This window comes from Pteropus medius, unplaced genomic scaffold (genome assembly GCF_902729225.1).
Source record: "Pteropus medius unplaced genomic scaffold, Ma_sr-lr_union100, whole genome shotgun sequence".
Classification (NCBI taxonomy): Eukaryota; Metazoa; Chordata; class Mammalia; order Chiroptera; family Pteropodidae; genus Pteropus; species Pteropus medius.
Window position 1 is genome coordinate 10,853,335 of NW_024342467.1, and position 72,089 is coordinate 10,925,423.

At 39.9% G+C, this 72,089-nt stretch overlaps 1 protein-coding gene across 2 annotated transcripts; it reads left to right on the forward strand.

The window, feature by feature from the left end:
- The first annotated feature begins 35,500 nt into the window (after positions 1-35,500).
- Positions 35,501-40,753, forward strand: IL6 (interleukin 6). 2 transcript variants are annotated; one of them, XM_039862524.1, is made up of 5 exons: positions 35,501-35,651; positions 36,810-37,000; positions 38,109-38,222; positions 38,852-38,989; positions 40,284-40,753. In XM_039862524.1, exons 1-5 carry the CDS (start codon positions 35,534-35,536, stop codon positions 40,449-40,451), a joined length of 729 nt encoding a protein of 242 aa, XP_039718458.1. In that variant the 5' UTR covers positions 35,501-35,533; the 3' UTR covers positions 40,452-40,753. The 2 variants fall into 2 exon arrangements, with proteins under 2 accessions (XP_039718458.1, XP_039718459.1); XM_039862525.1 differs by lacking the exon at positions 35,501-35,651 and adding an exon at positions 36,494-36,649.
- The last annotated feature ends 31,336 nt before the right edge of the window (positions 40,754-72,089 follow it).

Consider the following 72,089-nt stretch of genomic DNA (forward strand, 5'->3'; position numbering starts at 1 on the left):
ATGTTGTCCAGGAAAGAAATGAAATCAAAAGAGGACTAATCCACTTGAAGTGGAAGGAACCGATGGAGCCGGTGATATCCAAAAGCTGATGTCATGAAAAAGAGAGAGACAGGGCAGGAAGATCAGTAGCTATGATCTGGGTAGGCAGTTGGCCTTTAAGACCTCAGGGGTGAAGTGGCCGTGCTGGGGGGCAAATCCATGGTGGCGTGGAAAGCTGAAATGGAAAAGTAGTGAAGACTGTCGGAACGGAGGATGTCTCCAAGAGAAAGAACATTAGAAAGATCAGCCATGTGGTCACTAATGCCCCCCTCCAAAAAAAGATGGCAGAGGTTGGAAATCCAGGTGTCAAAGGCCTCAAAGTATTTGAGGAAGTGGCCAAAGAGATGAAGAGATGACAGCTGGAGATGAGATGACAGTAAACCATTCAAGTGATTCACGAATGTCTTTTGATTACAATAGTAAAGGGGAAAAAAGTAAGTAACCAGTTTAGGGTAAGGTGCTCTTTGAGAAATGGGGTTTTTAAGTGAAAATGAACAGTTAAGGGTATGTGCTATACTCCCTGGAGGGAAGGAAGAATCGTTGGTGCCAGGGCTTCAACAGCCCTCTGTGCTGTGCAACCCTAAAAAAAGAGCTCTGACTCTCCATCAAATCCCCACTCCACCTAGGAGTTCCTTAAGGACAGCCTGTCACAATGCCTGGGGAGCACCGAATGTTTCGCGAGAAGAAAGGAAAAGAAGAAAGGAAACAAAGGAAGGAGGAAAAGAAGATAGCAAGGAAGAATCTAAATTCTAAAGAAAACTTCGGGTTACAATTTTTTAAAGTGCAATAAACTATGCCATAGTGGAATGATCGGGGTTCGAAAATTGTAGTGCTGTAAATCGCAGTTACGATACTGAAAGGTAATTGGAAAATAATATTTTAAGATTTAAAAATATTTGTATTCATTTGATGTGTAGGCAACTGACTAATGAAGCGACCAAGTGTCAAATGATCAGGAGGAGGTCACTTCCTGTCCCCTCCCCCAAAAGATACATACTATAATGAGCCCATCCCCTCCAAAAGCAAGGTCGAAAGGAGGATGGGGGCCAAGTGACAATTGAATTATATTCGGTGCCATGTCACTGTGTGCGGAGCGTCCTCGAGTTTTACTCTATCAGAGTGGGATCCAAACAGCAGCAACAGCAGCAGCATTAAATTTTCCAGGTGAGCCACGTGGGAATTGGAATCTGCAAGTGCCCAAAAAAGAAGCAAGTGCTTAACCAATCTGTAAGGATTTCTTCTAAGACTTCAGGTAATCTCTCAAAAATGACCCTCTGGTTCGGAGGCAAGCGAAGCAAGCAGAGGAGACAGCAGCAATCCTCAACGGCTGGCTGGCAACACTGCCAGACACCAGCATGGTCTTCTCGCACTTTTCCCGGGCTCTTTCTCTTCAGCTTTTCATCTTTCCCTGCCTTTCTCCCTAATGGTCTTATCAAGGCAGAAAGCCATTCTGATAAGTCAAGGAATTAGAGATTAATTGAACCACCTCCCTAGGGAATTGTAAACTATCTAATGAGGAAAAGTCACCCCTAATGGTGAACTATAGGCTCCTAGGCACCCAGACCCCAGCGTTATTTGGGATCCTGGAATCACACCAGCTAGGCACCTACCTGTTAGAGAATCAGGATCAACTCATCAGTTTCCAAGGGTCTTTTGAGGAACTCAGGCACTGTTGTTGCAGCTTCTTGACAGTCGGGAATTATGCAAAGGTTGATTCCACAGCCTCCTTTTCTACCAGGTACATCCTGTTTTCCAACTCCAGTGAATCAAGATACATTGTGTTTGGAGATTTTTTTTTTTTTTTAAATAAGATGTCCTTTGAAGTAAATGCAAATATTCTTTCACGTAGCCCCTCCAGGGTGAAAAACTTTTGCCATCAGCATCTCCTTGGGGCTGCTTTCCTAAAACCATAATAAAATCAGTTCCTATTCATAATCTTAGAAAATGTAAGAGCATTTATTTAATGTTTGAAAATACAGGATATGTATGGGGAAGATAAACCTGACCTAACATGTATGTAAGATCTATTCTCTAATAGCAATTATAGTCCAAAATAGCACAGGTAAGATTAAGTGATTAAAATCAAGTGGTTAACCTAGATGCAAGTGTGAAGCTTTTCTTCCTGATTAAATTGAAGATGTAGTGGTAAATCTATATAATACAATCCAATAATGAAAATTACTTAATTTCTTTTAAAATCTCCCAAATGTGTGTAAAAGAGAGAATTCCAGAGAAGAACTTGGTCCAAGTGGCAACAGACAAAGATCAAACAAATTGGAGTAACCTCTGATTACTTTCGGGTAAAGTGACAGACCTAGTAAAAGATTTTTAAACATCATTCCTTCAGTGTGGGAGATGCTGCCAGCAAAATCTTATGCAATAAAATACTTACTTTCACACAACTCAGCCAGAACATTGGTTTCTTCTTTCTTGACTTAAACAAATTAAATAAGCTTGATGACCAATCTAGGAGAACTGTACTGTAGAAGAGCAGAGGCTTAAAAAAAATTTTAATTAATTAAAAAAAAAGAAAAAAAAAGAGCAGAGCCTTACTACAGCCAGCAGGGAGAGAGCCTTGTGATATTAGCTCTGAGCAGACTTTCTGTATTCTAAAGAGTCATGAAATACAGTTAAATGACATAATATCTCTAGTTATATGGTTAAAATGTTGTTTCTTAGAGGGGTATTTGTGGACCTTCCCTTCAAAACTATAGCCCCCTGTGCCCCATCCTAGCCTGGTCCTTAGGAACTGGAAATTCTGAAAGTAGGGCCCAAGAATCTGTACTTTTAATGGTACGCCAAGTGACTCTTATGAACATTAAAATTTGAGAGCCACTAAGACTACATGTATTTCTTTATATTCCTCTCGATGTCACAGAGTAATGGAATTTGTATATAACTCTTACTATTTCCATCACTTTGTAAAATGCTGGAAATAAAAATAAGTAGAATTAATTCAAATGTCATCGTTGTCATGTGGTAATATGGAATCAACCAACTTTTATATTCTTCTGAGCTTTGGCTTCTCATCTGACAAAAGGAAGAACAATATCTACTTCGTTGGGCTGCTAGGGGAGTTAAATCATATAACACATGCAGATTAAGTCATGTTGAACACAAAACGGTAAACAGTTCCACAACCACAAGGGATGTGGAATGATTTTAACACAGCTGTGACAAGCCTTCATGACTTTGCTCAGTGAAAAATCTGTTCTTAGTTATAACTCCAAACATGGCATCGTTACCACTAATCAACAGCCAAAATCATCAGTGAAAAGTGAGACAAGAACGCTCAGAATCGCTACAATCACTTCACATTCTAGAAGTTTGAGTAGTAATGAGACAAAATAAAAAATAAAAAACAAGTATATGTATCATAGAAGAAGCCACAAAGATATTATTTGAATGATATGATTACTAGTAAATATCATATCAAGTAACAACGTCTATTAGTATAAACAGGACAGTTTGGTAAAACAACCAATCAAAAGTATGCAAAAAGAGCTTCCTCCATATATGATGCAAATTTTAATAACAGCAAATTTTACTTATAAGGGAAAAATATTCTATTCCCAAAGCACAACAAAAATACAAAATACATAGGAATTAATGTAAAAGGAAAGATATAGGACCTGCATTTTAAAACATTTTTTTTTTGTTATGTGAAATGGAATAGAAAGTCTAGAAACTAACAAGTATACATAAGTGTCATCATATATGGTAATTCATCATAAAGGTGATGTTTCAGATAAATAGAAAGATTAGAGATTATTCAATAAATAGTATTGGGATTTTAAAAAGCAATAAAATTGGTACCTCACTTTATTTACTAAAACTAATTTCATATAGATTTATAATTAAAAATTTTTAAGTAAAACAAACAAATGAGAAAGAAAACAAAATCATAGATGAAAACATGGTGATATTTACATAATCCTGGAATAAGAAAAAACTTTATGTGCATTACACCATGGTAGAAGCTATAAAGAAAAAAACAAAGAAACAAATAAATTTGATTTAGAGAATTTTGTAGCTAAAAAGCCACACATAAAATTTTTAAAAATAGGAGAAAGTATTTGCAACATATATAATAAAGAGTCAATATCCTTACTATATAGAGAATACCTTAAGTATGTATAATAACTCACACTTATTTAGCAATTGGTACGTGCCAGATGGACCCAGGCAGTCTGACTCTAAGCTAATAACCACTCCACCATGTTGCCAGTGAGTTAGTGAAGTTTATGTATCCAACACGAAGAAATAAGAAAAATATGAATGTAACAAAGGACGAAAGACCTAAAGAAGCAAATCATAAAAAGAGTACATATATCTGACCATGAAACCCATATAAATATATTCAGATGCATAATCAAAGACATGCCATATTATTAAACACTGAGATGCCATTTTATACTTATCAAATTGAAAAAGGTTAAATAGGTAAGGGCCTGCTGTTGACCACAGACTTGAGAAATAGAGATTTCCATACACTGCTGGTAGGAGAACAAACTGGTACCAATTCTATGAAGGGCAACACAGCAGTGTTTATCAAAAGCCTTAAAATGTACATGCCCTTTGCCCCTACGACCTCACTTCTAGGATTTTATTGTAAAGAAAATGTAAAACAAATGCAAAGATGTCTGTGAAAATAATTCGACTATGTTTATATAAATGAACTAAAAAATCTAGTAATTAAAAATGTTGTAAAATATATTTTCACATGAATAATATGGGACGATGACTATATTGCCAAATTTAAAAATGTTATAACTCGGAAAGCACAGTATAATTGCTCTTTTGTAATATGAGTTAAAATGAAGATATACATGTGTATATATATATTCTAAAATATTAATAGTGTTGACTTCTGGGTAGTAGAATTATGAATAGTTTTTCCCTTGTGCTTTTGGGTGTTTTCCAAATTTTCTCTACTGTATATATTCTTACATAGGGAAGATGACACTCATTCTTAAGAAAAAGAGAAAATAAAGCAGGATATAACTTTTCTAGCCTAGGGAATGGACAAAACAGTGTGGGATCATCAGAGGAAAAGAGAACAGAGCAGAACATGGCTATATATTAAGACAAGAGAAGCTATTTCTTAGTAATAAGTAATAAGCTTACCACTTACCACTCACTCCTTTGATGGGAGGCTAGCCTCCTTAGCCATGTGGTTGGTGAAAACTCTACAAAGAACTCTGACAGAGTACAAAAACAGAGGATGAGAATAAGGTTCTTTATTCAAGAACTTGGCCGCTGCCATCCTGACTAGCATTGCACAAGAACGTAGATAAGAGATCTAAACCAGAATGGGAAGAAGGCAATTCTCACCACCGTCTTTGGATGAAAATTTGATTCACCAATTCCTCAGGCAGAAGGATCAGAAAGTTGGTATCAGTACCCTACTGCAAGTCATTGATAGTGTGTTGTACAGATATGGAGTTACCCTCACAGTCAACGATATCAAGCTCTAATTCCATGGAATATGCTCTATCAATCTCAAGTGACCTTTTGTTTATCTTCAGAAGTTAGAGATAGAGGTTCCTTCATGTGTCTGGATGAGCCCTGCCAGACTTCACACCCAAATTCTTGTGCATGGATTGGCAAACCTTCACAGAAAGCTCTTGTAACAATGGATTATCCTATTTCTCTAGAGTTTCACAAGAAAAGGCTTCTGGCACAATGCCGGCACTCGTAAATTTTGTTGTATTTATATCATAGGCACTGGAAACAGGTTGTTACTGGTGGCTGAGCCGGAGGCTGGAGGTTGGAAGCAGGAAAGAAAAATGTAGTCTTTCAGCAATGACAAAACAACACCTTCACTTTCTATTTCTACAACCAGCTACATTAAAACAAACGCTCAGTTGCAAATTTCAACACCAAAGAATAATTTTAGTGTCATATGGAGAGATAAATCAGAAAGGGGCTTTGAAATCCTTCAAGGATGTAAAGGGGGAAAAAAAATGTATTACAGAGGAGGATATTTGGAGGAAGAAGCCAGGATAGAAGTGATACAAGAAGCCTGTGCAAGATTATTAGGTTACGACTAGTGGTCTGGTCTCTTCCCATATCCATAAAAAGGTTAGAAGAGGAAACGACCTTAATTAAGTAAAGCAGAGCCTTCTGCCTCACAGGAGGGTTTGACACTTGCATGCTTTTCTGAGGGTGCTCATGGAGCCCTGCCTCCTGCAGAGAGGTTTAAGAACAAGGGGATGCAAACCTGAGTCTGCAGTGGCTGAGGAGAAACTGCTCTGGTGATGACGATATGTTATACAGGGCCTTTTAGTCCTGTGTTTCTATAAACAGTGGAGAGATACTTATTTTTATGTCCTAAGCTGTTACTTCTCTGTGTTGACTTGCACCCTCACTCACCTCTCCACACTCTCATGACACATTTTTCTTCATTTTACTATTAAAGTGGGGGAAAGAGAAGTTATTTGGGTAAGTTATCCCTAGCTGCTGCTAGGTAGAAAGCCACTCTTTCCCCTGGCAGAAGGATGACTGTTTTAATACCTATGAGCATTCTTCTGCTTTAACTCAACAGACCTTCAAGTGTGCAAATGCTGTGTCCACCGCAGCGGCTGCCCTTGAAGGCTGTCTGCTGGGGAGGGAAGGGAGCGAATAATGTGGAGGGGGAGAAACAGTATAGTTTTTTAATAAAAGTGGGATGTGCGTGTGTAAATATTCAACCTGGATGACACAGTACTTTTATAAGGTTAGGGTTGAAGACAAATTATGGAGACTTAGAATGAAGTTAATTAGACCAAGAGGTCAGGAAAGAGGTAAAACAGGTCTAAAAACTAAAAATAATCTGGTTTTTTTTTTCAGGGAGGGGGGCACAAAATTACTTTCCTTCTCAAAACAATTTTTATTACTCGAAAAATTAGCCATGATTTTAGCAGGGGTGTTTGGCTGTTTTGTTCTTGGAATACATGTGGTTCTATTTATTTAAATGAATTTTTTGCCAAATAGGAATTGTTGCCAACATAAACATTCTCACCTGTTCCTTCACCAGACACTTCTTGATTGGTCTTCTTTTAGGAGGACAAAAATCTTTCCCATCTACAACAGCCCTCAGAATCCATCAAGTAAGTTTCTACCCACTCTTATAAATCACTTAGAAAAAGACAGCAATTCAAGACAAAAGTGAGCAAAGCATGTGAGCAGAGAAACAGTGGCCAATAAAACATACACATGATGTTCATCATCACAAATAATAACAAAAAAGTGATAGCTAAAATGTGATCATTACCATTTGGTCATGTGTGAAGGAGCTGGTACTGTTGGTGGGAGTGTAAACTAGTACGATTTCTCAGAAGAGAAATTTTGATAGGTCTATCAAAACTTTAAATGCACAGAAATTTTGATAGGTCTATCAAAACTTTAAATGCACCCTTTGTCCCAGAAGCTCACTTCTGGATACTTGTCTTGCGGATAAAATATGGCAAAGACCTACATTCAGAAATAGTCATTAAAGTGATATTTGATATAGCAAAAAAAAATGTTGGAAACAACTTAAATATCCATTTAAAAAGGGACTAATTATAGCAATTGTGGTAATTTCATATAGTAGAATATTTATTATGCAGTTCCTAACAGAACAGATAAATCTATATGGACTAACAGAGGAAATTTTATATGCATTTATTTTAAAAGTCAAATGATATAAAAAGACTTAGAACAAAATACAGTAATTCCCTGTTCCATCTCTCCTCAGTCCCCTATTCCCTCCCCAGAGACAACCACTTCTTACTATTGTAGCTGTTCCTTCTGTCATTTACATATCACCTTATTTCTAAACCAGTGCTGCCCAATAGACATAGAATGCAAACTGCATGTGTAATTTTAAGTTCTCTAGTAGCCACATTTAAAAAGGGTAAAAGAAACAAGTGAAATCAATTTTAACATCTTTCGTTGAACCCAACATATTCAAAATATTATCAGTGCAAAACATAATCAATTAAAACCAATTTAAAAATGGTAATGAGATTAGATTTTTAAATTTAAATTTCATAAAAAAAAAATTTAATAGTATACTAAGTCTTCAAAATTCAGTGTGTAGCTCACACCAACAGCACATCTCAATTTGGACCAGTCACATTTCCAGTGCTCTTAAGCCACATGGGGCTAGTGACTATCATACGGGATAGTACAGCTCTAAACAAAGAATACTGCTGTCTTTTGACTCATTGTTGACTTCTTATTATGGAAAAATGAAGGTCTAGCTCTCCTAACATTGTGCTTTCTCATTCACAACTTCATATACATTATACTTTTTGATTAAATATTCAATATTTATATCATATGCTCATGCAAATGTTAATCTCAGCCAAGCACTGTAGCATGCTGTGATAACGCTTCCCTTTTTGTTAATAATCATTTTTTATTAGCTTGAATATCTTTATAAATATTATACTAATTCTTCCACACTGTCCAATGGCTTTTTAGTACAGTGCACCAATGGTCACTCCCCCTCCCAGTGGTCTACCAACTTCCACATTCTTATTTTATACCCTCATTTTAGTCAAATTCATCTTCCAGTAGTTTTATACGGTTAAAAAGAAGGGTATAATTTTCAGACTATGCAAAGCAATCTATAGATTCAACGCAATCCCTATCAAATCTCAGCATTTTTGGCAGAAATAGAAAAATTCATCCTAAAATTCATATGAGATCTCAAGGAATCCTGAATAGCCAAAACAATTTTGAAAAAGAAAAACGAATTTGGAGAACTCATAGTTCCTGATTCAAATTTATATTATAAAGCTACAGTAATCAAAATAATATGGTGCTGGCATAAAGACAGACATATAGACCATTGGAATAAAATAGAGAATCCAGAAATGAACTCTTGTTATATGGTCAAATGATCTTTGCCAAGGGCACCAAGACTATTCAGTACGGAAAGGGCAATGTCTTCCATAAACAGTGTTAGGGAAACGATGTCCACATGCAAAAGAGTGAAGTTTGACCCTTATATACGTACCACATACACGGGAAAAGTACTGAACAGACATTTTCCAAAGACAGTTTACAGATGGCAAACAAGCACATGAAATGATGCTCAACATCACTAACCATCAGAGAAATGCAAATAAAAACCACAGTAAGATATCCCATTATGATGACGACTATCCAAATAATAATAATAATAATAACAACAACAACAACAACAACCCAGAATATAACAAATGTTAACAAGGATGTAGAGAAATTAGAACCCTTGTGCACTGTCGATGGGATTGTAAATGGTATGATTGTATGATAGTTCCCTAAAAAATTAAAATAGAACTACTAAATGATCTAGCAACCCCTGAATATTCTGAGAATATATACCCAAAAGAACTGAAAGCAGTATCTCAAAGAGATATTTGTACACCTGTATTTATAGCAGCACTAATCACAAAAGCCAAGATGTGGAAGCAACCCAAATGTCCATCAATGGATGAACAGATAATAAACAAATGTGGTATGTATATACAATGGTATATTATTCAGCCTTAAAAAGAAAGGAAATCCTGTCACATATTACAACATGGAAGAAACTTGAGGACATATTGTAAGAGACCTAGGCCAGCCACAAAAGGCAAAAACTGTATGATTCCACTTTTATGAAGTATCTAAAGTAGTCGAATTCATAGAAACATAAAGTAGAATAGTAAGATGAGAGAGAATGGGGAGTTGTTGTTTAATGGGTATAGACTTTCAGCTTTGCAAGATGAAAAAGTTCTGGAGATCTATTTCACAACGATGTGAAATACTTAACCGTACCGAACTGTATACTTAAAAATGGTTAAGATGGTAAAATTTTAGTGTTTTCACGTAATAATAATTAAAAAAGACCGGGTACAATGGCAGACAACTTGGTGATGACAGCTCTCAACCCACCTCCTGAGTCATGCTGTTCCAATCCCCACTGATGGCCCTCACCATCTGAAGCATGACCGTCACCGTGGGATCTCCCTTCACCACGCTCCAGGAGATTCCCTTCCCTTCTCTGAAGTAATGGATATTTTGTATTTGATGCCTTCCTCTTTCTTGGCTTATTCACTCCTTTCTAAAGAGTGTATCCTCCAGGAGCTTCCCGAGAAGAGGGACTTTTTGCAATTTTTTAAAGATTCGTTTATCTGATCGTATCTTTTTTTTTTCCACCTTCTCATTTGACTCATAGTTTGGCTTGCTATAGAAATCTAGGTTGGATGTAAGCGTGCTTCGAATGTTTGAAAGTATTGTGGCTTCAGGGGCTGCTGTTGCAAAGTTCAAAGCCCTTTTGATTGCTGGTCACTTGTATGTGACCTGTTTTTTCTCTCTGGGTGCTTGTAGAATCTTCCTTATTCTCAAGGTAATAAAATTTCACAGTTAGGCTGGAGGTATTTATTTCATTCATTGTGCTGGGCACTCATTGGGCCCCTTTAATCTCAAAATTCATGTCTTTCAGTTCTGAAAAATGTTCTAGCTTCCATAATTTCTCTTCTTTTGGTAACTTTATTGTTGTGTTGTTGGATGCCCTGGAGTCATCCTCTAATTTTCTTCTTTTTGTTTTCCTATTTTCAACTATTTCCTTTTTGCTCTACTTTCTGGGAATTCCCTCGACTTTTTATCCAGCCCTTCGTTTGAGTTTTTCACTTTTGATATGTTTCCAATACTCAAGGATTATTTTTGTTTCCAAACATTACTTTTTATAGCATCTTGTTCTTCTTTCATGGAAGAAATATTTTCCCTTAGGATATTAATGTCAAGTTTTCTTTTAACTGCACAATCTGTTTCTTCCAAGTTGCTTTTCTGTTTATTTTTGACTTTCTCATGTTAGATACTATCTCACATAGCTTTAAGCCTGAGGACAGGGTTTACTGACTTTGAGCTTCACCATAGAATTATTTGGACAATACGGTGTCCATGTCTTTGTGTTTTTCTTGCACAGGCCAGATTCCCCAGGGTATACTCTTCCAGTCCCTACTTGGAGAATAAAGACCTGACTGGTAAGCTCAGGGAACCAAGTGGGGAAAAAATCTTCAGTATGCATATGCATTGTTATGCACATAATCCTCCTTTTCATTACAGAATCTGTACCTTCACCTGTGCCTTAGATTGCCAGCCCAGACACCCTGATTGCAACACCCTTTAATCTCTCCTATACACAGTCCTAATACACATGGTTTCAGCTGTCAGCTGCTGAGCCTTCGAGCATCCTGAGTCAGGGCAGGTGGCTCTCAGCTTTCTCCTTGGCCAGTTCAGGGTTCAGCTTTCCTGGTCTACCATACAAGTTACCATCCTTCCACCTGCTTTTCTGCTTCCAAATGTTAAGAGCCTTTGATTCCTCTTCTATTTGCTCCCTATTTATAAATTTTTGTCTTCAAGGAAATCCCTTTCTGTAGTTTCAGTGGATGTTTGGAAGGCTGGAAGAAAATTGTTTAATCTACCACATTAACCTAGAAGTCTCCCAAATAAATCTATTGTTTAAAAAATTCAGAATACATAATATAGTATGTTCCCATGTATGTGGAGAAAAAAAGATGAAACTATCTCTAGGCTGAGAGATACATAAAAAAAACTTCCGGGTGAGGGTACTCTTACTCTTCACTTTGTGCCCTTCTATACTGGTTGTTTTTTTTTTTGTTTGTTTTCTATTTGTTTTGTTTTGTTTTAACCATAAGCACAAATGATTCCTAAAGAACTTGTCTAAAATTACATTTTAAAGACCTAGCTTTAAAAAACAAAGTCATCTTAAGAAAACGAGCATGTCACAGGCCAGCACGAATCTCCCTGAACCATTACTGCTCTCGCTTGTCAATGGTATCAGACAGGGTTACGACCAATTTTGTAACTAGAAAGCACACAAGCTCTAAGCTTTACATTAGGAATTTTGGAAAATATTCTCCCCACGTAGGCCATTCTGTTTCAAGTATAGAAACAACCTAGATCTTGACTTTCAATCCAGAAAAGGAGGAGCATTGTAAAACAGAACAGGCCAGGCCACCTTGTCTCCTGGAGTACTTCTGATCAGACTCGCCCACACCACTCGCCATGCCTTATCTGTCTCCCTTCCTCCACTTCTCCCCTAGCTTGGGGCACACTGTCATTAATCCTTCCCAGCTAACTGAAACCCTGAACATGTCTGTCTAAGTGATTCATATAGCACATAGCCAAAGCTGCTCCACATCTGCTCTTATGGAGGCTTCATCCTTTTACTAGGTATTTACATATGGCAGAAGATCATAATGATTAACCCATCCAGACTGACTTGATTTCATTACAGACTCTACTGCTGACTAGCAAATTGTTTAACCTCTCTGTGCCTCAGCTTCCTCATTTATAAAACAAGGATGATAATAACATCTGCCTTGTAGGCTCCTGGGAAGACTAAGTGAATTGATACTTGTAAATGGTTATTAATCACCTACCTTCTACCAGAGATGTTTCTGGGTCTTATGGATAGACAGAAGTCATCAAAACAGAGACACCTGACCTCATGGAGCTTATGACACAATTCTGTTTTTAAAAAACACATATACACACAAATAAGAAATAACAACACATTGTGACAAGATCCACAAAGGAAGAATAAAAGTGTGGTAAAGGTTACAATAGGCACCTGTTTCTCAACAAATTCTTATAGCTCAGGTAATAATTCAGTGGGTACACAACAAAAGTTACTCAGAAAAAGCTTCCTCTTTGCCAACACTTGAAGCACATTATAGATCCTTCTACTTAGAATTGCATTTTAAAAGGTCCTGTTTTATAAAAGTGTGAAAGACCACTAGAGTATCATAATTAAAAAAGAAAAAAAGTCAGCAGATTCCAATGTGCCTATGCCTTGGAGACAATGTGAGCTGTGCATGTTATTTCTTCCCCCAACAAAGCATAAATGTCTATTTGCTCTCCACAAGAGTAAAAGAATTGCTTACACTGACGAAGCACTAAATTCAAAGGTATTGCATGCCTTATCTCGGATAGCCCCTAGTTTCACAATGCCAACTTTCTGGTTGGTGGGGACACTCCCAGATGCCCCCAGGGAACATCTCAGAGCCTTCCCATCCCATCTCTGCCTCAGGCCAATAGTTTGTATGGCTTGTTGAACACAAACTTGGTGAGGCGCCCTACACCACAGAAACCAACCATCTATCAATCTTATATCCTATCTAGGTGTAGGTTATAGTTTAAAGCAATTTGCAATAATGATTTCGAATGGTATGACACCCCTGAGATGATCAACCGAAAGGTCTCAGAGAGTACCCTAATATGATAATTCCCATAGATAAAGGAATTCAATGGACTAGAATAGCTATGGATTTCTATCTTCCTTTCCTGAGTTATCCAGGGTTCAGGTCTTGATAGAAACCATGATAGTCCAGGGCCTTCAGCTTGACTCTGTCCCTGGCTTTCATGGTCAAAGGGGTTTCCCCACAGTTCAGTAAAAGAGAGAGAGGAAGGGTGATTTACTAAGTACTTCCCTTCCCTATAATCACGAGGCCCCTTCTATTTCCTATCTGTGACATTCAGATTAGAAAGTATCTTTGAAGACAGCCAAGATTGAATGTAGAACTTACCCTATGATAAAGAGGGCATAAAAGACACACATGTATATACATTTGCCCAACTATGTGTAAATATGTGAAAGATAGGCAGTCCTTGGGTGATTGGAACCAGATGAGATAAATGAAGGGGAGAGTTAAAGGAGGACTTGAACATAACCTTTATTTATTCATTAACTACATTTTTATTGAGGACCTACTATGTGCTAGATACTGGAGGAACAATAGTGAGCAAAATCAGCCATATTATTTGTTCTCATGGAACACACAACAGGGTGGGAAAGTCTGAAGTTAATCAAGTAGTTGTACAAAAGAGTGTATGAATTCAGACTGATATACATATGGTAGGAAATTGTCCTAGGAGTGCCTGTGACAGGAACTCGATAAAATGAAAGCAGTAGGAAAGGTTTTTGTAGGAGAGTAAGCCTTGAGCTAAGATCTGAAGGGTAACTAGGAGTTGACGGAGCAAAAGAAGAAGAGAGAAAAGAGTGTTCTAGGGAAAAGAGTCCTATGTACAAAGCCCCTGTAGCAGGGAGGAGCCGACATATCAGGGAACTTGAAGAGGGAGCACAGAGGAGGAAGGAATGGTATAAGACTGAAGAGCTAGACCTTGCAGGGTGCTCGAGGTCACATCATGTTGGACCTCCACCCTAACAGTCACACGGAGTCGCTGAAGGTTTTTAAACTGGGTGGTAGAGAGAAAATAGAATCGCATTGTGAAAAGCTCCATCTGAGACCAGATGGAAAGTGATGGTCCAGGTGAGAGAGGAAGGAAACTTGGACTAGGGTGGAAACAGACAGAAGTAAATAAATCTGAAACTTATTTACAACGGAAAATTGATAGAACTTCCTGAACACTACATATAGGTTTTTACTTGGAGCTTGAGGACAAAGGGAGCAGCAACATTAGGAAAAGCTCGGAGGAAGGAGAAGCAGGTGGGGTGGTATGCCTTGGAGCTGAATGGGTGGGTCTATCCAGGGTCTGTTTTTCTGAAGAGGAACATTTGAGCCGCTTTATGGTAGGAGACAGCATTAGAGATGCCTCTCCCACCCCCTCACTCCCAGTAGACCATTGTTTCTATGGGCAGGATGCTAAATGGACCAGGAGTCAGGAGACTCTGGATCAGTTTTGGACTTTGCCGCTGAGTAGCTGTAAGGCCTTAGGCAAGTCAATCCACCTCTCCAGATTTCAGTTCCCCTTCCTTCCATATCAGAAGCTCCTGAAGTGCTTATTGGAATACACATTTATGAACATTTGTCTCCATTGGATTATGACAAGGCATAGATTGAAAAGGTCATAATTGGTAATAAGAGACAGAAGAACAGAGGCTCAGATCCAGGTATGACTCATTCTAAAACTGTAAGAGATGAGTAATAGAGGAGAGAATGGAGAAGGTCCCAAACAGTGGTTCTACAGTATCACCAGTGATATGACATGATGTAATAGGGCCAGGTTTGGGGAAAAGCTGTAGCTGTCCCTCTGACTCCTGGTTGGACAGTGCTACAGTTAAGTTTCATTATTTCATCATTTCCTCTACTGATCCAGGGAAGGCACCACCGCACCCTCAATCAGAGACAAAGACAGAACTCTGACATTTCACAAAATAATCCTAAAAAAAGAAGCCTAAAATTTCCCCTTGAAACCCACTGCAAGAACCAAATCTACCCCAACTCTACCCTGAAGCTATTTCTCAAGCCAGATACCAATAAGATTTTTTAAAAGAATTTCAGGATGTTGACTCTATAGAAATCACGAAAACATGTAATTAAACTTTTGAGAAATGAGGTTGACATATAATTTATGAGGTGCTTTCAAGGAAGTCATGTGAAATTAAAGAGAACTCTTTAAAAGCATCAGAATTCCAAGAAAAAAATTATTTTGTTGGAACCGATTTTTAAAAAATTTTTCACGTAATTAAACTCCAAAGTAGGTCTGAGTTTCTAGAGCACTTAGGGCTTTTGAAGGTCTTCAATGTTTCCTGATGGTTTGCACTGGGCTTGTGTTTTTCCAGCTAGTCTGGAATAAAGTCTAGTGCTTCATTTTGCCTTCCTTTTAGATCTCATACATGTTAAGCCTCTAGCGCAGCACCAGGTACACAATGATCGTGCTGAAAGTAAGCATTTATTGCATAGTAAATACTTAACCCATATTATCTGATTTGATCTTCACAACAAATATGAATGGAGACGCTGAGGCCCACAGTAAATGGCAGAGCTGGAATTCTCATCCAGGTCTACATGGTTCCCAACACTCATGAACTGTCCCTCACATTGCACAGCTACTTACCAAATGACTCATCTCCTTCCGTCCTGATTTTTCCTCTTTCTTCCAAATGTGTTCTCGTGCTCTCTTAATCACTGGCATCATTATAAAGGCTGTTGGCTTTTTGTTTTTTTTTTTTTTTTTTTGTTTTGAGTCCACTTTTGGTAAATAATGACATTATAATAGTTTGTTTCAACTACTAAACCAGCACTTTTTTTTGAATGGTGGTGAAGCCTCATCTATTATTGTCATGCCAGAAAGTTTCCTTTAAAAAGCATTCCATGCCACCTTTATTCATACAAAAAACAGACTTAAGGAAGAAGTGAAAGCTCTGTAATTTTAGATGCTCAGTTCTTGGGAACTGAAAAAGCATTCAGCAACAAGAAAAAGGAAACAGGGAGCAAGTGGTAGTGTCTGACTGTATGATTTAAATATTAAAAGCTAGTGTGGTGAACCTAAAAACATTACCTATATTGTATCAGAACCTCTACGATAATATCAAAATACTAAACAAAAATGTTATATACTACTACTGAAATCATGCCAGGATTCTAAAATATTGGAGGAATTTAGCAAGAATGAAAACTATTATTATAAACATATACACAGTTTTTCCCAAAACCATTGCATATATAACACTGCTCCATAAATGAGACTTTTAGTATCTTAGTGATATGATTTCGTCTTTAAATATTTGTTAAAGCTTGATGCTATGATTTCGTCTTTAAATATTTGTTAAAGCTTGATGCTATACTTAGAATATATATTACATAACTCAAATGTCAAGTAGAAAGAGGGTATGCGACATGGTCCAAGCTTTATTTCAAACACTATTATTACCAATTAATCCTTCTATGTGTTATTTTTTAAATCATAGTTTCATCCATGGTGAAAAAGGTTTAGAAGGTTGCCTAAAATTTTCACATCTATGTATTTGAGCAAGTAATTAGATCATTTTGAAAGTTCCCAGGTCTGATAAATCAAGTTTAAAGTATTCCGGACTTGTAGAAATACCAGCTGAAAATAGTTGGCTGGAGTGTACTGCCTTCAAATATTTATCTCATAAATCTTGCCTTTTTCTTTTCTTGCAAAGTAAACACACATCCCCCCAATTAAATAAATTCAATTATATGGTTGGCATAATATCCAAATACATGGAATTTGCTAGTGATAATTCCCCATGGGTAGGAGGGGGGTGGATCTGCCCAATCTCAAAAAACTAGTGCTATTGGATGTTTTACTATGAGTTCTTTCAAGATAAAAATGAAAATCTCTTAATTATCCAAACAACTCCAGTTTCAGCTAATATTAAACTCATTCTAATCCGGTGATACCGAGAACAAATCCTCCACCCAGCTTTCTTATTTTGGGAATTTCTTAGCTGTTTTCACTGCCCGCTACAAAACCACCTCAAAAATGGTTTTGCCGTGTTGAATTGATTCCCACGATCTAACAAATTTTTTCTTTAAGAAACTCAAACAATCCAATTGTACGTGAATAAAATTATAGACCTGAATTAAGAAAAAAAAAATGTAATTATTTTCTAGTAAAAGTTTATAAAAGGGTACCAGATAAATTAATTTCGATCAGAAAACCGCCTCACAGATCTAAACTGAAAACAAAATCAAACACCATAATGTAATGTATTTAGGAAAATATAGGGAAGTCGGGAGAAAAGAACATGACATGAGAGAAAAGAGAGCACAGAAGTCAATGATCCTTATCTTTTTTTAAAATCAAGCTCCTTTTTAAGAATTACAAAAGAATACATGCTCATAAAACTAGTGAAAAAATACAAAAATATGTACAACTTTAATAAGATGTCCCTCGATTCTACCAATAATGGTCACATTCTTTCACATTGCAATGATCCTTATCTTTAAGAGGAATTATTTCACAATATTGACAGTAGTGGAAATTATTAAGAGTCCACTTCCATGTTAACTTCAAGTCGGCAATGATTCTGCCATTTCGATGTTGTTGATAAACATCATGTTGTTTATAAAAGCTGTTATCTCGAGAGGAAAGTGTGACTTTCATATAAGTGGATGAGACTGTAAAGTGCTAGAATATTTCCAAAAAAAATCTTAAATGCACATACGAGCTGCTAAAGCAGTTCCATTGCTAGAGATAGAGTCAAAAGATATACTCACACAAATATGCTAGAAAACTAAAACTAAATCATGGTTACTACAGCATTGGTTGCATAGAAAATGACTAAAAATAACCTAAATGTTCTTCAGTAGGAGATTAGCTAAATAGAGTAGATTACTTTTTATAGAATATTATGTAGCTCTTAAAAAAGAATAAGGTAAATATGTGTGTATGTGTAGAGATCTTCAAGAAATATTAAATTAAACAGAAGAAACAGAGCATTATACATAGTATGTCCTCACCTATGATTAGTTCAACTAAATGAAATATATACACCTGTAACAGGTGTCGGTTTTGAAGTACTTCCCAGTGTATGTCTGTTTCCTTATCAGCAAGCTTAGTTGTCTCCCTGAACTCTGTACTTACTGTTTAGACCAAGGTGTAGCACTGGAGATGGGATGGAGGAGTATATGCCACAGGAGAAGTCCCTAGCGAACAGGAAGGAGATAGATGTAAAGTAAAAGCCCAACGTCCAGGCTCAGTGGGCTGTGGGAAGAAGCGGGACAGAGAGGGAAGGCAGAGGGTCGGACATGTATATTACAAAAAAAAAAAAAAAAGTCCTGCCTCTTAAGCCAAAATCCCCGAGGGTGAGTGTTAAGTTGAGGAAAAACTCAAAAGCAGGGAGACTCTTTCCCCTTTTCCATTTGACAGGCTGGGAAGATGCTGCCTCGGATGGCTCCCTGCATGAGATGAGGCGGGAAAGAGCCCTGACTTCAGTGGCCCAGGCAGGGCCCTCTTAGCTGCCATGTGATGTGACAGCATACACAAGCTCCACTGTACTCTGGAAAGGGGCACAGGAGGTGCCCGGTAGTGTTGTCTGGCCAGCTTACATGAGAGGTCTCCCGGGAATCGATGGGGGGAGTCAGAGTGAGGGACCCCCTTGATGAGAACTCCCAGGCCAGCCCCAGGGAAACCACAGATGGCCCACGCTGGGAGGACCACAGGGAGGACCCTACTGAGGGAGCATAGGCCTCACTTCTGCTAGCTTCAGGCGTCAGGAGTAGCTACCAGCAGGCCGACCAGGGGGACAAGGTGTGACCCACACTCCCACCATGGGTAAGTTCTTAGATAAACTCCCTAGGCGCCATCTTGGGCAGGAAAAGGCAGGGGAGAGGGGTGCTGAAAGACCCAGCGATCACTTCCTTGAAAAGAAATGTGTCATAGCGAAAGGAGGCTGTTTAGAGCAGAAGACATCACTGCCCAATGGGGACGGACTGGTGAGGAAAAAAGACAAACCATCAGTCAGAGCAAAACAGAGTTACTACATTTTGTACATCCAAGTTTAGGGAGTAAATTAATCTACCACCCACTACACAAAGGATATTACATATTGCACAAAACTTTCAAAGCTCTTAGAAGAGGTTACCTTTGGGGAGTAGGTTAAGGGTCAGTGTGTGTGCAGGGAAGGAAACTTTATTACTTTTATAATAAAAAAATTTAAACCATTTTAAATAGTCAGCTATCACCAGAAAACGTCCACTTCCCATTTATACTATACTCGCTAAAAGACCAATCATTTCTTCTCTTTTTACTGATCATTGATGAGCTCTCCAGTCCCATATCCAAACCAATAAGGACCCAAACTCTTTAAGAGTAATCACATTTAAATCCCATTGAAACAGAAGTATCAGATTAAATCTTGCATTATGCACATCAGAAACAATTCCCTAAATCAGAGGTTTACGATTATAAAATATTCATCTATTCAGTCATGCATTCATTCAATAAGTATTTTTTGAGTGTGTAGTATGTACCGGACACTTTTATAGAGACTAGACTTCAGTGGTATTTTAAAAAAAAAAAAGTCTTTGCCTTCCAGAACCTTGATTCTAGTGGGAAAGGTGGACAATGAACATGTATGCAAATAGATAAATAGTATAGAGCTAAATACTATGATAAAAATAAATCAGGGATGAGCTATCAAACATGAAGAGACATGGAGGAAACTTAAATGCCTATTACTAAGTAAAAGAAGCCAATCTGAAAAGGCAACATACTATGCGATTCCGATAACATGACATTCTGGGAAAGATGGAACTGTGGAAACAGTAAAATGATCAGTGGTTGCCAGAGTCTGGGGCAGGAAGGGATGAATAGGCCGAGCACAGAGGATTTTTGGGGCAGCGAAACTACTGTGTATTCTGCAATGATGGACACATGTCATTATACATTTGTCAAAAACTGTAGAATGTTCAACACCAAGAGTAAACCCTAATGCAAACTACGGACTCAGGGTGATAATGTGTCAATGTAGGTTCATTGATCATAACAGACCTATTCCTCTGGTGCTGGATTTTGATAACGGGGGAGGCTATGCATGGGGGGAGTGGAGAGGAGTGGTAATATGGGAAATGTCTGCCTTGCCCTCAATTTTGCTGTAAACCTAAAATCACTCTAAAAACTGAAATCTATTTTTTTTTTTAGTTAAAAAAATCAGAGTAGGGAAAAACATAAATAGTAGTAGAAATTATTTTGAACTGAATTCTCACTGGACTCAGCAAATAATCTTCATTTAAAAGTATTTTTAGAAGGTAATATTATTCCATTTCCAGTATTTTGTCTTTTAATGTTTTTTTTTAACAACATAAAATAGCAACATAAAAGAAATGCAAGCATAAGAGTCCTGTAGAAGATTAACAAATAGTACAAATTATGACAAGGTTAGATGTGGTGCTTAATTTTATGTATCAACTAGGCCTTGGGGTGCTCAGATTGTCAAATTTTATTCTGGGTGTATCTGTGAAGGTGTTTCTGGATGAGAGATTAACATTTGAATTGGTAGACTGAGTAAAGCAGATAGTCCTCCCTAAGGTGGGTGGGCCTCATCCAGTCATCCACTGGAGACTTGAATAATACAAAAAGACCGAGGCACAATCTCTCTCTCTCTCTCATTCTCTCCCTCTCTCTCTTTCTCTTTCTCTCTCTCTCTCTCTCTCTCTCTCTCTCTCTCTCTCTCTCTCTCTCAGCTCACTCTCTCTCTCTCTCTCCTCCCTCTCTCTCCCTCTCCTCTCCACACCCCCTCTACATCCACCCCCTCTGTGTGTGTGTGTGTGTGTGTGTGTGTGTGTGTGTGTTCCCCTCCCTCTCTCCTCCCTCTCTGAAAGCTTGAGCTGGAACATTGATCTTTTGCCCTCAGACTGAAACTTATGCCATCTCGGTTCTTGAGCCTTCGGACTCAGTCAGACTGAAACTGTATCACCAGCTTTCCTGGGTGTCCAGCTTGCTAAATGCAGATTTTGAAATTTCTTAGCCTCCATAGTCATGTGAGCCAATTTCCTATTTTATATATATCTATATTTATATCTATATACCCATCCTATTGGTTCTGTTTCTTTGAAGAACCCCAATACAGTAGGGTATTTACCTTAAGTTCTATTAGAGTTTTGAGTCAAAAGTGCTAACTTTGTGGTCTACTCAAAATTACAGTAAGGTTGAGTATTCTTATAATCAGTGTTATTTTACAGGATAAGAAAAGGGGGACTCAGAGGTCCAGTGATGGGGTGCGGACGTGGCAGAGCTGGTGCTCAAATTCAATTTTAAACCCCAATTCTACAGCACTCTGCAGTCACACAAGTTGTATGAAAGTAGGGATTTTATTCAAATTCAAATATATTAAGTGAGAACAGAGGAATGCTCTGATAGTGACCCAAATATCTTTTGGTGTGGCTGGGGACTGGTTTTTCTTGCCTTGTCTGGTTTAAGTCCAAGCCTGGGAGAATCTTGGGCCATAAAGTTCTGCTTAACTTCACAACACTAGCTTCTACAACACGAGGGAGATCTCCTGGAAGATGCACCCTCAACATGCCAGGCTTCGTGTCCTAAAGAAGTTGTTATGGTTCTTATGACTCTAAGATTGAATTCATTTCCCATGGGTGAACTGTTTATTGTCCTGAATCGGACCTGGGAATCAACTTCTAGCATCTTTCCTAAAATCGTGAGTTTTGGGATCTGACGGCCTTGGGTTTGAATCTGGCTTTGCTACCTCCTGGTTGTGTGATTATTGGCGAATTAATTGACCTCTCTGAACTTCAGTGTCCCATCTATAAAATGTAGATTATTGATTTGTACAAATAGATTTGTTTAACAGAGGTTTGTTGGCTATTTCCTATGTGTCAGACACTGTACCAGATGCCAGAGATATGAAGATGAAGAAGATAAAGTCCTCTACTTTCCAGAAGTGCTCATTCTAGTACAGGAGACACACATAAACCATCATTCTAATACCACATAATAATTCCAGTAGACATATAGAGAGTAGTGGCATCTCGCCCAAAGTAGAGGCTTCTAGCGCTCACCTGTGTCTAATTCTCCTTTCCTTCCAGCCTAATGAGTGGGTTGAGCATCTGCCCCCTCACAGTTGGGTAGGGCTGTGTGACAGGGCTGTCCAGTGGGCTGAGAGTAAATATAACATGGCTACCTCTGGGCTCATACATTTAACTGCCAGCATTGATTCTCCTGCAACGTCAGTGAGAGAGGTGAAGAGTTCTGGATGGTACAATTACAGGATGGTGAAGCCTCCATTGGCTCCTTCGGGCTGGTCGCTGAGGGGAGCTGCCCAAGAGAATGACCAAGACATGAAGCAGACTTTGATGGACCAAATAATAAACTTGTGTTAAGCCACTGAGATGTGTGAATTTAAAGGGACCACAGCATGACCTAGCCTCACTAATTCGTAAACCAACCTGCAAAGAGCATTTTGAAAGAGCCAGAGATTGAGTGCTAACTGATACATGAGAGAAGAGCCAGGGGAAGAGGTGAAGAAGAACCAACAGAACAGAGAGAGGGGCAGAGCAAAGGCCTAGAGTTACAGAGGCCTGGTGAGGTGGTCGACTACAGATAGGGCATGTGCGCTGGAATGCAAAGCCCATGGGAGAGGCAGGAGAGAGACTGAAGGGTACACAAGACCAAACTGTGTAAGGCCTTTAAGGCATGTGAGCAGCTTGGTCTTAATCCTGGAGGAGATGGGAACCATGCCGGGCTTCTATGCAAAGAAGTGACATGCTCATCTGTGGTTATGTAGAGGGGGGTTTGGGGCAGGACGGCAGGCAGGAGACCAAGATGAAACTAAACAACTTATGGAAAGTACCTACTGTAGTACCTGGCAGTCAGAGCTCATCACTTCCCTTTTCCCTTCCCCTGCTCATATATTAATGTAGTTTTAGAAACCAACCAACCCTGTAGCTTGGCAATCTCACTTTTAGGACTCTTTAGAAATAAATGCTTCATTATATAAGAATGTAGGTACGAGGATGTCTCCTGCAGCCTTGCCTATAGAGATAGAAAGCTGAAAACAACCTGGATATTCACCAAGAGGAAACTGGTCGAATAAATCATGGAACATGCCCTATCATATAGTATTAAAAAGAATAAAAGCTGTGTTAACTGACCTGGATGGGGTATTCACGATATAAAGTGAGAAAAACAAGTTACAGGGTAATACGCATTGTATAATTTCATTACTTTAAAAAATAAATAAATCACCCAACCCTGGACGTGTAATTAGGGTGCCTGTTTGTATCCATTTGTGTGAGCATGTGGCAGGGTGTGGAAGGTGACGCACCTGTTAACAGTGACCATCTCAAGGAGCTGGCGGTCATGCCGTGGTTCCAATCAGTATGTATTACTCTTAAAATCATTTTTAAATTAATAGAGAAATGAAAAACACTGTCCTAGAAAACTGGAATTGGTAATGCTCTTCGGTAGTGATTGTTATCTGTGGCGAAGGCATAAAAACCAATCTTTCAGCCAGAATTTTCCTCTTCCGATTGAAGTTTCCCCTTCCCGCTGGAATGTAATTGTTTTTAAAGCAAATGCCCTACCTTGAGTTCTCTGTGATTACTAATGCCAGTGGATTGGACCCAGACTCTTAGGGGATTTAAACGGATCCAGGCCTTCAGCGCTAATTACTCCATGATAGGAAGCCCTGCTCACTTTTAGGAAATGAACAGGCCTTCCCATCAGGATAAGCAAATTACTTTAGGCTGTGGGGAAAAGGCTACCAATCTTTCACAAATATTTATTGTTCTTAAAAGACCTAGAACATGCAAATCAAGCTGAATCATTGGGAGTTCTTTGAGGGCTGGGGCAAAGGCCTATAGTAGGTGCTGATGAATTGAATTGAACTTACTAAGTGCACAAAAAGATAAAAAATAAAATATAAATAAAGAAATGCACAAACCTCAGATATAGAATATCTGTTCGCATTTGCCAGCCACGTCCAATCGAGCACTAGGAAAAAAACACCACAACCTTAGGAGATACTGGCATGGGAAATTTAAGGTGTCCGCGAGATCCAAGTGGAAATTGCCATCAATCACTGAAATTGTCTAGACCGTGTCCAGAATGCAGGCGAGAGACTGGAGCCACAACAGAAACTCGGGAGTCACTTGCATAGAAGAGAAAGACTGAATAAAGCCTGACAAGGACGAGCCGGACACAGAAGGCACAGAGAAAAGAGGGCCTGGGACAGTTTGGTGCGCTCATTAGGTGTGCAGCTTAGACGGCTGATTAAGAGCCAGGTGTCCCTGGGTTCCAGACTCGGCTCTACCCTTTTTCCGGATGGGTGCTCTTGGCTTGTTCCTACCTTTTTTAGTTCTCAGTTTTCTCATCTGAAAAATACAGTTGATAACCATCACTCCATTAGAAAATGGGGATGAGGACTAAATGAGATTATATACGCCAAGTACTTAGAACGGCTGGTGCACAGCACACCCTCCCAAGCGTCGGCAGTCTCAGGGATCAGCGAGGACAGTGGACGGAGCAGCGGCCTCCAGGAGGGATGAGTGAGGAAGAGCAGCGGGAGGAGGAGGTACTGAGGACAAGCAGGAAGGTGTCAGGAGCTTCAGATACACCAGCAGGTAAAGTAAGACTAGGGCTGAAATGCTTCCAGCGGATCTAGCGACAAGGATCTGGGCGGATCTGGGCCAAAGCTGTTCAGGGTGGAAGCGAGTGAGACTATTTCCAAAACAAAACAGGCAGCATTACTAGCATTCCAACAGGTCCAGGAAACAAGGGACATCTTAAAAGAAGGTTAGAAGAGGAAAGTAAATTTTTATTTAATTAACATCTTTCTGAGTATCAAAGTAATACATGACCGATGCAGAAAACCTGGAAAACAAAGAAAAGTACAAAGGGAGAAAAAGTACCACTTATCCCACTTTCCGGAGACCTCCATTTTTTCCTGTGCACCTGTACTGACATCAAGGTGTGGACACAAATAGTTTATCTTGTCAGGTGACAAGCATAGTCTGTATTTGCTCGAAATTTAGAAAACCTGTTATTTAAAGATAAGGCCAAGAAAACTTAGAATATTCTTATGATATCAGAGTAGATTAAGCCTTTTGAAATATGTCGCAAAATCCAGAGCCATCAAACAAAGAATATAAAGTCTGCTCCATATAAATCTAAACTTTCTGCATGGCAAACAAACAAACAAAAACAATGCAACGACAAAAAAAAAAAAACCCACGATAAACTAATAAAAAGACAGATGATAAACTAAAAATACGTGTGAAAAACTAAAGTTTATCTTTTAAAGTATATCGAAAGCTCTTTCGAATCTATATGACAATAACCAACAGAAAATCAGGTAAAGGATATGAGCAGAATTTGCCAAAAGTGAAATAAAATGGTTTTCAAATATCTAGCCAGATATGTCTTACTGATATTAAGAGAGTTGCAAATTAAAACTACACTGAGATATGTCTTTCTCTCATCCGTCTGGCAAAGACCAAGACTGAGAGTATCACGTGCTAGTGACTGCATGAACACCTTGCCAGGGGAAGTAAGTATTAAATTGGTACAACCTCTATCTGTCTCTATCAAAATTGCCCATATCTTTTGAGTATGTAACTTCATTTCTAGGAAACTATCCCGCTGATATACTCACATGTGTGAAATCACACATGGACAAAATTATTCATTGTAGCGTTAGCTGTAATTACAAAAGATTGGAAACAACCTAAAATTCCATCAGTGCGGGATGGTTAAATAAACGGAATCCAAGGGCTAAGAGGAAGGGGGCAGCCCTGTATCTCCCGAAGAGGAATGATTGCTAAAACACGTTCGATAATGATGGCAAGGTACACAACAGCGTAATTACTGCACAACCACTTATGCAGAAGGAAAAAATTAAATCACGGGCAACATGAATAGTTTGTTTATCAATGTATGGGGTATTTCTAGAAGAAATCGCAAGAAGAAAACCAGTAGCAGTATTTCCCCTAGAGAGCTAAACATGTTGGCTCAGTAAGGATGGAAGTGACTTCTTTTCACTGAGTAGCCTTTGGTACCTCTTGAATTTCATGCCATGGGTATGTGTTACCTATGCTAAATTTTTTTTTAATGTATTTTTGTCTTTCTTTGAGGCTATTTCTATATTTTTAGCTGTCTTTCTACTTCCTACTATGTCTACGTCGACCCTTTTCTATTCCCCTTCTCTTCCCGTTTTTTCCCTTGGCCCGCATCTGTCTGAGATAACTAAAAGAAAAACAGCATCTGCTGATAACTTAGTACATAAAATATACCAATAACTGTGCCGTATGGGTGTGACTTCGTTTGATTCTCACAACCACCCCCAGAAGGGAAGTTTTCTTTGCCACAGGTTACAAATGAGGAAACTCGGGCAGGGGAGATTGAAGCGCCCGGCCCGAGTCATATGAGCAGTAAATGATGGGGCTGGGATTTAAACCCAGTCTGTCTCTGAAATCCGTTTCTTTTAGTAAACTGTACTGCCTGCAAAATGGGATAAATATATATATACATATATATTTTTTTAATTGTAGAATAAAGTATTACAGCCTGTTACTAATTTGAAAATAAAGTGAGTTTAATGTTTTATGACTTTTTTAAAGCATATATACAAAAAAAATTATGGATTAAACTATGTTTTAATTCTAAACTCTTGACGATTATTTTCAACAAATCAACTGAAAAGAGCCCCCAGCTTTCATTCATTCATCAGCCGGGAGCTTCCAGCAAATGCTCAAAACCGTGCTAGTCATTGACATTGTTTTTTGGGCCCCTACTATGTGCCAGAAAGGGTGCTAAGCACTTTGCATAGGTTCCAACAATGGTATGATATGTAAGGTACAATTGCTACCTCCCATTCTACAAAAGAGAAATATGAATGTTCAACAACTTCCCAGCGGACCGCCACTTGCAGGTTACAGGACAGGGATTTGAACCCAGGCAGTCTGGCTCCAGAGCCAGTGCCATGACGACACTGCCTGGAAACTGGTTAGTACAGCACGTGATACTGCAGGAGAGCGGGGAGAGAGCCCTCACTATTCCTGGAAATGGGTCAGCGGAGGCTTCCCAGAAGCCTGAGGCATGGTCTGAGACATGATGGAAGCTCAGAACAGAAAGACGTCAAGGCATCCGCAAGATGTCATTCTATTATGCACTGAAACTGTGAAGAAAAGACTTACATTCTTTAAAGAGAAAAAAAAATTGTAGCATAGAGCCTCATGTGATCTGCCTGGAAGCTGTGCCATGTAATGGAACCAAGTTTCTGGAAGGGAGTTTTATGTTTTACTCAATATTCTGAAGTTTGGCTATGACACAGTCAAGTATCAACCAGGTTCCTGTCGTCAGACGGGTACCGTTAGCAGGAGGCAGGGGTTGGATTTAATGACATTGTTTGTTTTCCTAACGCGATGTCCTAGAAATGTGCAACAGAACTGTAGGAGATGAATCAGAAAGAGGATGCAGTACAATAAGACGCCATGCCAATAATAACAGTAGAAGTGATTCCTTGTGATTCTGGTACAGTTGAGAGCTAAACTTATGACCTAAGAAGCAATCCTTTGGGAACACTAAAAATGCTTCAGGGATCTTTCTGACCACTGAGGGCCTCAAAACTGGACTTGATTCATCAGCTCTGGTTAGGATGGGACAGTGATGAAGCAGAAATCCCTAAGCTTGTGGGTTGCTGCCTTGCTGCATCTAGTTCTCTCACTGTGAGCAGTCTTCTATCCCTAACATGGCTCAAGAGCTGGGCTATTCACCTGCCCTATTCACCACAGCACGAGCCAGTACCTGGCTGGGGAACCCCAAGGCCATCTAATTCTTTAGAACACAAATTCTGCCCTGTGCACAGCCTGACTCCTAAACTCAGCTGATAGCCTGTGCCTACTTGTTTATACAAATAGCAGCCTTCATTTTCAGATATAGGAGCAGCGTGCTTTGACCTCAACAAATTTTTTCCTTAAATAGCTTTATGGGCTGGGAAAAAAAAAACTTTATGGCCAATTACCTTACAATTACTTGTAAAATCAAACAGTGCCTTTAATACATGCTTTTCCTACACACCCTACATTGTACCCATTTAATAACCAATCTCTGGACTGCATCAATTTTTGCCTTCAAAATATCCTTCTCTCTGTTCCCTTGGGTCAACTGGTGTGCAGGAAGATAACAATTAGCTTTCTGGGGACCCTGGTTTGTGGCATTTGCCAATTTCCACAGTGTAAACACTCTCGCCTTGTCTTATACGAAGCTACTAACAGGAATCACTGAATGTGGAGTTGGGAAGAGATAAGCTTAGACTGGTCTCTTGAGCCTGAACCAGCCACCCCGTCACACCTCTGCCTGGGCTCCATTCTTGTCTTAAGCTGAGATGATTGCTCCACAGCATCCAAGCCCACCTCTTCCCCCATCCCCGAGGGCCTTCTTTCTTCTCAAACCACCTTCCTTGGCTCCCTATTCCCTGCGCGTCTGCCTAGCTTTCAGAACTGCCCCCCACCCCCATAATCTGGTCCACCAAACAAAGGTTGCTAGATATAACCAATAAAAATACAAAATGCCCAGTTAAATCTGAATTTCAGATGAACAAGGAATTTTTTTTAGTATAAGTATGTCCCATGCAATATTGGAAATATTATTGTTGCATACCTGAATTTATCTGGGCATCTTGTATTTTATCTTGCAACCCTACATTTAATCTATCCACCACATTTTACCTTTCTTCCCAAATACCAGCAAACCTCTTCCCGATTCTGGGAGCCTCTGTGATCTTAATTAAGTCAGTGAAACTCTCTGAACTTCAGTTTCTTCATCCATAAAGTGATGCTAATTAATAATAGCCACTTCCATAGAGTGGGATTTAAATTAATGAATCTTTGTAAAGCACCTTAGCCCAGCCCCTGGCATTCAAAGAATGCTTGACTGATCCGACATGTCAATCCCCAAAGAAAAACCATACTATGGTTATGGAAGGGCCAGGAGACCTCCTAGACATCTCCCTGTACATCTAAACTCTCCCAGATAGGTGCTTGAGTTTGCATTTTTAGGGAGATCAGCGATGGGAGTGGGGGGACTCTGAAATACCCAGTATTTAGCCCATTCCAGCATCTCAGAGTCCTGAAGAAAGACCTCGGCTGTCTACCTCTTGCCCAAACACTTCCCCTGACCATCCTCAAAGGAGGGTGCCTGCTTGGTGGTGGGTCTGACTTCGGCACCCAGAGGAAACACAGTTTCCTTGCACAAGCCACACAATCATGACAGATGACAGGTGAACGGAGAGAAACACAATCAGAACTGGAGATGAAAAACACAGAAATGTTATAAGGTTACAAATTCCTTATCAAGGAGATTTTTTTGTTTTGTTTTCTGTTTGTTTGTTTTGTTTTTTGCTTTGTAGAACAGGCCCTGATAAGGAATCTCAAGGTATCAGAGGAAAGGAGCCACACAAGATGAGGAGAAATGACGATGCCATCACCCGTGACAACTCCCCATGCATCCTGACACCGAAGGGCAGTGACGCCCACCGCCAGTGCTTGGCTATGTTGTCACCAGAACCAACTGAAAGGCAAACTCCAGTCGAACTGCAAATTTCACTTTCACGATGCCAAACAATCAGCACGACTTACTGATTTAGAGATTACACTACTTCACGAACAACTAAGTTAAGCCCCCTGGAAAACCCAGTGATTGTTTTAAAGGCACATTATCCCTATTAAGATACGAACCCTTTCTCTGTGCCTGTGACATGAACAGTGCACATATATAGCAGCCGCCTGTAACCTCATAAGATATTTCCCCTCTCAGTACCAACTGGTATATCTGTAGTCATTATTTACGTCACTTCTACTCAGAGAATTACCCAGCCTGTTATATATACAAAGCAATATTTAAAAAGCAGGTTATAAAACACTATGTGTGGAATTTTTCTATTTCTCATACATTTATATATGTATTACTACATAAAAAAAAATGACAAGAATGATTACAACATGATAACAATGATTACAGCTGGGTGATAAGGTTATTTTGCTAATTTTTCCCCCTTTTTGCCTATCTCTACATCAATGTTCTACATTAAACATGTTTTACTTGTAATTCTTTTTTAAGTTAAAAACAATTCGAATTTTGAATATTGATCTTTTCCTGCTTGTATGGTAATGAAGAAATCTGCTACCTTCTTGCATTGATATGTCTGGGCTTCGGCATCTTCCAAATCTGCCAAATCAGTTTCATCTGCCTGAGGCTACCAAGATCCTGGGCATGTCAATAAGGGCGACACCCCAACCAGCCACTACAGGCCTTTGGGTGTGAACTAGAAAACAGCAACAGACTTGTGGGCTTCTAGGAACTATTTCTCAATTGGAGTCTCCTACACATCTAGTTCCGTTAAGAGTAGGCTCTGGATCATTAAGCATGGCTAATGAAGAACCACAGAATTGAACCGCAGAATGCTGGAGCTAGGAGGGAATTCAGACAATATCTCTCTACTGGAGCCTGAGATGGGAGAGCACTTTGCCCCAGATCCTCCAGTCATTCATCATTCCAACGTGCGTATCTGCCAACAGCGACACTTGCAAAATCAAAGATTCTACGATACAGTTAAAGAACAAGCCTAATTCAGGAAAACTTTATATTTGGCCAAAAGGTTTTGATGGCAGCAAAGAAGCCCAAGTTTCTTCTGAATCCCACAATCTAAGACAAGTCCAGAGGGGTCTTTACAAGCCTGGCCAACAGAGTAGCCGCACAATAGCAGATGGAAAAAGCCCAGAACCCAAATCTCTTCTGACACCTGACCTGCCCCAGACTACCTACCTGGTGTTTTCAATAGCTTTACTGGGGCCATGGTTAACAAACTTCCCACGGAGAAAGGATTACATATTACAGCCTTTGTCGACTGTCCCAGGAGGACGAGCACATCTAAGGCAAAATGCGGCAACTGCTCAGGCACCAAGGGCCCAGATGAACCTTTAAGAATGTGGTCTTTCCTTTTGCAAGATCCTCCCAGGGAAAGTATTGCCAAAAGATAATGCCAAATGCCAGACTTGAGGAAACTGATCACTTGCCAAGCTGATTAGTTGAAGCAGGTGCTCATTCCCTGTCACCACCTCTCACCCACAGAAAAGTAGGACATAAGAAAAATGGCCTCTGGGATGAGGGATACAGGGCCAGCCATCATGTCACAGAGCCCTCGGAGGACACAATACTGCTGCTCAGACACATACCACTGTGGAGACCCCAGAGCATCAGAGGAGCCACAGGCCTGGCAGACCGAAGTCACGGCAGACTAGCAGTTGAGCTTCCCAGGTACACAAGACCCCCTGGAGCCTTCACTATGGTCTGGAGGTCAAGGATGCTGCTCTGTGCCTCACACGCCCACACCCACACACAGGCACACAGCACTCAACGGCTTGAAGAAATTACCTGTGATTCTTTGACCTGCTTACCTGGATCTGAATTCTTCTGTAATATTTTTAACCAATCCAGATGGACGCTTCTTTAGGAACAATAAACCCCAGTATCTCAGAATTAAGGAGCGTTCAGCGTGTCCAAAGCATAGCAAGGGATTTGTTCCACCATGAAGACCAGGGAGAGTATCCCCACCTTCATGAATTCAGCTTGCTAAGGAGAATACGAAGACAAAGACACTCTTTTTTTTAGCAAATAGGTACCCAAAAGGGCATGGAAGAGAGGTGAAATATGTCATAGCAAGGCCAGCAGAATCCCCTGGTCTTACCATTACATGTGATGCTTTCAAATGGGTTCTTAGTACCTTAATTTTGAGGAAAAGAAGTAGAAGGAACCAGCCAATGTGTTTGCATGGTTAGTTTCTGCCTACGACATTGAACTTGAGAGAGCTGCGACCTTTGGAGAAACCAAAGATGGTTCAAATGACTGTGAGAATAAATGAACTTAGTGCTCTTTGCTGACAAGTTGAAGTTTCCTAATTGTAAAGCAGAACCAGCAGCCACCAACCCAGAAGGTCTACCCCACAGATGCAGAAGAGATAAAGCACTGAAACTCAGCCTGAGGGACCTCCCCGGCCCTGGGGCGCAGGGCCGATTCACTGCTTCAGAGTCAGCAAAGCAAGTTCTCTTCACCAACCAGCTTCAGAGCAGCTGTTTTATTAACATCGGGAGATCTGAGCACTCTCTTCCAAGCCTGGAGATCAGAGGAAAGGAGACATGGAGAGGGGTGCAGTTCCCAAGGCAGGGGGAGTCTACGTTGTTGCCCCAGGAAAGGCCACTTCCCTCCCAAGATGCCTGGGATTTTCCACTGCAGCAGGGGAAGGTAACCGAACACATAGCAAAACAGCGAGGGCACAGCAGACCTCCCCGCACTGTTCTGAATCAGAAATCCAGCAGGACAGAGAAGCCCTTCGCTGGCCTAGGGAGAGCTAGGCCCAGCCCCATCACACCTGCGCCCTGAGAAAAGCTGAAGCCAGACCAAGAAGTCACCAAGAGCTACAACAGGACATTGGAGCTGGGGTTTTGAGGGCCCGGACTGAGGCTGGGCCCAGCTGGGAACTATCCAGAGCTTTGGTGTCTGCGCCTTTGCCCTCCAAGTAGACATACCTCATGTCCCTCATATTCTCTCTCCAAGTCATACTACCACTTTTCCCCAAGCAGAGACATTTCGCAGACCCTTACAGGCCTGGTATCTGCTTATAGAGACTCGGTCCCGGAAGGAGCTATTAAATAACCCACCGTTTAAGTTTGCAAACTTCTTAAGTCTTAATGACAAGTGAAACCACATTCTGACAGCAACTGCAAGTTCCCTAGTACCCAGTAACTTCCCTTTTTTTTTTTCCCTTGGGATACTCCCTCCTGCTAAATCACAGGCCCACCCACCCCCAATGACCCCGAAGAAAGACAGAGAGCATGACACATTTTGACCTGGAAGATGTGGGGAACACGTCTTCTCCTGAGAGCTTAAGACCAAGTGGAAGTTGCTTTTCCCCTTCACCTCAAATGCACTGATGGACACTCCGAACTGGACCCCAGCACCAAGTAGGAAGGCAACCAGGGGCAGTAACTCTGAGGGCACAGGCGGGACCACCCAGCCCTAGCCCTAGATAGAGTGGTAAAGGAAGCAACACTACCTGGCTCTCCCTTCTTCCACTCCCTACCTTCCCATTTGCCCTGTTCCTTTTGGTCTCAGCTGGCAGTCACTTCAAATCTAGCCATTGAGGTTATCGGCTAGTAAATGCTGACAGCATGCTCATTTGTACATATCAAAACATGAGGGACAAGCTCTCCTAGTGGAAAATCTGGTGACATCCAAAGGGAGGAACTACCGTGGTAGAGTTACTGATGTTGCACTAAGACTTTGGAGCAAAGGAGACTCCATTCTTCTCACAAGCAAATGCCAGCCCAAGGCATCAATGCTGACAAAGACCTAAATGCCAGCGATACACAAGGTGGCAGACAGTGCCCGCACCCCCCTACCCCCTATGCATTCCCACACACACACACACACAACCTGCCCTTTTCTGGCTGCCGGAAGCACAAGACCTGGGATTAGGTCAGGCCCCCTGGCCCTCAAGCGCCACTTTCGAGATTTTTGAATAATGACGATGATCATGGACAGGGAAGGCTGTAGGTTTCTGTCATAAAAACACTTTGCAGAAAGCCTTGGAAGTGGTGTAGGAACAAGACACAAATTAGGCTCATTATTTAAACCGAGAGACCACGTTGGGGATCTTAATGTTCTCAAAAACAAACAAACAAACAAACAAACAACAAACAACAAACGGAAATCACTTTTTTTCCCACGTTTGCCACAAGGTATTTTCTAGAAAACATAGAATTTCATTTCTTCTGAGGAAAAATGGCTGGGAGACTAGCTGACCACTGGCACGGTGGTCGGGGTCATTTGTAGTTTCCTCACAGGCGAGAAACCACCGGGACTGACAGAACCCAGCTGGAGGCGTTCGCCCAGGCAGACACCCAGAGCCAAGAAATGTCACGAAGAGCAAGTATTTACTGCGGGATTACTCGGCACCAGACACTTTTCACACTTCGCCTCATTCAATCTGCACAACAGCGATATGGGAAGAATTGTTATCATCCCATTTTTATAGATCAGCAAAACAGGGCACAGGTCCTTGGAGTAACTTAGCCAGGGTCAAATAACAAGAGGCAGAGGTGGGCTTTAAACCCAAGCTGTGCGATTCAAGAGCCTGCGCTCTACCTAACATGCCCTCACATAGAGAACTTCCTGGGTGACATCAAGACAATGGGAAATTATAGTGTATATTTGTGCATGAGTGTGAGTGTGTGTGCGTGTGCGTGTGTGTATAAACCGATAATGAAAATACAGCGGAGCATACGTGGGTAGCCGAGAAAGCCTAACCTAGATTAAGGTAACAGAGGATTTAGTGAAAATACGGTGGGTCAGGTGCTACCTTTGGGAATAGAAGCTGGAGAGGAAGGAGACTTACTTTTCCCTGTATGTTTTGATGTCTTGTTTAAACATTTTATCATGTACATATACTTCCTCTTTTCAAAACTTTTCATTGAAAAGAAAAATCTACATGTTACCGTCAAATCGCTGAGTATTTGAATTTACTGAGTCATATTCTCTAAAACACAGGCACGTGAAAAAAAGCCATCCCACACTACAGAGGTCCATCGCATGTACTGCAGGCAAGCCATGGCAGGTGGCTTCATTTGGTGCAAGAGAGAGGACTCAACCAGGGGTGTCTGAGTTGCTCAAGACCCAAGAGCAGTAAGAAACGAAACCATTCAACCATCCTCTCCTATTTTCATTTTCAAACTAACCGCGCCCACCGCCCACCACCCCCTTGCTGGCTGTCACCACTGCAGGGCCTGCCTCTGTGTAGAGAGTAAGTGAAAGAATGGATGACCTCACTTTCTCCAACAGGTGGGTCCTAAAGTGTTGTCTGCAAAACAAAACTTGAGTAAATCAATTCATAGTTTAAATACCCTAGCAGAAGTCCTTGTTTTAGCAATCTTGACGAGATCTTCTTTACAAAGCAAAGAAGCCAATTTCATGATAACGCTGTGTTTTGTAAATAATTTTTTTTCTTTTTCTTTTTTTTTTTTTTTTTTGGTGCTCTACAACGATCCTAGTTTTAGCCTGGAGCCAATCTTCTGAGCTGTCTGGGTGTCTGGGAGACTGGCGGGGCAGCCTGGTCATGAGCCTATTTGCATGAGACCAAGGACCCTCCTGCAAGAGACGTCATTGTGAGGGCTGAGAGAGCCTGCTCAAGCTCAACCCAATAAGAAAGGCTGGGGCACTGAAGGGGAACCATAATTCAGAGCCTAGAGCCTAGAGCATGCTAGATTTCTTCCTAGCCGCCTGTGGACTCGAATCAAGTCATACAGCAGGGGGGAGCTATGAACACAAGCTCCGGAAAATGCCACAAGGTCCTCCTTTGACATCCCATCAAAGAGGTGAGTAGTATTCTCCCCAATTTTGCCCTGAACCAAACGAGTATCAATAACTAAGGGCTCCAGCACACCCAGCACACACCCTGGCTCCTCAGCGGGAGCGGGATCACCCCAGTGACAGCAGTGGGGATAGCACCGGCAGCCCAAGACAACCCCCTTGGCAGAGATACCAAAGTCTTCACCAGCAGGGTCCCCAAGAGGCCACTAGAGAGCAGGGCTGTAGCTGACTTGGCTGCAGTGAGCTGGAGCAGGTGAGGAGGAAACTGGCACATGCCACATGGTAGCAAAAAGGAGTCATTTATGTAGGCACTGAACACTGCACCTGGAGACTCCTCGAGAGAAATGCATGAGATTTCGGGGGCAAAGCAGACATTTCTGCAACAGCCGGTCTGCAGATGGCTCAGCATATTATTATCTTATGTGTAACCCCAGGCCCTTGGGCTGTGGTGTGGTGTTAGGAAACTCAGGTCAGAACCTCTTAGGTTTTTACAAATATGAATGAACTGGAAAACTGAATCCTAGACTGTTAATCTGGTGATTAAAGTATTTTTTTAAGTCATCGTCAGCCTTAGCTTCTCCACCAACCCCAGTGAAAACTTTCTGATTTCAGCTTTACTTTCCTTCTCGACACATGCCAAAGTGCTGAGTCACTAAAAAAGCAAAAAAAAAGAAAAGAAAGTAGAGGAAGCTTCTTAGGGCTCCTTGGTAATGACATAAGCACACTTTTCCCCCTGGTTGTGATTCCTGCGATGCTAAAGAACTTCACATTGCACAATCATAATAAGGCTTCCAATCAGCCCCACCCACTCTGGCCCACCCCCACCCTCCAACGAAGATTTATCAAATGTGGGATTTTCCCATGAGTCTCAATATTAGAGTCTCAACCCCCAATAAATATGAGACTGGAGATGTCTGAGGCTCATTCTGTCCTCAAGCCCACCAGGAAGGAAAGAGAGCTCCATCTCCCTCCAGGAACTCAGCTATGAACTCCTTCTGCACAAGTAAGTGAAGAAGTCCGTAGCGGGACGCCCGGCGGCCCCCAGCCTGGCTGAGAGGGGTGTGTGCGCCGCCGGGCGTGAGGGCTGGCGGGCGGCCAGAGGCCAGCAGCGCAGCTCCCCCCGCTGTGCGGTCTGCTCACTGCCGCTCTCCTTCCCTCCGCAGGCGCTTTCAGGCCAGTCGCCTTCTCCCTGGGGCTGCTGCTAGTGATGGCTACTGCTTTCCCTATTCCGGTTCCCTCCGGAGAAGATTCCAAAGATGATACCAACTCAAACAGACCACAACTCACCTCTCCAAACCAAACCGAAAACCTCATTAAGTCCATCTTCCTTGAAATCTCTGAAGTGAGAAATAAGGTGGGTAAGCTCTCCAGAGGGTGATGGATGGCCCGTGTGGGCGTTCATCTCCTTGCCCCTGGGTGGGGACAGGGGGTCCTGCATTGGGAGGTCTTTGTTGGGTTCTGGGACAGTTTAGACTTGAGGCCAAAGAGGCAGACTGTCTCCTGTATTTCTCCTCTGCCGCTGGTCTCAGGGAGTTCATTTCCCTCCTGGAAAATACAGAATGGAGCGGGAACCCATGGTCCCTGCCCCATTCCCAGCTCCATACTTGGCATGAGCTGAGGATCACTGCCTCTTAGGACTTCCTTTCCCTCAACCGAAAAATAAGGTCTGTCAACCTTTTTTGTGTGTCCCTTGGACTTTGGGAGGATTAGAAAAGTGCCACCTGAAATGAATGTTCAGCTTCTCAGGACAACTGCAGTACTTTTAGGTTACACGAGCTCAGTAACTGGGGACTCCCCAAAGTCATTCCAGCTTATAAAAGGCAAACCAGATAGCCCGCCAAAGTGGCACAGTCATAGGTAGGTGAAAGCGGTTCGTAAGCTTTGAATGACGTAAGGCAGTGAGACTCTGTTTGGTAGAAAGGAAAGAACACAGGAAAGGAAATTGGGAGCCCCGAACCTAGTTCTGGTTCTGCTGAACCAGCTTCGTGACCTTGAGCAAATTTCCTGCCACTTCTGGGCCCCATCTGTAAAATTATGGGACTGGACTAGATGATCTCACAAGTCCTTCCAGCTGGAACATTTTATGGCTTGAATTATATTTACCCAATTATCACCAAAAAATTGATGTCATTTATTAAGTAGCTACTATGGGCCAGGCACTTTATATAATAAGTATGTCTCATCCTCACAATAAACTCATAAAGAGGTGTTTCAGTATTCCCAATGTAGAGAGATGGGGACACTGAGACCTGAGATAGGCAACAAGCCTGAAGTCACAGGTGAGCCGAGAATTAAACCCAAGTGTGCCCGCCTCCACTAGATAGTGCTTGCCTGGATGCTACTGGGTTCTGACTTCATTTTTCTTAGAGGATTTCCTGGCCACGGTAGAACATGAATAGGCCCTCTAGTGGTATTTGTTTTAGGGGCCCTTACATGATGACAGTTCTGAAATTTCTTCCCAGATGTGTGGCAACGATGACTCATGTAAAAACAGCAAGGAGGTACTGACAGAAAACAACCTGAACCTTCCAAAAATGGCAGAAAAAGATGGATGCTTCCAGTCGGGGTTCAATCAGGTATGAAAGCAACACATTCACTGTTAGCTATTCCTTAGTCAAGAGTTCTTGATCTTGCATGCAGTGTCTGTATACATATAGACCAGGTAGGCCACAAAGAAGGGGATAAATGTAAAGAACACTGTGTAAATTTAATGAGGACGCCAGCTGAAACCTTTGTAAAGGCAACTTATTTCTGAATGGCATGGTCAGAGATAGCCTACCTGGGTGGGGATTTTCACGACTGTCAAACATTAGAATCCCCAGCAGGTTTCGCTAGTTCATCCTACGTACAGCGTGGTCCAGGGGCCTTTCTCCTTCTTGGCCGCCCTTAGCAGGACCCAGGCTTGCCCTTCCTGCTGAGGTCATTCTGTACACCCTTCTTCTCCTTCCAGACAGCGAGATAACCCGCGCTGACCTCTGATTACTTCAGCCCAACACGACAAGGGCAGGCGTGCAGCCAGAGGGCAGAGAATTAAAGGGAGAATCACAGAAGGACCCCCTTGTCACATTCTAGCATCGGTTGGGCTTTGGATAAAATTGATTGAGTTGGGTAGAGGGAGAAGTTGTTAAATTACAGCACATTCAGCTCTTAAAATCAGTTACATCTTCCTCGCAATAACCAATAGTCCCACCATCTTTCCTCTTAGGAGACCTGCTTGATGAAAATCACTACCGGTCTCCTGGAGTTTCAGATATACCTGGACTACCTCCAGAACAAGTTTGAGGAAAACGCCAAGGCGATGCAGATGCGAACCAAAGCCCTGGTCCAGGTGCTGAAGCAGAAGGTGAGCGTCTCCTGTCTCCTCACGTGGCATGGGAGAGACGGGCTCAGCGCACGCTGCCCAGGCAACTCGGGAATGCCGGCCAGTTCAGGAGAGGTGGCTGCCTGGGAAGGAAAAGATCTGAGAAATACGTCCTGAGAGTTAAAACGGTTTTTTTTTTCTTTTGCTCTCTTCCGCAGAAGACATCAATAACCGTATTTAAAACTAAGTCAAATGAGGCGAATTTTAACATCGACTTTTAATAGCTTAAGAAATAAGAAAAAAATATATCCGTAGAGGCACATCCATCCCTGCTCAGTGACCCATGATAACAAAGAACAGAGAGCACGAAAAGTATTTTAATATTTTAATTTTTGCCAAGTGATATTCTTGTCATTATGGTAGTTTCCACCCTTTTTTCCCAACTTTTTGCCAGAAGAGTTAATGCAGAGACATGGCTAAAGCCTGGAAGAGCCAGTACCACGGGCTTTGTTACTCCCAGCCGGCCATTCAAACGCCAAGCAAGGGAGGCCCGAGGGCACAGTGTGGATGAGCCAAACGAAGCGCAGGGAGAGGGCCCTGGATGGAGGGGCACATGGTGCTAATCCTGCCTCACCCTGTTCTAGCTGTTTGCCTTAAACCAGGGCACCTCCCACTGTAATGCGAACACAAATCCCCTGGGGATCTTGTTCCACTGCAGAGTCTGATTCAGCAGGTCTAGGTGAGACTTGAGATTTGCATTTCTAACAAGCTCCAGGCGATGCCAAGGCTGCAGCACACTCAGGACCAACTTGGAGGTGCAAGGCCTTCCTCAGCCACCTAGCCCCAAGTCAGGGGATCTATGGAAAGGCGTTTCTCGGTCCTCCTACACCACTAGATCAGTGGACTCTCAGTAGATGCTAAATGGATGGGTGAGAATGGAACTAAAGAAAAATACTACTTAAAGGCCACTCAAGAACTCATTAAAATGCTTTAACTATAGGTTCTTCTTTTATCGATTGAATTCCAACTACATGCCAGGCACTGTTTAGGCTAACGGAGGACAAATTAGATTCTGTGCTTGCCCTCGTGATGCTTGTGGTCTAAAGGAGACAGGGCAGCGAAGGGATGCTTAGAATTCAGTTGCTATGACAGGGCTGCACACAGGTGGACTCAGAGGCGAACCTCCGCCCCCATCTGGGCGAGTCAGAGCAGCTGGCCCCACTTACAGTCTCCTTGACCTCAAATTTGAACATCTTCCCGCAGCCCAGAGCATCCTACCACTAAAAAGGATTTGTTTGCTATTTAAACAATGCTTTTTGTTTTCTTCTCCCTTTAGGTAAAGAATCCAAATGAGATAACCACCCCTGACCCAACCACAAACTCCAGCCTGCTGGCTAAGCTGCAGTCGCAGAGCGAATGGCTGCAGACCACGACAATTCACCTCATCCTGCGAAGCCTTGAGGATTTCCTGCAGTTCACCCAGAGGGCTGTCCGGATAATGTAGCTTGGGCATCCGAGATCCTTGTAGTTCACGGACATTCCTTCCTCTGGTCGGAAATCTGTCCACTGGGCACATAACTTATGTCGTTCTCTATGAAGAACTAAAAGTATGAGCGTAGGACACTATTTTAATTATTTTTAATTTATTGATATTTAAATATGAGTTAATTTATATAAGTGATATTTATATTTTTATGAAGTGCCACTTGAAATATTTTATGTATTAGTTTTGAAAAAAAAAATAACAAAAAATGGCTATACAGCTTGAATATCCTCATTTCAGAGCCAGACCGTTTCTTGGAATGTGTAGGCTTACCTCAAATAGATGGCTAACTTATACATATTTTTAAAAGAAATATTTATATTATATTTATATAATGTTTAAATTGTTTTATACCAGTAAACACCTTTTTAAAAAAAAAATCAGCAGCTAAGTCTCTGTGTGTCTTTTGAAGCTTAATATTAAAAAGTTTCTGTCATCACCATCACCAACATAAAAAGCTACAATAACTGAGCAGCTACTGCATGCCAGGCACCGTGATACACCTGTTGCGCCCACCACATTTCATCCCAGCACTTGCACAGTCTTTCAGGGGTGTGAGGGAGTAAGTGATTTCCCTAAGCCACCACAGGAAGGTAAGGCACGGGCCCACATTTGAAATCCAGATCTCCCTCCAGGCCCTCTTCTCTTAACTCTCAGGTCCCACTGCATCCCAGGGAATTGAAAGATAATGTAGAAAATCCCAAAACATGTTAATAAAGGGAATACATTTAAAGATGTAATCAAAAGCCTTTGCGATGACACAACCACCTGTATAAGGCAGCAACGTGCAAGCTTCCAAATAATAACTAGGAATACTGCCTCCTTCTTCTGGGTTCCACAAACGCTGCATGCATCTGTCATAGCACCTACCGCACTGCATCCCATCTTAAAACTGATGGATTTTTCTTTCCAGCCAGCATGTGGGTTCCTCGAGGCACACTCTGTTGAATACACTGTGCGTCCTAAGCCCACGGCCCACAACCTGAACATAGGAGGCCCCCAAAACATTTGTTGAATGAAGAAACCATACCCAGATGATCAAATACAAGACACCTCAATTCTTGGGACATGTACTGTTGGTCAGTTACAGGGGAAATCAGAAACACTGTGCACTTGTAAATCTTCATCTTAAGGAAAATAGCAAGAATTAGAAAGAAACATTCTAAGAACTTCTAAAGGAGGCAATGAATAGTCACTGCATGTATATCTATCGCCATTTCCTTTCCTACCAGCAACATTCTTCATCCACACTCCCACCCACCCACCCCACCCCGCATAGAGAGCGGTGGGGAGAGAGGCAATCTGGGTAACTGCACATGGCCTCTCCACCCCACCTCAACACAATGTTGAGAATTTGGTAGATTCCCCCTTTTCGACCCTAGCAGTATAATAGTTCTGTCTTCTAATAAAGCTTTCCCCGCCCTAACCACTATACACTTTTTGCTCCAGGAAGACTTTCTGCTGAGCAAGGAAAATTCCACAGAAGTCAGAAACCGAGAGGAGCTAAGCAAGAAAAGAACCATGTACTCTGATTTCTAGAAGCCATGCATCACAAGTGAGCTTCCCAAAATTAGGGCCAAATCGAAGAACAGAGAGGAACAGCAGCTGACGGACACATCGTTCTTCAAACAAAAATGTGCTGAGCACCATACATGTCAGGTAATGCTAAGGATGCAGAGGTGAGCCAGCTAGACATGACCCCTGCCCTCACGCGGTTTACACCGTGGCATGGGAGAGAGACGTTGCACAAAGAATGTTAAGTGTGATGAGGTTCACAAAAGAGAACTGCTCGGTGTGCCGAGAACCTCTTCTGAGGAGGACCTAACAGCCCAGGGCGGGTAGTCATGAGGCTTAATTGAAAAAGAGAGTTTGGGGCTGAGATGTGAAAGATGTGTGGAGTTAGCCAGGCCGCGATGGGTGGGAAGAGCAGTCCAGGTAGAGGGGAGAGCATGCGCGAAGGTCCGAACGAACAAAGAACACGCGATGACTGGGACAATGAAAACTACATTATGTCCAGTGCCTAAGAAAGAGGGTGTTGGGAGCGAGTAGAGAGGGCGGCTGGGACCCCCAGATCACTGACAGCATCGGAAGCCATATTCAAAGTGTGGGGATTTATCCCATATGTGGTGAGAAGGCATTGACAGCTTTGAAGCAGTAGAATGATGTACGACGTTTACATTTTAATACGATCACTCGAGTGACAGTATGGAGAATGAATAGCAAAGGGGCTGGAAGAGAATGTTGGGGAAACATTCCAGAGGACTTCACTGTAGCCCGGGGAGGGATGACGGTATTCTGAACGAGGATGGTGGTGATGGCTACAGAAGAGAAGGTGACGACTGCCACCAACAAAAGACAGCTAGGAGCTACTTAAGTAGAATGCGGTGACCAGCAATCAAGATTCAGAAACTTCAGACGACGCCAAGTCTTTGAGACAGGGAAGAAGTAGGGTTTGGATGGAAGAGTAAAGCACAGAGAATTTTGGATTTGAGAGTATTTATCATTCATTCATTCACACATTCTCTAAACACCTGCAATGTGCCAGATTCTCCGCTGGGCCTTGGGGGTGTATTAGTGAGTCAGAGAGAGGAGGTCTCTGCTCTCATGGAGCTTATAGTCTAAGGAAAACAATTTAAAGAAATAACTACTATACTGCATGCTAAGTATCTGTGCTACTGCTATGAATTGAATTGTGTCTCCTAACAAGGTACGTCGAAGTCCTCACGCCTAGAACCTGTGAATATGGCCTTACTTGGAAATAAATCTTTGCAGATGTAATCAAGATGAGGTTATGAGAGTGGGCCTTAGAAGAAGAGAGGAGATAGACAGGGAAGAAGTCTGTGAAGATGAAGGCAGGTATTGGAGGGATGCATTTCTAAACCAAAGAACACCAACGATTGCAGACAATCACCAGAAGGTAGGAAGAAAACATGAAAGATTCTCCCCGAGAGTCTTCAGAAAGAGCACAGCCCTGCTCACACCTTGATTTCAGATATACAGCTTCCAAAACTGTAAGAGAATAAATTTCTGTGTTTTAAGCCACCCGGTTCGTGGTAATTGGTTGTAGCAGCCACGGGAAACTTACCGCTGCTACGGCAGTGCACGGTCCGGTCCGAAAATGAGGGCTCGGGAGAGGCTTCCCAGAAATAATGACATTTAAGCTTCTATCAAAAGACCGTACAAGATCGAGCCGGTGGAGATGCCGGGCAGGTGTCGCAAGCGGCCAGCGCAGGCTGTGCAAAGGCTCGGAGGCAGGAGAGAACTGTTGGAAGGACTGAGGAACTCTCAACTGCCGAAGCGCAAAGACCGGAGTTGTGGAAATGGAGCCGAAGCAGCGGGATCCAAGCTGTGAAGCGGCCTAGAGGACGGAGGGAATGAAGTCGTTAACGTCACAGAAAGGGCGGCTTTCTTGGAAAGAGCTTTTGGTCTGGTTTTGTATTGTTTGTTTGCTTTTGTTCTTTAAATGGTCAGAGATTTTTGAGTTTCTCCTCGTGGCATGGGGTAAGGAAGCCGGGATCCAGAAGTCGTGTCTAGAAGAGTTTTCTGTAGCAGCTTCCAGCAAAAGGGCAAATAGTGCCAGGAAAGCAAGAGGCAAAAAAAGAGAGAAGACGATACAGCGCTCTTGTGGCAGATGTGACTTAGGAACTTTAGACACTGCGATGTCTGGTAGCGAATTTTAATTTATTTTCTGCCTTACTCATAAAACTTCCATAAGCTTGATTCGCCAACATAAATCAATACATGGCAGCTTTGCATTAGCCTAGCTGTGAAGAATGAAGGGAGGTTCATGTTCACCTTCTGGGGCAAAATGGACAACGTAAGGTTGAAAACAGGAAGAGTAAGAGAAGAGATCAAAGAGAAATCAAAGGTGAGAGTTCAAAGAGAGACGCGATAGGCAACAACCAGGACATGTAAGACCCTCCAAGAAAATCAAGAATACTCAGGAAGAACTCGGAAAGGTCACAATTTCCTGTAGTTGGCTTGAAATGGAGACACTGTTTAACATATCTGGATGCTACAGGAAACAATTAGCTCCAAAGTCTGGGAGTTTGGGGGCATTTCGGTTACAGTATGAAAATGACCCAAAAATCTGCAAGAGAGAAAGCTGTAGGGAGGCAGCAGTCCAGATTCCACTCCTCGTAAAACTTCCTGGTTTCTGGTGCGTTAGGAATAGGAAGGAAGAGATAAACCAACACACGTGGCCTAAGAATAGTCTAATAATGATGATAATTAAAACATAACTGTTATTGAGCACTTACTGTACGCCAAGCGCAGGTCACTGCATGAATTACATCAGAGGCACATGTATCAAGCAAAGGAGCAGAGAGTCTAAGAAACTTGCACAAAGTCAGAAAGCGTGTCAATGCCACTACAGACTGCTAGTTAGACATTCTCCACTTCTCCCACAATAAAGAGTCTGAATTAGACGTGTGGCGACCCACCTGGAGACTACATTTATCATTCTCCTTTGCAGGTAGGTGTGGCTGTGCTGAATAAAGAACATAGCAGGCCTAAGATTGCTATCCTTAGAAAAGCCTGCTGACAAGCATGTCCCTTGACTGGCATCTGAGAACTTGAATGGTGAACATTCTCTATACCAATATAGAACTTTCCCCTAAGAGCAGCTAAACAGTTTATACAAATACGGTTTATAAAAACCGACTGCTTTCCTTCTGAGAACATGAAATTTTAACATGTACAAAGTAGAGGGTGTCCCAGTAAAAATTATGGGCACTGAGTTGCTAATGAACTTCTCTGCTAGACACATGTTGTCACAACTCATTTTTGGAGGAATTAAGTGCATCTGGTATGAATCGCCTGGGAGAGAACTCTTGGAAGCTCCTGCTTGATTTTCTCCAGAATTCAGCCCATGTGTTTTTTGTTTGCTATGATTACTTCGTATCCTTTTGCTGTAATAAATCATAGCCTCTGACTCATATGCTGAGTTCTGTGAGCCCTCCTAGCAAATCACTGAACTCGAGAGTGGTACTGAGAATCGACACAGTGACTAAATTTTCACCTGTGACATGTGCCTTAAAAGATATTACTTGCCTTCCATTTCTAGTCTTTCACCTTTCTGTACATTAGAATAAAAATATGACGGGGAATCAGCTTCGATCATGCAGAACAGAGCTTAATTACCAGAGCTGTAATGTCTAATATGGTACACAGTAGCCACTCATGTCTTTAATTTTAAATTTAAATGTATTAAAGTTATATAAAATTTAAAACTAAGGCTCCCAATTTCACACGTGCTGATGACTATCATATTGGAGACTGCACATACAAAACATTTCCATCACTGCAGAAATTTCTACTAGACAGACAACCCTAGAGGTTAGTGGAGCAGAGAAATGAATGGAACCTCAGTCACTAAATGACCTCATGTAGCTGAATAGACTCACCAGCCTGGACCAACAACAATCACTGGACTGTTAGATGATAATGAAATATATTTTATCTTACTTAAGCAACTATATTAGGGGATATCTTTGTTACAGCAGCTTATCCTATACTCTAACTAATACAGCTCCCAATTTATTTTTAACCAAGGATAAGATATATGCAGAAAACAAAATAAACAAGCAAGACAAGAGATGATTCAGAATATCTTAGGAGCACAGCTTCCCTTGATGTCCAGGTCTTTAGCCAGAGCACACACCTGTCAGTGATATTGATCATATAGGGTAGGGTCTTCCAGGATCTGAAAAGCTCAATTCTTGTTCTACCAACGTCTTTTTGTATCACTATTCAGGGAGAACTTACACAGTCTATGTACTTTCTTTTAATGTAAGCATTCAACACTATAAATTTCCCTCTCAGAACTGCTTTAGAATTGTCTCAAAGTTTAAAATGCTGCATTTTCATATTCATTCAGTTCAATGTGTATTTTTTTTTTCTCTCTCTTGAATCTTCTTCACCCTATGGATTACTTAGAAGTTTTTGTTTAGTTTCCTAGTGTTTGGAGATTTTTCTATTATCTTTCGGATATCCATTTCTAGTTTGATTCCATTGTGGTCAGAGAACATACTTTAGATGATTTCAGTTCTTTTAAATTTGTTGAAGTTTTTTTGTTTTGTTTTGTTTTTATGGCCCAGGATATGGTCTATCTCAGCATAGGTGCCATGGGTTCTTGAAAAATATTTGTATTCTGTTGTCGTTAGGTCAAGTGTTTTATATGTCCACCAGATCCTAATAGTATCAATCGACAGGTACTGTCGAGCTCTTCTATATCTTTGATGAATTTCTCTCCTATTGTTCCATAGATTGTTGAAAGACAGGTGTTTAAGTTGTCAACTAGAATTGTGGGTTTGTTTATTTTCCCTTTCAGTTCTATCAGTTTTTGCTTTGCGTATTTTGTAGTTCTGTAACATGGTGAACACATACTTGAGATCGCTATGTTTTCTTGGTTGAATTGATCCTTTTATCATTATTTAATATCTCTCTGCCCTAGATAATTTCATTTTCTCTAAGTCTACCTTATCTGATATTAAAATAGCCACTTCTGCTTTCTTCTGTTTAAAGTTTGCATGGTATATATTTTTCCATCCTTTTACTTTAGACCCACATATATCATTTTATTGAAGTGAGTTTCTTGTACAACATACATTGGGTCACTTTTTAAAATCTACTCTGCCAATTTGTCTGTTAATTGGTATGTTCAAGCTACTTACATTTGATGTAATTATTATTATTGATGTTATCAGCCTTAAATCTGCCACTTTGCTTTTGTACTTTATGTTTGATCCCTCTGTACTTTTGTTTCTGTTTTCTTTTTCTTGCCTTCCAGTGGGTTGCTTGGACATTTTTTAGAATTCCATTTTGATTTGCTATTATGTCTTTAAATGTTTCTCTTCGTAGAGCTTTTTGTGTTTCCTCTAGGCATTCATTACATTATATACACATAACTTATCAGATTCAGATTCTACTGGTGTCAACATTTTACAAGTTCCAGTGAAGAATAAAAAACTTTATCTCTGTTTACATTCCTTTACTCTCCCCATTTATAAAAGAAAAAGAAAAATTTAAGGGGGAAAAAAAACCCGTCATCCTCAGTGAAACAAGGAAATGAACACGGCCTGCAGTCCACAAGCTCACCACCCAAAGCCTTAGGAGTCTGGATGGAGATGGAGGATCCGAGCTCCCGCACTGTACGTGCTGCCTCTACAGGACCTCAGAATGTCTGCATTCTGAGGGGCCTAGCCAGGATCTGTAGATTAGGGCAACGAGTCCTGGGGTTGGAAATGGCCCACAGAAGTGAGGTGTACAGTCTGTTCAGATACGTGTTTCTTAAATGAGAAATAAGTCTAACACAATTGGGAATTAGGGGAATGATATAGTATAATGCAGGAATTGTGTAGGTTCATACATGACCTCTCTGGCATTTCAAAGCCACCAGGGGCAAGATTTCTCACAATTAAAGAAAAAGTTTATACACCTTAATAGTATATAAAATTCTAAAGAAAAAGAAAAAAAAAGAAAAAGGCCAAAATCCTTTACTGTAAGTATTGGCTGCTTTAGTGACTTCAAGAACCCCAACGTTTTCTACTGTTAACCATTTGAGAGATCTGACAGTGCAAATGTGAGAGCTGCAGAGGCACTTCCCCTGCGTGTGAAAATAAACAGTCAGCGAAGAAATAATTAACCTGGGTCAGATCGGATTTCTACCTTGATACTAATCACTTCCGGTGCAAGTTCACTCTAGGGCCTAGACCTCGGTTTCACGCGGCACAGGACCTACTACGCCACCCCGGATGCGCATGTGCGTCAGGTTTACCTGTGCTACTTTTTACGAGAATCGTCACTGATTTTGTGCTGCGCGGATTGTAAAATTACAAAATTTTAAGTAGTGTTTTCCTAACCCTATTTTTCCCAGAAGCATGGTTTTGCAGAATACGAGTTTTTTCAGTAATGTATAGATGGTGTTATAGCGGAAAGGCCCAGCTCAACTCGGTTGAAGAGCAGAGAAAAAAGGGCTGAAGGAAAAAGTATGCAATGTCAGCCTCCCGCAAGGAAATGGGGTGAACGGGGTTGCAAGTAAACAAGAGTGGATGGACAAGGTCTGAAAGGCTGGATGCTAAGCACTTAGCCTGCGTCCCCAACTCATGTTCCTGATTTCTGGGAGCCAGGCGGAACGATGGAAGAGTCTTCTCTGGAGAACTTGATAAAAGAGTAAAGATGTAAAAATACTAATATTATGAGATCCCCAACAAATGAGTCTCCCATTACTTTGTGAAGTTCAAGGATGACAAGCCCTGCACACACATGCTCAAGCTTCCAAACAGCCTTTTAGTTCTTAACTCTTTAATATGAGAAACGACCAAGTCAGAGTAAACAAACAAACAAACAAAACACAAGAATTGGAGGCTCTAAAAACAGACCACCTCAAGAGAAAAAAAAAGGAACTAAAACAGAAAGAAATTTTAAAGGCAACCAACCTAGGAGATAACATCCAAAACAAACGAATGAACTGGAATTACAAAAACAGAGGACAGAGAAAATGGCGGAATAGAAGTCAACAAAATAATTCAAGAAAATTTAATGAAAAGATACACGCTTCTAAATTGAAAGGACCACTGAATGCACAGCACAATTAATCTTTTTTAAATCCATATCAACACACACACACACACACACACACACACACACACACACACACACACACACACACGTCATATTCTTGTGAAATTTCAGAACTCTGAGATAAACAGAAGATTCTGTGTGCTTCAGAGAGGAAAAAACTGGTCACACAATAAAACAGGAACCAGATGGCTTGGGATTTTGAAGAACAAGAAGAAATGGAGCAATGTGTTCAACATTCCTCTAAATTCAGCCAGAATATCAAGTATGAAGAAAAGATGAAGATATTTTTAGACATTCCAGGACTCTATTATTAATTTATATCCCACGCAATCTCTTGAAAGAAATTACTAAATTTTAAGCTTCACCAAAGCAAGAGAGTAAAGCAAGAAACCGGAAGACATGGAGGAGGAGAAAGGGGAGAGAATTGAAGGCAAACTCAAAGAGGAATGATGAAGGGAGATCCTGGGTTAACTGTGCACCAGTTTAGAGGACAATAGTCCAGACTGAAGCAGTGTCCCCAAGACAGCCATCGTGAGGGCTGTCATACTTCGGACACCTGCTGCCTTGCACTACCTTTTCAATGGAGGACAGAATGCACAGTGACCTGGGCGCAGAATATTATCCATACTTAGCCTATTTTGACAATAAGCTAATTAATTGAGCTCCTTCTTTCTTCTCCATGCCCCACGACCTGGATCAACCGAAGATATGTAGAGTGTGAGCTTATACCTGTTGTATCTCAGTCTTTGCCATGTATTAAAATCACTGGAAGGCATGTTAAAACACAGATTTAGTAGATGCGGACTGGGACCTAGAAATTTCTTACAAGTTCCCAGATGATACTGGTGTTCCTGGGCAAGGAACCACGCTTTGAGAACCATTGCTTTTATCTACCCTTGAATATCGGGGTTGGTCATGGTGAGCTGGGCACAGAAAATACAGAGAATCCCATTCCTTCCACCTATTTTTTCCCCGGCCCACATTCCTGGCCTGCTGGATGTTTTGACTTTCCCAGGACTCATTCAAGCCTTCTTCTAACAATAGCAATATAGCTCTTTCCCTATGTAGCTAGATTTGTACTAGCCACTCATGTTTCTAAGTATGCTTAGGCATGCATACATACTTAGGTGATTTTAAAAATTGTATTGAAGTGAGAAAATTATGAACGTAGAAGTCAGCGAATGGTTACCACCTGAAGAAAAATGGTGTGATCAGGGCAGGGCACACAGAGGTTTCCTAAGATACTAGAATGTTATCTATCTATATATCTATATCTATGTCTATATCTATCTATATATATATATGTGTGTTTTTTCTTAGTAGTCTTTAAAGACTAACAAGTTATATATCTTATTTATTCTTAAATATGAATTATACAGTTCATAATTTTTAAAAAATAAGAAATAATAACTTCCTAATGAACAGTCCTTCTCAGCAAAGAGTAGAACAAAAAATTATCAAAGTTCTTAAAGGCAGAGAAAAAAGAAAGTAGCTCAAAGGTAAAATCCCTTTGAGGATTAAGTGGTAGGTACCCCTTAGGGGGCTGCCTGCCTCACTTCTCCAGGGGCTGCCAGAGTCCAGTGAGTTGGGTGCTTGCCAGCATTGTCCGGACTAGAAGATGCTACCCCAGCCATAGCTGATTGGTCCAAGGATAAACTCAAACAATGGCTCCAGCCAGCCCTATCCAATCCTCCAGAAATGAAAACGAGACAAGGATTTGTTGGAGCAGAGACACTGATAGCAGAGTTCCACGAACTCCTGCTACTGAACCCTCAGTTCCTGTCTTTCTCAAGGTTTAGCTAGTCATCAACTTCTTGGATGAAAGAGATAATCTTGTGTTTGTCAGATACATTTCCTTTGTGCTTAAACTAGCCAGAGTCTGTTTTCTTAGTTTCAACCTAAGGAATTTTAATTCATGTAGCCTTGTAACTATTTTTAGGAGAAGCCTCCCAGAGACTGACTTCCAAATACTTGACAATTTATTTTGTCAAAAATATTCTATGTCAGCCACTTAAGATTCCTGGAAGCAGTATGACACATGCTGTTCTCTTTATAATGAACTCATTTTCCCCTGAAGAGAAGGCAAGTCATTTGCACAGCAGGCCTCGCGGGTAATAGCCTCGTAACCCAGCTTGGATAACCTCATTAGTGTCTGATCACCTGAATCACTCAGAGGCACATCAGGACTGGCATCCAGACACGTATCCTCATTTACACAGGGAAGATGTTCCCTGAAACTTGGTGAATCACCCAATCCAACTTGCTTGTTTTTATCTATTTTATCTTTATTGTTAATATTTTCATTACAGGAATTCAATAGATAAAATAATATAGAGTAGTGTTCATAATATAGTAGTGTTCATAATAGCTAGTTGAATACTCAGTTTTAAGATATTAAACGGTATTGATATAGTCACATAACTCACAAATGAACCACATCTAAATAATAAGTAGCAATTCAATAGTTGATAGAGTAGTCCTCAGTAATTCTGCATTTGAGCAGTTTAGAAAACTAGATCTTCTGTTCTAAGAGATGCTCCCTCCAAAGCCTGAACTCCCCAGTGTACGCTGATTACTGATTAAGGGATTAGTGTATATTAACCACCCCTTCACACACACACACATACACACACATATACACGCAGGCACACACACGCATGCACACACACACACAACTTCAGCAGCTTCCTCTTCTAAGGATTACACCTTTCAAAATGGGAGCCCATGGGAAGGAGTTAGAGACAATATGGGCTCCAATAATGACACAGGTGACATTTCCTGAGCGTTCTTTCTAAAGTCCAGCACCTCGCTAAGCATTTCTTATTCGTTACTTTATTTAATCCTTCCAACGCTCTATGAGGGAAATGTTAATTTCTTTAAAACTTAAAGAAAGCCAGTAATTTCCCCAAGGTGACACAGCTTGTCAGTGGTGACATTGGACCTCAAGCCCAGGAACCATAGCTAGTAAGTCTCAGAGCTACAATTCTGACATTGTCTTAATTCCAAGGTCACCTCTTTTACTTCCATAGGATTAACCACTCCCAAATGACTGAGAAAGAATCACCTTCAGTGAAAATGCCTCTCCATAACTTTAAAAATCTATCTAAATCCCTTTCTTGTCCTTTAAGTTAAAAATCTTCATTCTTTATGTTAGGAAATTATAATAAATGTTATTCTTCAGGAAAAAAAAAGTTAGCGAGGCCTATGTTCTCTTGCAAAAGATACAAAAGATACATATAAAGGCTTCTGCCAGTTTTTCCAACCCCCTGTGTCCTAGGTGGCCAGTTCAGCAGGACCAATATATTCAGAACTGCCCTCTGGGAGCTGGCTCATGGCTCTGTCACCCAGGGCATCTGCAGATCCAGGGAACAGGTGCAAAGACCTAACATGCCGTTTATATCAGATGAAGACACAGCTTTTACCTCATAGATTCATCCTACAGCTTTTCGTGTGATTTTATTTACAAAAAATAAATTATACATATATATTTATATGTATGCAATTATACACATATATTTATATTTATATATAATTATATATTTGCTTATATATACTTTTATCTACCTACCTATCTATCTATCTATCTCAAGAGATTGCTTTAGTGCATCTTCCCAAACTGAAACCACCTCAGCAAGGGCACTTGCCACATGATGTTCAATGTCACCTGGGGTCTGGAAGCCTTGAATCATTCCTATTGCCCTGTCTAAAAAAATGAAACATAAATCAGAATGGCTGGGATAACCATTCATGCTCCAAAGCTATATTACTTCTGGTTACACAGAAATGAAATATACATGAACATAAACAAGTGCATACAATAGCTCCAGGATGCACCTTTGTTTAGATCCAAGAATGTCAGTCCTCATATCTCTGCCCATGTCCTTAAATTTATCCAATAAATCTATCTTCTCTGCCCACTTATACTTCAGCTCCACCTTTGTCATTCTAACCACCTAGTAAGCATGTGTCTCTAATTCAGTTTATTTATTTATATCAATATGATTTCACTAATCTTTAGCTCCTTGTATTTGAAATTTATGTAGGGGCTATTTAAAAACAACACATATAAAAATCTATGGGATGCAGCCAGAATCAACCATATATTCATTTTAAATATATATAGTAAATCCCTGCTGTGTGTTAAGCATTGTTTCAGGGGCTAAGGACAAAACAATGACCAAATCTGACAAAAATCTCTAACCTCACCTAGCTTATCTTCCAGGGAGGAAAGTCAAACATAGCAAAATAGGAAAAATTATTTTTCCAAAATCATAAATTAACTAATCAAAAAGAAAAAGAAAAACCTATAACCCTAGAATTGATCATTCCAAGAGTTGGTCTTGTAAAAGCTTAATAAATGAGTAGATAAGTCTCTGGCGAGACAGAACAAGAAACAGAAAACACACACACACACACACACACGCACACACACACGCTTGGCATTAAGAAAGTGAACATCACTCTAGTTTCAAAGATTTGAAAATTGTAAGAAAACATGTCATGTACACTTTCAGGTCAATAGTATTTTTATCAAGAAAATGAATTCTGTTTTAGAAAATTAGATATTACCACAAATAACTTGAGGAAAGGCGGGGAAAGGAACAGTTCAACAACCATCAAACGGTTATTAAAGACAACAACATAAATGATTTTAAGGCCAAAATTCTTTTAGTAAAACTGAAAGAAAGAAAAAAAAACCTGAAAGAACATCTAATTCCTGAGTTACTTCAAAAAACAGAAAAATATGGAGGCTAGGATAATCTTGATAGAAAAGTTTGACAAAGATAGTATAAAAAAGAAAAAAGAAAAATGCATTTTTACCAAAGAATAAAGACTAAACCCTAGCAAAATGAATTTAGATTATTAAAAATAATAACAATTATAAACAAGTATTATTTATTCCAGAAATGCAAAAACTATGAAATATTAAGAAACCTATTGATAACACTCCTTGTATTAATAAATTAAAGAAACATCATATAATCATCTTGGTAGATTCTAAAAAAGACTTTTGATAAAACTCAACATTCATTCCCCCCGAAAATGGAGGAGGGGGGGACGAAAAAAAGAGAAACTTATGAAATTGTAAATAGAAAAAATTCACTTACCTTTAATGGCATTCTTTGGCAACAAAAACAAAAAAAATGATATGTTTTTAAAAGGGCAATTTGACAGCAGTTATCAACATGTAAAGCTGTCATATCATTTGATTGATGACTCTATTGCCACGAAATTATTCTCTAGTAATATTTACATGCATTTGCAAAGATGTACATAGGGAAAGACGTTCACTGCCATATTCTTTACAACAGCAAAAAATGTCTATCAATCGGGACACTATTAAATAAATTTCAGTGCATCTACTCATTGAAACCCTGCACTACCATTAAAGAGTGGGGTAGCTCTACACATCCTCACATGGCCAGATGTGCTACATACAGGTAGTGAAAAAACAAAATTGCAGAATAATATGCACTGCATGATGCTATTTTTGTTTAAAATGTGTACCCTCTCACACATATAGAAAAAAAAGAGTTTAAAATGCTATACGCCAAGTACATAGGTAAACACCAACCATGGTTATCTCTGAGGCTTATGTACAAAATTCAAGGCACGAAAGGGTAAAGAATGAAGAAACTCCCTCGCATCAGGCCCTGGGTCATTTCACCCCGCCCAGAGGTATCTACTGCTGCCAGCTTCCTACACACCCTCCCAGAGATACTTCACACATATAGGAACACGTGTGGATTAACAAGTGCACCCCCCTTAGCTGGGGCAGATTTGCCTTTTTTCTGTGTGTTGGTCTGTGAGGACCAGAAAGCTGTTGCTAAGGTGCTGAGCGATGGAATCATTTCTAAGAACATCCCTCCTGATGGTTTCATTAGTCGGTCTCAGCCACGTGCCAGCATCACTGTGAAACATCAGCAAAATGATCCTTCCACAAGCCCACCCTTTAACCCCTAAACTCCTTCTGGGCAGGGCAGTGGCTCAACAGAAGAGAGTGGAAAAGGGAATCCAGTTTTTCCAACTGCTCTCACCCATTTCTCCTCCACAACTTGTCCCAAGATCCAGAGGCATCTTGGAGCTGCCAGTTATCACCTATGTATCCCAGGAATCTTATCAATTACAAAAAAAACTCCTCCAAATTCAACAACAACAACAACAACAACAAAGCAATCCAATTAAAAAATGGGCAAAGGATTGGAATAGACATTTCTCCAAAAAAAGATACACAAATGGCCAATAAGCACGTGAAAATATGCACATCACTAGCCATTAGGAAAACACAAATCCAAACCACTTCACATTCATTAAGATGGCTATTATCAAGAAACGAAAAATAACAAATGTTGGTGAGGATGTGGAGAAATTGGAACTCTGTGCATTGCTGGGGGAAATGTAAAATGGTGCCACTGTGGACAACAGTTTGGCAGCTCTTCAAAATGTTAAGCACAGAATTACCATGTGATCCAGCAATTCTACTCCTAGGTACGTACTCAAAAGAATAGAAAGCAGAGACTCAAACGGATGTTTGTACACACATTCATCATAGCATTAGTCACAATAGCCACAAGGTGAAAACAACCTAGGTGTCCATCAACAGATGCGTGTATGTGAATATGTGTGTGTGTGTGTAATGGACTCAGCCTTGAAAAGGAATTAAATTCTGGTACATGCTACAACATGGATGAACTTTGAAAACATGCTAAGTAAAATAAAATAGACGCAAAGGACAAATATTGTATGGCTCCATTTATATGAAGCACCTAGAATAGCAAATTGGTACAGACAGAAAGCAGAACAGAGGTTACCAGTGACTGGAGTGAGAGAACAGAGTTAGTGTTTAATGGGTACAGAGTTTCTGTTAGAGACAATGAAAAAGTTCTGGAAAATGGAGGACTGGACATTTTGAATATACTTAATGTCACTGAATTGTATGCTTAGAAATGGTTAAAGTGGTAAATTTTATGTTATGTATATTTTACCACAATTTTAAAAAAATTTTAATAGAATGCACACATTGCAAGCACCAGAGTGATCAGAATGAGGGTGCTTTGTTGACTAAAATTTCTGACAAAGTTAGAATTGGGCAGAAAACTTTTAATTTCACCTCTCGTTCAAAATCTTTCTTAAACTTTTGACCTCACTTTCCTCCTAATGACCCCAAGTGGCTGAGAAGCTTCCTCTGAACACCAATGACGTCTGCACGAGCCATCAGTAAGTGACTAGCCAGCAGCTCAGGCCACCTGCAGCTGAGTTTCACTGGGCTCCACAGTTTCTCAAAACATTTTAATTTGCTACTAGCTTTAAATAAAAATCTAGATCTCCAACTTTCCTTTAAAAAATCAGAAGATCTAGTGGCCCTGGGATCACAGATTGCATGGTCACAAGGACCCGAAGGTGGGCTCCAACAGCTGCCCTATTTAATTCACCATTGTCCCAACCCACCTACTTCCCTCCTTGCATATCTGTGTGGCCCTGTGGGCATTTTAGTTTTTGACCTCTTTTATATGAGGGCATCAAAAAACAAAAATGAAGAAGTTAATCTGTAAGTTGCTGGAAAGACAGTAATCCTGAAATACTTGTTTTTAACTTCCCATTTTTCATTCATGCAAATGATGGGGGTGGAATATATTTAAGGTACATTGGGAAAGGTTAGTAAAGATTTCACATTTTTCATAAAGTGACATTTTACAAAAGTGACGGTGAATTTACTTTCCGAATTGAATCTTAGGATAACAATAAATTTAGAGAACAAAATTGACTCTAGAACATTTTATAGGATCACAAATAAAATCAACTCAAATCTATGTAGAATGAGTCATCAAAAGAGACTACTTATCTATCTGGAACTGAGCTGTCACAGCAAATTGTTGGGAAGAAGTAATAACAAGTACATATAATTTATGTACTTAGGTTTTTGCAAGTGTTTGGGGACAGTAGATGGGAGAGCACATTGGACCGGGGGTTTCAGTTCCCTACTGCCATTGCCTAGCTGTGGGAGATTTGATGGAAGAATGAGAATAATATTACCATCTTTAGTTACACTGATAAGGAAATAACGCACATGACAATACTCTGTAGGCTGTAACGCAGTGTTCAAACGGGAGCTGTTACATGTCTACAGCGTCCCGTATGTCTACAGTTTCCATCAGCTCAATGCTACTCAAAGTGTGGTCTACAAGCTGACGCTGGTCCTTGGACTCTTTGGTACAAGTCTGCAATAAGATAAACATCAAAGTTGACGAACTGAGCCTTTGGAAACAGTGGTTTGGCATTGCTGCATCATCCAGGCATGTGATTAGTGGCTCCTCTGAGCAAGGCATAGACCTGTCGGTTTTAGTGGAGTCACGAGATGAGGTGCATGTGGCATGAGCTACATACAGATAGGACCATTTCTTCTCGGGTTAGTTTGTCAACTAAAACTCCGAAGTGTATAAAACCCTGAAAAACATAAGCATTGTTAATAATTTATTTTAATAATTAATTTAAATGTTAGTCAAGTCTTTTAAAAAATCTGATGACTAAATAAGCTTAACTGCACCTCTTTGCAAAAAAGAAAAAAGAAGACTTTTTCTGAATGGAGCAATAGTGGTTAACCAAATGATGACAATGGGAGTGATTCCAAAAAAAAAGAAAGATTAAAAGAGTTTGCATCAGTTTTACTCAGAATATGAACCGTCATATACTGGGTTTGTTTGGTTTTATAGCCATAAGTGATGGGCAAGTGCTAAAATCATAGTGTTATTTATAGAAACATATAGCTAAGGAAGCAATGGAGCCACCTAGACTCCTAAACTTAAGTGATATTTGTATAAAAAAATAAATTCAAAACAAAAGAAAATCTATGAAAGAAAAATATTGGATTCCAAAGTCAATATATAAATAAAAGTCATAAAAAAATAAAACAAAGTCAACTTAGACAAATGTGTTTTTATACACAAACATCGTGCTTTGAGAGCTTCCTATAAAATAGTACTTCATGTTGCTAAAACTAACAAACCATATACAAATGACATTAAACAAGGACATTAGTGAAAGACTGAATCAAAGATTTTTGTTTCAAATTGATGAAAATACAGGAAAAAATGTATCTCAGGTACCACTTTTTCTAGCGGTACTATAGATGATGTTTCCAGAAACTAATGATAACTTAATGAACAAGTTAAGCTAGCAAAGTATTCTTCATTGCAAATTGAATGCACATATGCAGCGAACATGTAAAGTCTTTTTTTAAGCTGCACTTATTTAATGTATATATCTCGATGGGTTTGGAGTTAAGTACATCATGAAAGAATCAATGCTATGAACATATCCATCACTTCCAAAGTGACTTCCCACCTCTTTATTTGTCTTTTAATACAATTTAAATATAACGGTGATAAGAAAAAAAAGAATTCTTTTCTCAGCTTCGGTGCCAACAAATACAACTAGCTCCGAACTATGTAAGACTATGAAAGATTACAGTGTCCACAAGTGTGACTCGGAGTTTAAGTTTCGGGGAGAAGTATATTCTGCTGCAATGACAGGAAAGCATTCTAGGGTTATTCCTCAGACTAAAGAGCTTACACAAAACATCAATTCAATGCACAGCTTTCTTTACCAAAAACAAAAAACAAACAAATAAACTATGAAAAAAAATATCAGCAGAACTAAATGTGCTTAGTGACCCAGTGAAAATTTTGAATTGTATAAAGTCTAATGCATTAAATTTGATATTAATCTCTTTATTATATGAGAATATGAAAGCTGATTATAAAGAATCATTACTGCTACATAGGTATAATTGTCACTAAGGGAAAATATGGATAATATTTGAATTACAAACAAATTTGTAATGCTTCTGAAAGATAAAAAATCAATGTGGACACAACATTTTACAGATGTGAACAGGACAGCCACCCTTGATTTTTTGTCTGGTATCTTCAATATTGTTAATGATCTTTGTACTTCCATGTAAAGAAAAAATGCAACGTTTTTCAAAGTCACATTGCACTGAAGAACAAAAGGAAAGTTGGAAGTTTAAAAAAAAAAAAACCAAGCTCCTACAACTTAACAACTGTCAATGGAGTAATAATCTTAATATTTTATATCTCTGAAAAGTTATCATCAAACATCTTATAAATTTCAGACTTTTTGACTTTTTATTTTCCATCAAAAAAAAAGTTCCATGTAGTAAGAACTTCATGGATCCTGAAACCATTTCTTCCCTCAAAATATAATTTGTACTTAATAGTTACACTATAAATCGTGGGAACTCATTACGAAAAGACTTAAAGCACATTTTGAAAATAATGTACCATTTGCTTCGTTGTGTTAAAAATGAATACCTTGAGTATGTAAAAATTGTTTTAAAACACCTCCTTCCTTTTCTGTCAACATACCGCAGAGATGCTCTACTATGAATGTTATTAAAACAAAACATAGTCATGACTTAGATATATGTTATCTCCTATAAGTAACATCATTAGCAATCCAACCTGGATTTGTCAATTAAAAATTTTAATGGTGATTAAGCATGAGTATGTTTAAAGTGTTCACACAGGCATTTGATATAGGGAATCATTATTTCCCTCATAACTTTGTTTAGCTATAATTACAGAAGACTAAAGTTTAAGTGTACAGCAGTTTAATTTCTATATTAAATTTAATATAGAATATTAGAATATTAATTTCTAAGTTTAATTTCTATATTAAACACCTATAAGTACAAGCTCAGTGAATATGTAGTTTTTGTATCTCTTTTTTCCTATGTGATGTCATTCCTATTATTTTTAATGTAATTTCATGTCTGTGAACCTAATTTTAAAAATAGGCCTTTATTTGATATGTTTTCTCTTAATTTCAATTTTCTAGTAGTTCATTTTTATTATTTTTTATAAAAGTATTAGTCTATGATAGATTGATTTAAAAAAAAAAAAATCTGATCCTCCAACCCAAAAGTTTGAGAAATACTGATCTAGCTCACTCGAGTTTGGGTAGGAATCAAAATATTAGGTTTGACCAGAAAAACTGCCAACAGTTGATCATTTTGACTTTCAAATGGCAATTTCGCATGGTTTAAACTAGTGGATGTCACAAAGCCTATGATATGACATCTATACACTTCGTTCTCAGAAAAGCCCCTTTATTCGTCTTCTGGGCCTATTTACTCTTGTTTTATATACGTATCTCTCAGGCTTGATATGGTTCCCTGACAGCCAACTATGAAAAGTGGGAACAAGAGCTGCTAGGAAATGTCAACTAGTGAAAAGACAAAAAAAAACTACCAAAGTAAAGGACAGCTACCTGGGGCTATTTAACGTGGAGGTGAATGGCCTGATACCACACAACAGGCCCTGCAAGTATCACTGTGGCCATCCACACAGTGTCTACCTTGAGTGGCCAAGTAAGAGCTACTCTACGCAAATCCCAACTGGGTGGGCAAGTACTATTGGCTGGAGCCAAGACATTCTGAATGCTTCACGGGGAAGGATGGGATTAGAATGGGGGACAAGATTGGAAGGGCAGATCACACCAGATAACTACTGTAAAATTCAGGAAGGAGACTACACTGTGGCGGTCTAAACTAAGGCAAGAAACGGACTGGAGAGTCCTCAGGAGGTAAAACCACAGAGTGTGGGGATTGGATGAAAGAGGAAAAGAGCTAAAATGCCTTCCAAGTCTCTGGCTTGTGCAAACAGAAAGGCAGTAGAGGCATTTACTGACGTTTTAGAGAAAAAGGGTTTGGAAAGAAAAATAAGTTTTATTTTTGATGTGTGTTTAAGATATACTTGCGAGATAGCAAAATAATGATATTCAAAATGAATATTGAAAAAAATTGCAATTTGAAGAGTGTTCAAAATGTCAGTGGTTCACAGCTCGCTCATAGTTTTATCTAGTGGAAAGAGCTGGAATTCACATATCCTATAATTCAGCATCAAATATGCCTACAAACTAGCTGCGTAACTGGAGATATCACTCAACCTTTCTTAGCTTCTGGTTCCTGATGGAGAAAGAAATCCTGCCTCATTCATAGGGCAAGTAATTCAACTATGAGCATTTTGAAAACAGAAGAGGCAAATCAACATCTCGAGTTACTATTGTCTCTAGTGATTTTGAATAACAAAACAAACAAGTCATTTATTTTCTTTGTTTCCATATAAATATTATTCCTTAAATTGATGAAGGCAAAATTAGAAGAGGTTTTCATTTTAATTTAAGACAAAGAATCTCTTTTTTAAGTTTCAAAAGAGCAATTTTATTGTAATCATTTCTAAAGGACCCAATGTAAGTCCAACAAATAATAAATTTTAAATGAAAGGAATAAGTGTTCCTGAGTTCCTGTTTTATTAAATTACATTTTAATAATTAAACCATTCATCACAGATTTTTCTGTTACTCTCTTGCAAGATGTTGGAATTATTAAGTATAAAAGCTGTCATCATTAAAGAAAACACTTCATAATCTAGAGAGTAGCATCAGAGTTACTCATGTGCTTTTAAATCAGAGGGTCTGAGTTCTAATTCTGTCTCAACCAGTTAATAGCTGCCTGAACTTGGATGCATTATTTAAATAATCCAAGCCCCAGTTTTCTAATCTGTAAAATGTAAATAATAATAGTATCATCCTAGGAGGATTAAATGAGAGGACATATATAAAGCACTTAGCACTGGGTAAAGGGGCTTGAGAGTAATTAGAGAAGTTACAAAATCAGAATGAAAAATGTTTAGGATATATATACCCTATACATTTATATATATTGCATATGTTTATGCATTAAATATATAATATATAAATATATATTATATATAATTGAGCAGCCTCCATAGTAATCAAATTAAGTTTTTGTTTTATTTTGTTGTTAACAGTATTCAGCTGGCAAGGACAGAAAGGGGAAGATTCTGTTATTACTAACACAAGAGTAAATGGATAAGGGCTTTCTGGAAAATAAGGTCATAATATGGTGTCAAAAACCTTAAAAATATTGATACTTCTTGACTCATCATTCTGTTCCTGAGAATTGCCCTTTAGAAAATAATCAGATACAGAGATACAGAATTATGTGTAAAAATCTATGTGTTCAACTCTTAGGAATGGCTAGAGGAATGGCTTCATAAACTAGGGTACGTCACCTCTACACAGATGTGCGGAGAAGGTCACAACATCCCTTCGGTGGTATTCTTATCCCGAAATACATAACCTGAACTTTATCATGAGAAAATCTCAGACAAACCCAAATTGAAAGACATTCCACAAAATAAGTCAAGGTAATGAAAGGCAAAGAAAGATGGAGAACTATGCCGAGCTGGAGGGGCCTAAGGAGACACTGCAACTAAATGCAAAGCATCATCCTAGACGTTAGCAGAACAACTGGTGAAACTGGGCTAAGGTCTGGAGATGAGCTCAGAGCCCTTCCTAACAGTTCATTTTCTGGCTCTGACCATTGTATGTCATCACGTAAGATGTTAACACTTGCAAAAGCTAGTTGAAAGGTATATTGAAAAATCTTCGTGCTATTTTTGCAACTTTTGGTAAGATAGTTATTTCGAAATAAAAAAGCTTAAAAATTAAAAAATTAAACAATGGTACATTCATAGCGATTATGCAGCCATTAAAAATGTTTATAAAAATTAAAATTAAAATGTTTATAAATAATCTTAATGACATTGGAAAATGTTCACCATCTAGTATTGTGGGGGTGAAAACAAAAGCCAGATTGTAAATTTGATCGTAAAGTACAAATGTGGCTATAAAGCTCATACAGTACAATGCATTAAAAACTAAAACCCAGAAAGAAGTCTGTAAAATGTTGAGTGGCTATCCCTAAGTAGAAGACTATGGGTGATATTTTCTTTATTCTTTTTGCACTTTTGTTTTCCAATCTTTTCTTCAAAGAGCGTCTACCATTTTTAAAATTATAAAAATGTTACTTTAAAAATACACCATGAATCACAAAAAAAAATCATGTCGACATATTTCTTCAGCTTTGCTTTAATAAAAATATTTTTTCAATACTTTGAATTTTTAAAACTATGATTTTGATAAGCTAACAAATATGTCTTAGTTTATGTGAGTTTCCCAATTTATTATCAGTAACCAAAAATGTTTAATGGCTTCACCAACTATTTGGAAATCTTGGCACTCTGCCCCCCTAAATCCTGTGGAATTCATATGTTGCCACAATTGCTTCATTTCCACTAAATACCTGGAACCATTCCCCGGGTCATCAGAAAAGTTCGAACCTATGCCTGAATTCCAATCAAGAATAAAAGAAATGGGAACTTTATCATTTCTCTTCAGCTGGCCACAAGTCAAGAAAAGAATGTGCATGTGCCAGAGAATGGGAAATAAAAAGAAATAGATCTTGCTGGAAGACAATTCAAGGTGGCCACCCGGTGTCTTGGACACCCTTGCATCATATGACAGCCTTCTAAGTAATCAGGATATGTAGAACTGCACAGTTCAGAGATTATAAAGCATGGCTCCTTAGCCCAAAATACCTCCTCTATGAGGTAATGTATGTGACTGTTATGTATATGTGTCTGCTTCCTCCATCCAGACACTGGCCATTCCATAAATACCCCATAATATTCATTCATATATATATGTATATACATATTTCATAAATATTCCCCATCTATACCCTGACAAGTTTAAGATCAGGCCCTGGTTCTCCCCTCCAGACTTCCTGCTCCTTTCCTCAGAGCCAAATGCAGCCACAGTTCTGAGCTTTGATCACCTTTGCACCCTTACTTAGCTAGTCTCAGCTTTCAACTACAGCTGCATCCCTACCATCTCTGTTCCAACCTCATCTCTGCAGGCCAAACCTGATCTACCAGCTCCCAAGGGATGCAGTACCAACTGCTTAGTCATTCAGCCCATTGATATTCTCCTGGACCCTCATGGCCTCATCAGCCTGCCTCCTGACCTTTCAGCTCCTCTGGCCCATCTCCACCATCTGCTTTCGACACGCATCCTCCTGGAGGCCCAGTTTCCTCACACGTAACATGCCAGTAAAAGACTAATTTATAATGCCTTCTTTCTTTTTTTTTTTTATTTATGACTAGCCCTTGTTCCAGAAAGGACTTCAGATAACATATACTCTGATCCTACCATGTTTTATCAAATGGGATTCTTAACCCATGTGGCTTCTCACTGGGCTTCTGTCTGTTCTATGAAGCATAATGGTCCAAAGACTGTTTTTCTATGACATCAATTCCTGCCCCTCCTAAGACAGGCCAACAACAGTGGCAGAGCCAATTCTCTTATCAAAAGAAAAACAATGGCAAAGCACTGCTCTTGAACCACAAGCTAGAAGCCAAGTAAAATACTGAAACAGCATAGACAACACTCTACCTTTTAAAATGTTTCCATTACAGTTGACATATATTAGTTTCAGGTGTACATTGATTAGATAACATAATTTATGAAGTGATTACCCCAATAAGTCTAGTACCCATCTGATACCATACAGTTGTTACAATATTACTAACTGTATTCCCTATGCTGTACTTTACATCCCTGTGACTATTTTTATAACTGCCAGTTTATACTTCTTAATCCCTTCACCTGTTTCATCCATCCCCTCAAACCTCTTCTCTTCTAGTGACCATCAGTTTTTCTCTCTGCATCTATGGGTTTCTTACTTTTTAGTGTGTTCGTTTGTTTTTTTAGATTCTACATATAAGTGAAATCATATAGTATTTATATTTCTTTGACATTTCACTTAGCATAATACCCTTAGGTCTATCCACGTTGTTGCAAATGGTAAGATTTCATTCTTTTTTATGGCCAAGTAATATTCTATCGTATATATGTATCACATCTTCTTTATCCATTCAGCTATCAATAGATACTTAGTTTGCTTCCATATCTTGACCATTGTAAATAACACTGCAGTGAACATAGGGGGTGCATTTATCTTTTCGAATTAGTGTTTTGGATTTCTTTGGACAAATACCCTGAAGCGGAATTGCTGGGTCATGATAGTTCTATCTTTAATTGTTTGAGGAATCTTTACACTGTTTTCTATAGTGGCTGTACCAATTTGCAATCCCACCAACAGTGCATGAGGGTTCCCTTTTCGCCACATCCTTGCCAACACCTGTTGTTTATTGATTTATTGATGATAGCCATTCTGATAGGTGTGAGGTGATATTTCACTGTGGTTTTAATTTGCATTTCCCTGATGATGAGTGATGTTGAGCATCTTTTCATATATCTATTGGCCATCTGTATGTATATCCTCTTTGGGGAAATGTCTGTTCAGGCTCTCTGCCATTTTTTAATCAGATTGGTTGTTGGTCTTAAGTCGTATGAGTTCCTTATATATTTTGCATATTAATCCCTTATTGGCTGTATCATTGGCGAATATCTTCTCCCATTGAGTAGGCTGTCTTTTCGTTTCATTGATCTTGTGGCTGCGGATCAGACTGTTTTACCAGGCAGATGTTGCTCTCCCACTCCCCCTGCTGGACATCCAGGTCCTTCCAAAGTCCACAGCCCCAGGCTGATCTGACACCCGTTTACGCCTCAAAATGGTACTTCAGGTCTTGCTTCCCAGCAATTGTCAGTTTGGGCTCAAATAAAGTCTTATAAAAAAAATCTTTTAATGTATGTACTAAACATTAAAGAGAAGCTACCCTTGCTAATCGCATTCTATTCACTTCAATGCCACATCAGAGAAAGGGGGCATCCCTCAGTGGAAAAGAGCACGAACCACTTGTCAGAAAAATAGGCATCTGAGTCTCTATTCTGTTACTTTCTAGTTTTATGATATTAGGAAAGTCATTCTAAGTTTCTCTGGGTTTCAGTTTCCTCATCTATAAAATGTGAATGATGATACCCAACCCCATATGGTTGCTGTAAAGGTTATATGAGATAGTACATGCAAAACTGCCTGGCCTGCAGCAGGCATCCAATTGTTTTGTGTGTCCTTTGGCATCCCAGTGACTTCATCTATGAAATGATAATACCTGCTCGGCCTACTTGTGAGAGTGGGCTGGGCCTAAGGGGAGAAAAAATGTGTGTTGACACTTTGTAAACTATGGGGTGCAATGCTAATTAATTCATCAGTGACAACGCCTACCTGGCACCTTGAAGAGACAAAGACAAAGACAAAGACGAGGCTGGTTTTGATCCCTGCAGAGTTTTATAAATCAATGGATGAAATAAGCCTGCATGAGAATAACTATACTTCAAAGCGGTGACCTAGTTTTACAGAAAAAGAACAATGGGCTCATAAAGGAAAGAAAAATTGGTTTGTGTCTAAGGTGGAGGGTGGGACGAGAATTGGAGATAGCTTCATGAGTGTGTTCACACTGGACCAGGCTCTAGAGGCAAGAAAGACTTGGGGCAGCAGGAATGAGGAGAAGGCCTCCCAGACTCAGGAAGGAGTAAGAGTAAAGACGCAGCGGAATGGAGGGTTCTGGAGACAGTGAGAACTCCAGGCTGCCTGCAGCATGGGATGAGGAGCCACAGTGGAGAATAGGGTTAGAAAGATAGGCTGGGGCTCTAGAGTGCTCTGCCAGATTGAACCATCTAAGGTTTGTGAACAGTATGTTTGAGGAAGTTTACTGAAGACAATGTGAAGGATGACATGAGATGGGAACACTGGAAGGGCCTGAAATGGCAACAAGGGCAAAGAGAAAGAAAGGATTGAAAGCAAGGGGCAAATAGAAATGGAAGGCATTGCAATCAGAGTATTGAAGGCACAGAGCCACATATCATCACTCGGTTTACACATACCAAAGAAAACATATAAGATGTTATGAGCTCAAATTGGCCCTGTTCTTGAGTAACCTACAAAAAGACAAAAGCAGTGATGAAACATAAAATTAAATTAAAATATAAAATAAAATAAAATAATAAAATAAAACAAAATAAAATAAAGCAGTGAGATGAATTTATAAAGTACTTCTCCTACAGACTTCTAAAGTTAATAGGGCATAAGTAAGGGGTATGGTGGGATTACTTAGCATTTGAGTCGTTGAGTTTTGGAACTAAATCTCAGCAATACACATTCAGTTAAAATACACTTCAATATCTGCTTCTGACTAGAAGAACTTCAATAACGTCAATAAATTACCAGTTACATTATTCTTAAAACAGGTCGATCTGAGAGTAGCAGCATATCTGCCTGTAGCTTTCCATGATCATCGGTTAAAATGAGGAGTTTATCTTGCTGCTTTTCCCAGAGAGATTGGAAAACAACCAATGCAAATCAAAACTTCTCACTTCATCAAATATTATTTACCCTGTTGACTAAATTGAGCAAAGACAAACGTAATAGGGACCAGTCAACTTATCACAGCAAGGATGAGGATCTTATTTCTTTGGCACATTATCTAATGCGTTAGTGATAACATATACTAAAATGAGTTATCTCGTTAAACATATGCCCCAAGTTCAGATGCCTGGCTGCTAATAACTTCACAGGAAAACATACTTTTCTATTTTTTGCAAGTTTTTTCTTGTAAGTCATAAGTGCTCAATGTAGAAAATATGGAAAATAACAGGTATCATCCAACATAACATGACCAATATGCATCCACCATTAATATTTGGGTATACTTCCTTCTAGTCTTTTTTTTCTGTGCTTTTTTAAAAAGCATGTTAAGATCAGATTTAATATATACATTATCTGTAATGTATATATTGCTTTTTTGTTTTGCTTAATATTATAACAAATATTTTCCCATTGTTGAAAACTGGAAGAGTCCACTCAGAATCCATACTGCTTTAAGAAGACAGCATAAGAAGCTCATAAATATATTAATGTAGAAGTGTAATGGCGACTTCCAGTTTTTAGTCCAACATTTAAAAGCTTAAAAGTCATCGCTCCTGTCCTCAAGAAAAAAAGCTGAACAAACTGATAATCAACAACCCCCCAAATTAGAAAGAGAGGCAAACAGAATCTCGGCTGACCAGGAGCGGAAGGTCACTGCTGGAGCCACGACCAGGAGGACACATAAACTCACTGGTAACTTGCTGGAGGATCTGTTTATCTAAACAGATTTAAGCTTGAGAGTTAAGAGCTCTGAGAGGCCCAGTCTTAGGACAGCCCCCATACTTTCATCACTCTACCTCCACGAACCCCACTAGGTTCTCAGAGTAAAGACTGGAGAAAAATTCCCTAGTGCTTCCAGCAGGGGGAGGGGAAATGTAACCATTTCGAATTACACACAGAGAATTATGTTCTCAACAAAAGTCGTCCCTCAAGGGAAACTATTTTGCCTGAGCCTAAAATCTTGGGTTTCATCAGCACCTAAACGATCTGGAGAAAGGAAAATGTTTGAATTCATAATGGCTGAGATACTCCATGTTAATGACAGAGACCAAACTCCAGATCCAGGAAGCTCAGAGAACAGAATAAATATCAAAAAACACCTACACCTAGGCATACAATACTCAGACTGCAGATAACCAAAGACAGAGAAAATCCTGAAAGAAGAGGAAGAGAATTCCTTATTTCTAGAGAAAAATAAAAATTACAACGAGCCTGTCTTCAGAAACCAAGCAAAAAGAGAGTGCAGTAAAATATCTACCTTGTTGAAGGAAATGGAATAGGAAAGCGTCTGGGGAGTCCCCAGGATCACCTTCATGTTCCACAGCTCGCTAGCGGGGCTCACGGCACTCAGCGAAGCTCTTATACTCACGGTTATGGTTTATCACATAGGGAAGTATACAGATTAAAATCAGAAAAGGAAAAAGGCACATAGAGCAGAGTCCAGGGGAAACCGGGTACAAGCTTCCAGTTGTCCTATCCCAGTGGGGTCACCCAGACAGTGCTTAATTCTCTCAGACATGGTGCATGACATGTGTGAAGTATTGCCTACTAGGAAACTCACCCAAGGGTTGATATCCAGGGTTTTTATGGAGCGCTCACATGACTGACCTTAGCTACTCAGTCTCCAGTCCCCACCAGAGGTCAAGGGACATGGTATAGCCCAGGGTATCAGGTGAACAAAAGTAGATGCTCACCATGAATCACAATGTTAGTATAGACTGTCTGGTGTGGCCCAAGACCCCAGGCGTACAAACACACTCTTGCAGACAGGGTATCCCAAGGGCTTAGCGGTTCTCTCTCGGGCAGTAGTCAAGAACCAGTCCTAAAGTCCTTGACAACATGTGGAGTCGGACAGCCCAGGCCTGACAAGCTAACGCTTTACTGCAAAGGAAGCCATCGAGGAAACATTTGTCTGGATAGAAGTAAGTTCATCAGACTGTGCTGGAATTGGACACAGAGCTCCTTGTCTCTGCATGCCCCTTTCCGGCACAGGCAAGGTGTTCTCAGTGGAACAGATTTGATATGGCCAGTCAATCAGGAAGGTCAGCAATGTTCCTCTCATCCTTGCTGAAGAGCCCATCCATGGCAAGAGGTCACTGCAGGACTTGCAAAGCCCAGGGAAGGTGTTAGGCAGAACGTGACATCACTGTCCTCGGATGGCAGTGTGACGTAGAGATGGGACTTGTAAGAAAGGCCCTGTGAAGCCACAGTGAGAGGACAGCCACCCACAGGCAAGAAGAAAGGCCTCTGGGCAGGAGAAACCAAACCCACTGACACCTTGATCTGGACTTCCAGCCTCCGACACCGTGAGAAAATACATTTCTGTGTTTAAGTCACCCAGACTGTGGGTTATTTTGCTATGGCAGCCCAAACAAATTAATACAGGCACGAAAATCAGGAGGCCAGGATCACTGGAAGCCATTTTACAAACTGCCACAGAGGATGTTGGGCTGATTTACTGTCAAGGCCCTTTTATACAATAGACTTTTAAGAGGATCCTACACTTTTGCAGACAAGGACACATTTGCAACAATTGCCCAACAGCCATTAAGCAATCTTAAATAAATCTGTATTCAGGAAATTCTAAGCTCTGGGATTTACACGGCTGCCTGCAAAGATGTCAATCATTAGAATTAACATCCTTAAACATTCAAAACTTAAGCAATCTCAGAGTGCATAACATTAAAAAGACTTTTAGATTCACCTTCATATGTCTTAATACGTTATTTCAAAAGCTGTTTGAGATAAGACCTATTTTGTTCACCATCGTTTTCAGATTTATGTATATCCTAGGCATTTTCTGATCTAATCAGAAGCAAAACCATAGCAATGTACTTTCCTCCAACTGAGTTTTTTAAAAAGGATTGACATATGCTGAATTTCCTACAGTTACAGCCTTTCAGAGGAGTCTTGCTCTTTAAGAAAAAAAAAATTAAACTAATAGTTCTCTGAAAAACTTTTCAATGTAAAATAACTCCAGGGAGTTCTCCTCAAAGCACTTGAACATTCTAATAATCTAGCTACCCACTCACGTCAACACTGTTCATTAGAGCCTCTTTTTACTTAAAAAAAAGTATAACCAAAAAAATCAAAAGAAAAATAAGATTAATCCAAGTATATACACCAACACCATCTCTCATTAACAACTGTGTCAATTAAGAAAATTAAGTTGTCTTGGACTTGTGGTTCCAGCCATGACAGACAGCTGGTATTAGACTTAGCCTTCCTGCCATAAAGTGGACAAAATACATAAAATAACAATGTTCAGGACTGGACAGCAATCAAAACAGAGCTATGATGAAAGAAGGAAGAAATGAAGGGAGGAGGGAGGGGAGGGAGGGAGGGAGGGAGGAGAAGGAAGGAAGGAAGGAAGGAAGGAAGGAAGGAAGGAAGGAAGGAAGGAAGGAAGGAAGGAAGGAAGGAAGGAAGGAAGGAAGGAAGGAGAGAGCTTCACATTTACCCCACTAGAGAAGTGGAGTCCAGCAGAAAGTTTCATTCTCATAAGGCAGAGAAAACGGACTAAAGTTTGAGGTTGCCATGGTGGTTGAGATTCAGAGGTCAGGTTCTGGAGAGGAGGGAATTATACAGGAGAGAACTTCAGAGAAGGAACTCCTAAAATTTTATAGAAATTTTACTCACATCCTTGGTCCTATCTGTATGAGCACAGGGTGTGACTCCCAGAGGCTTCACAGAGAATAACTGCTGGGTACTGGGGAGCTGAGCAGAAATTTCAGAGGCTGCACAGTGCTGGAAAGATGGTGGAGTTCTAACCCAGCCAGAGTAGAGGGATACTGGATCCCAGACTTTCACATGAGTCACAAAAAAAGGTCATGCCCTAAGAATATAGATCATGCTCTAGGAGTAAGGGCTACACCCTAGAAATGAGATCAAAACTAAAATAAACCCACCATAACGATCTAAATCCAATCTTCATCAGAATTAAGGTGATCTGCCAGTAATTTAACTGGCAGCTAGAACAAAATTCAACAATTTTTAGAAGATGATAACATAATCCAGAGATCTACAAAGTATCTTCCACAAATATCTAGCATGAAGTAAAAATTTATCAGGTGATAAGAATTGGGGTAAAGTCACTAATAGATATGATCCAGATATTGGAATTAGGAGAAAAGATTTTGAAATAACTGTAATAATACGTTAAAGAAAATAGAAGTAAAGATTGATAATAAGAATGATAAGATGGAGTACATCAACAGAGAATTAAAATCTTCTTTTTAAACAAGTAGACATCCAATAATTACAAAAAGCAATACCAAAAATTAAGAATGTATCAGATGGGTTAACAGTGCAACAAAAAACATAATTAATGAATTTGAAGACAGGTCAATAAAAATATATACACACTGAAGCACAGAGGAAAAAAATAGCAAAAAATAAGTCATCTTAAATTCATTATCTCTTATTTACCTCTCTTTTTCTTCTCCTGTCTCCCAAATTATTTTTTCTCAAAAAAAAAAAAAATAGGGTGGGTATGGGATTTAAAATAATACTTAACCTAGTAAGGAACATCTACAAAATAATTAAGTATTAGCCTTGTGCACAAAAATTAAACAGACAAAATGTGTGGACAATTCGAATCTTCCCCTTTGAAGGCCCTCACCCTCTCACATCCAATGTTTAGAACCAAATCACTGCACCTCCTCAGCAGGCTCTGAGCCTGTATTGGACCACCTGCTCTTCCAAAATCGGGTCTCAGACTTTTCATTAAAAAGGTTCCCATCCCA

Coding starts and splice junctions, on each gene's coding strand:
- IL6 (XM_039862524.1), top strand. CDS start 35,534: ATGCTAGATTTCTTCCTAGCCGCCTGTGGACTCGAATCAAGTCATACA. Junction 35,652..36,809: donor TTTGACATCCCATCAAAGAG/GTGAGTAGTATT, acceptor TTCCCTCCGCAG/GCGCTTTCAGGCCAGTCGCC. Junction 38,223..38,851: donor TCCAGTCGGGGTTCAATCAG/GTATGAAAGCAA, acceptor CTTTCCTCTTAG/GAGACCTGCTTGATGAAAAT.